Source organism: Neovison vison, chromosome 12, assembly GCF_020171115.1.
Source record: "Neovison vison isolate M4711 chromosome 12, ASM_NN_V1, whole genome shotgun sequence".
NCBI classification, from domain to species: Eukaryota; Metazoa; Chordata; class Mammalia; order Carnivora; family Mustelidae; genus Neogale; species Neogale vison.
In genome coordinates this window covers 10522176-10591330 of record NC_058102.1, presented here as the reverse complement: position 1 = coordinate 10591330, position 69155 = coordinate 10522176, and the positions used below count along the sequence as shown (strand labels likewise).

The 69155-nt window shown below is 55.7% G+C and overlaps 2 protein-coding genes across 8 annotated transcripts; both read right to left on the bottom strand.

The window, feature by feature from the left end:
- Window positions 1-23639: 23639 nt before the first annotated feature.
- MFNG (MFNG O-fucosylpeptide 3-beta-N-acetylglucosaminyltransferase) lies at window positions 23640-39200 on the bottom strand. 3 transcript variants are annotated; one of them, XM_044226982.1, is made up of 8 exons: window positions 38744-39200; window positions 33632-33680; window positions 33163-33265; window positions 32604-32757; window positions 29423-29508; window positions 27524-27689; window positions 25667-25752; window positions 23640-23863 (listed from the first exon to the last, which is right to left on the bottom strand). In XM_044226982.1, exons 1-8 carry the CDS (start codon window positions 38996-38998, stop codon window positions 23707-23709), a joined length of 1056 nt encoding a protein of 351 aa, XP_044082917.1. In that variant the 5' UTR covers window positions 38999-39200; the 3' UTR covers window positions 23640-23706. The 3 variants fall into 3 exon arrangements, 2 of the variants coding, with proteins under 2 accessions (XP_044082917.1, XP_044082918.1); XM_044226983.1 differs by having other exon boundaries at window positions 23779-24582; XR_006381280.1 differs by lacking the exons at window positions 23640-23863; window positions 25667-25752; window positions 27524-27689; ... (2 more) ...; window positions 33163-33265; window positions 38744-39200 and adding an exon at window positions 35006-37883 and having other exon boundaries at window positions 33651-33680.
- A 2790-nt stretch (window positions 39201-41990) lies between these two features.
- Window positions 41991-68142, bottom strand: CARD10 (caspase recruitment domain family member 10). 5 transcript variants are annotated; one of them, XM_044229365.1, is made up of 23 exons: window positions 68092-68142; window positions 67906-68008; window positions 67715-67819; window positions 66509-66760; window positions 65521-65658; window positions 63565-63890; window positions 59786-59983; window positions 58642-58797; window positions 57899-58024; window positions 56661-56852; window positions 55348-55482; window positions 54898-55013; window positions 53991-54019; window positions 53395-53518; window positions 47974-48133; window positions 47425-47536; window positions 46733-46976; window positions 46480-46549; window positions 45134-45236; window positions 43973-44131; window positions 43750-43865; window positions 43160-43275; window positions 41991-42993 (listed from the first exon to the last, which is right to left on the bottom strand). In XM_044229365.1, the coding sequence occupies exons 4-23, from the start codon at window positions 66741-66743 to the stop codon at window positions 42759-42761; spliced, it is 3090 nt and encodes a 1029-aa protein (XP_044085300.1). In that variant the 5' UTR covers window positions 66744-66760; window positions 67715-67819; window positions 67906-68008; window positions 68092-68142; the 3' UTR covers window positions 41991-42758. The 5 variants fall into 5 exon arrangements, with proteins under 5 accessions (XP_044085300.1, XP_044085299.1, XP_044085301.1 ...); XM_044229364.1 differs by having other exon boundaries at window positions 67906-68122; XM_044229366.1 differs by having other exon boundaries at window positions 67911-68122.
- Between the last annotated feature and the right edge of the window lie 1013 nt (window positions 68143-69155).

Sequence of the window (69155 nt, the reverse complement as noted above, 5' to 3'; positions counted from 1 at the left end):
CAGAAATAGAAATGTGGGGGCACCTGAGTGGCTCGGTCAGTGGAGTGTCCGACTCTTGATTTTGGTTCAGGTCATGATCTCAGGATCATGAGATCGAGCCCCATGTTGGGCTCTGTGACAGGCATGGAGGCTGCTTGAGATTCTCTCCCTCTGCCTCTGCGCCTCCCTATCCCTCCCCACTACTTCTCACATGTAACTCCCACACACCCTCTCTCTAAAATAAATAAATATACGTATATATTTATATGTATATATATTCCATATAGATATAGATATATGGAAATTTTGCGGAATACATAACTGCCCAGATAAAGACTACATTTCCCAGCTTACTATGCAGATGGGTGTGGCCATATGACTGGATTCTAGCCAGTGAAATGTGAACAGAGATGAGGTGTGCAATTTCCTATTCGAGCCCTCTAAAGCAAAAGTACATACCTCTCCTTTGTTTTTCTGCCCTTCCCACAGGCTGGACAGTGGCTGCAATGGCAGGAGCTGGAGCAGCCTTCTGAAACCAGACAGCGGAGCCAACTACAGATTGAGGAAGGCAGGTAATACAATGAAAAACTGCAACCAATCAGTACTGGTCACATCATGCCCAGACTGTCATATCTGAAAGATATAAACATCTATCTTATTTCAATCTCTGTTATTCAGGCTTTTTTTTTTTAATAACAGATCTATATTCTCAGGAATCCATCTTTATTTATTAAAACATCTGTGGTTGGATTTTTTCCAAACAACCACAACCTGATCTGTACATATATGAGGGAGACATCCTCCATGATGTTTCTGGTCCTGTCCATCCCTTAACATTGGTGCTGCAGAGGAGTCCTCCTCTGTCCTCCTCGTTCCTTGGTTAAGTTCATTATTTGTGAGCCACGACGTGGACTGGAAGGGGCATTGAGATGAGGACCGACTCTCCGTTGCCATGTAGGCTGCTAGGAAGGGCAGAGCTACGTGGATGGAGTCACTTGCTTGGGGATGCCAGTGCTCAGAGCTGATTCACAGTGAGCAGCTGGCAGGCAACAATGTGCTTCCAGATTTTCATTCAGTGCCGAGAGAAATTGAGAATATTACAAGTGCAATCAAGCCAAGGCCACTGAGTGGACGTTTTTTTAGCCAGCTGTCAAAAGAGATGGGCTGAACGAAAGTCTGTTTTTCCAACCTGAGCCACTCTCGCTATTGAATGAAGGTGTACAGCAAGTTGTTTGTTTTTTGCTTGTAATGAGGGTCAAGATTCACAGTCTTTCTCTGTGACCCAATAACACCAACGAAAACCATTCCTTTGATTCTAAGAAACATGACTTGTCTGTACAGTCAGCATCTAGAATAGAGCTCCATCAAATGTTCACATTTGATAAAAAGATACCAGGGTTTTTGCAAGACTGACTGTGGGGCAAATTTCTTGATTCCCCAACAGCCCAACTGTCCCAGCCCTTGACTATTCTTTCCACCGCTTGAGGGGAGAAATCGATGACACGGCAGCGAGCATATTAAAAGCCACATCCGAGAGCTGCTGCCGAACAAGAAGGAATGTCTTCCGGCGTGAAATGCAACCAAAGCGGGGTCTGGGCGGTTGGTTCTGACAGCATTCCAGCTCAGGAGAGTGCCGAGCGTGGCATCTTCCCTTCTGACAGCACCAGAAAGAGGCCTCTGTGCGAAATCGCTTCTTCATCAACTCGGGGGCTGTGTCCAATCCTCAAAGCCCAGGACCATCTCCCCACCATCAGGCACCTGTCCCTGTCCCCACCAACCTGTGGCTGAGCGATGGGTTGTCTGCTCCAGTGAAATCAAGAGAAGCAGATGCCTGGATGGGAGCCATGAGCTTCTGAACGAGCTAGCTTGTCATTGGGCCAGATGGGGAGGCCTGGCTCCTTCATCCACTTGGCAAGACATGATGGAGGACCTACTATGTGCCTGGGACACGAGGGTCTGGAAAATCAAAATAAAAAATAAAAAAGACAGGGGATTACATAGTGATCTCTTCCAGTGAAATGAAGGCAATTTTCAATTGTGGTAAAATATACATCATGAAATTTACCATTTTTTTAAATAGACTTTTTTTTAAAGATTTTATTTATTTATTTATTTGACAGGCAGAGATCACAAGGAGGCAGAGAGGCAGGCAGAGAGAGAGAGAGGGAAGCAGGCTCCCTGCTGAGCAGAGAGCCCAATGCCGGGCTCGATCCCAGGACCCTGAGATCATGAACTGAGCCAAAGGCAGAGGCTCAACCCACTGAGCCACCCAGGCGCCCCCCAAATTTACCATTTTTAAATGTACATTTCAGTGACATCAAACACATTCCCAGTTTTACGTGACTAGTGCCGCTGTCCATCTCGAGGATGTGCTGATCCTCCCTAGCGGATTCCCTGTGCCCATTTAACACCAACGCTCTGTCCCCAGCCCCCGGGTAACCGTCATTCCACTTTCTGTCTTTATGGATTTGACTCTCCCAGGGGCCTCACCCAAGTGGAATCCTCCAGAATGTGTCATTCGGTGTCTGGCTTCTCTCACTTGGCACGAGGCCTTCAAGATTCATCCATGTGGTAACACAGATCAGAACGTTATTCCTTTTTCTAAGGTTGAATAAGCTTCCGTGGTATGTGTTTGTTTTACACGTTTGGTATGTTTATGTCTGTTTTGTAATTGGCTTAGCCATTCATCATCTGAAGGACATTTGGGTTTCTTCCACCTTTTGGCTCTTGTGAATAATGCAGCCGTGAATTTCGGGGTGAGTTTGAGTCTCTGCTTTCGGGGTTCTTGCAAACTCCTTTGAGTTTATACCTGGGAGCAGACTTGCTGGCTCCCATAGTAATTCTATGTTTCCTTTTTTTTTTTTTTTTTTTAAGAGAGAGAGCTTATGAGCACAGGGGAGGGCAAAAGGAGAGGGAGAGAGAGGATCTTTTTTTTTTTTTTTAAGATTCGTTCATTCACTGTAGAGAGTGTGTGTGAGTAGCGAGGCGAGAAGAGGGAGAGAATCCTTGTGCAGACTCCCCACTGAGCACGGAGCCCCATGCGGGGCTTGATCTCACGACCTGTGAGATCCTGACCCGAGCCCAAACCCAGAGTTGGATGCTTCACCCACAGCACCATGCAGACACCCCTCGATATTTCTCTGGAGAAACCACCAAGCTGTTTTCCGAAGTGGCTGTACCACCCTACATTCTACCTTTAACTTTAAACATATTTTATTTAGATTTTTTTTAATTATCACAAATATTTTCTTAATTACCTAAGATTGGTGGTTCACCTGTGCCATGATGTAGCCCAAGGTGTCACGGCGGGGTGCAAGGCTGCTCTGTGCGTCTTCAGTTCCACGGTTCTGGATCAGGACACTGAGGTGCTGAGGTCCTGTCGTGCCCAGACTGACATGAGGCACTGTGGGGTACAGTCTGTGGGTGCACCTCCAGGCCACGGCGTTGGGTGTGGGGCCAGTCAGCTATGTCTTCCCCAAACTGTTTTGGAAGAAGGGCAGCTGGAGGGGAAGTGGCTGAGAGCTGGCTGAGGCCGGCACCATGTTCGAGAAGGGCTGAGAGAAGAGAAAATCATTCATTGCACAAACATCGTCTGAGCACCGGCCTCACTGGGAGCCGGCCTGTGCAGACGAGCAGACCCAGCCCTCCTGTCCAGAAAGCCCAGCGAGTCTCTGCTTCCACCAAGTCTAACAAGCTCACTGAAGGTCTCCCCAAAACACCCACTCCCACACAATAATAGCTGCTCATGAGGGGTTCACCATATGCTGGCCAACTACTAAGCCCATCACATGGATTAACACTTCATCCTTACAGCAAGCCCCATTTTGCAGGTGAGAAGATAACTATAGCTCAGAGAGGGTGAGTAGCTTCCCAAGATCACACAGCCTGGAGGGGGAGGTGTCCACGCAAGTCACCCCAAACTGCCTCTCTAAATGCGAGAGCCTTTTCTGAAGACACTGGAAGCAGCACCAGCCAGGGGGTTGACATCACACACTCTGCAGAATCGAGAATCTTCTGAAGCCCCTCTTAGAGGGGAGGCCTCCCCCAGGGACATCTCCCTGCCCCTCCCCCATGTGTCCCTGGGTCCTCCTTCCTTCTGCCCAGACCCCCCAGCACTCCCCACCCGCCCCTAGCCTTCAGCCCAAGACAAATAGCTCCTTCCTTCTGTAAAGCAGTGATGGACACATCCCACCCACCATGGCGGCCTCCACGGAAAGCCAGGCTCTCCCAAGAGCAGCCCCACCCCCTCGAGAGCAGGCAGGACTGCTGAGAGCAAACATTTTTCTCCTTTGTCACATAGAGTAATAGACTCTTGAAAAATCACATACTTGGAGGATCACAGCTGAATCTTATAATCTGAGACTCTCCATCAAAGAACCTTACAACCATGGGCTAATAGAATCTCGGAGCCAGTGACTCGAGAATCCCAGAACGCTACAGCCTCTCCATCCCAGAATGGGCAGGGGCTGATACCGAGTGGCCCGGCCGGTGGGCTGACCTGGGGCAGGCCGGGGCGGGGGAGTCAGGGAGACGAGGGAGCCTTGGGGTACAGAGGCAAGGGCGGGGACGGAGGACAGAGGCTCAGCCTGTTGTCATGCCAGAGGAAGGAGTTGGCGTGTGAGGCCTGGCTCTGTTGCTGATGGTTTTTAATTATGTAAATCAGCCCAGGGCCTGCGCCTGGCACAGGCTCGGCATCCATCAGCCGGCGGGGGAATTAATCAATAAATAACCAGCTGGATAGGGCCCGGGCATAAGCACCCAGCCACACCCCCTCCAGCACCCCAGAAGGGTCCTCCCCAGCTGGCAGGAGTAAAGGGATTACAAGGGCTTAGGCCATCAGTGTGGTTTCACACACACACACACACACGCGCGCCACGTGTGTCCCCACAGCTTTGGCCCCATCACGTAGACATACAGGGGTACACGCCTGCCCGCAGGGACCCTGGGCTGTGGCCACCCCTGTGTGCCAGACACACACTTCCACATGCAGAGCCCAGCGCACATCTGGGAGCAAGGCCATGGGAGGCCAGCCTCACGCTCGTCTCAGGTGGGACAGAGCTTGGCAGCTCCTGGCCATACCCCTTCACCGCCACGACTACCCCCTGCCAGCTGGCCTGGCTGGGCTGATGCCCTCATTTTGCATATGACAAAGCTGAGTCGCAGAGAAGGGACTTGTCCTGGATTCTATCTGGGGGTCCTTCTTCTTTCCCTGACTGCCCTTGCCCTCACCCAAAGGTTCGAAGGGGCTCTAGATCCAAAAAAACTGGGGCAGAAAATTCGAGTGGGGCGAGTGCTAGAGCCCCCCAAGCCGCCCCAAGGAATGCCACTCTCCCTGGGAGCAGGGGCCTTGGTGAGCTGGCCAAGGGCAGGGCAAGCCTGCCCCCCAGTAGGGCCAGGCTGGTGGGGAGGAGCCTTTCTGCTCCCCCAGGGAACAGCGACAGATTGCCCTCTCCCACCCAGCACGCTCACTCCAGCTCCCCAGCATGGTCCCCATGAATCTGCCTCCCCATCTGGGCCCTGGCTCTTCCTTGATCACTTTCCAACATCAGGGTCGGTATTTTTGACCATCCCTAGCACAGGAGGGGACTCATAGGAAGAATCATAAAATTAATGGACACGTTTCCTCTTCCCTCACCCCCTTCTCTGTGCCTCTGGCTTTCTGCTGGCCTCTACTTCTCTCTGGTTGGGATCACTAAATACTGAACAGAGAAATGACCCAGGACGTGAATGCGTTTCACCCAGCATGCCGTAGACCTCTGTCTCTGGGTCTGGCTGACAGTGTAACTGGGGTCAGCTCGAAACACCCGCTTCTCTCAACCTCAGCCCAGGGGTTTCCCAGCCACCACCTCCCCAGGAAGCAGGAAGAGGAAGTGGGAAGCAGTCCTGCGTGGTGTAAGCAGACGCAGCGGACCCTGCGGGGAGGTTAGGAAAGAACCTTGAGAACCAGGGGTCCCCAAGGCAGTCAGCCCTTTGGAGCGACCACTCCTTGGAGCAGCTGATGAAGACCGTGGACTTCGGTGAGGGCCCAGGGTGCACGGTGCTGGGAATTCAAAACCATATGAACAGTGGTCAGTAAGCTCAGCGCCTGGAGCCAGCCTCCCTAAGTCTAAATCCAGGCTCAGCCACTTAAGTAGCTGTGTGACCCTGGGCAAGTTGTTCCACCTCTCTGTGTCTCAGTTTCCTTTGGGGTAAGGTGGAGTGAGTAATAGTACCTCCATGACAGGCGAGTGGGTATATACTCTGTAGAAGAGTCACTGATGAACACAGTTAGATGCTCTAAAAATTAGCAATTGTTAAACCGTAATTAAATGTGCCCGTACACAGACCTTTGTGTGCATCAGAATGCCCAGGAGGGCTTTTAAAAATCCAGATTGCTGGGGGCGCCTGGGTGGCTCAGTGGGTTAAGCCGATGCCTTTGGCTCAGGTCATGATCCCAGGGTCCTGGGATCGAGTCCCGCATCGGGCTCTCTGCTGAGCAGAGAGCCTGCTTTCCTCTCTCTCTCTCTCTCTCTCTGCCTGCCTCTCTGCCTACTTTTGATCTCTCTCTGTCAAATAAATAAATAAAATCTTTAAAAAAAAAAATCCAGATTGCTGCCCCTCCTCCCCACTCCCCAGGGCTTCTTCCTCAGCAGGTGTGGGAGGGGCTTGATGTTTGTGTTTCTAACACATTACTATCCCATGCAGGTCCCACTGATCTGCAGGCCACCCTTTGTGAACCCACTAAAGCCCATGTTGGTGCTCACTATCCAGCTCAGCTCCCCAACCTGCTCTTCAACTTGAGAACTGAGACCCAGAGAGGTAAAGGTGGACCTGGCCAGACCTCCCCAGAGGAGGAGGAAGTGGAAGGTCCATCACTAGCACTCCACCTCCCCCCCAACACCTTCCCCACTGACTCCAGGAGCAGAGGCAGAATTTGCCTTCCCTGCCAGAGGTAATCTTTTAATCTCTTTGGTTTTAATCTTGCATGGCAGCATAAACCCAAATCCGCAAGGGGGGAAAGGAAGGGGTCAGGGATACAAATCTCTTGTCCTGGGGAGGCACACAAATCTCTTGTCCTGGGGAGGCAAGTAATCCAGGCTTTTAACCCTGCATTTTATCAAATTTTTCATCCCAGCTCAGCCTTCCTCACCCCCTACTCCTGAGAGGCACTTCTAGTAGAAGATGAGGCTGCAAAGAGAGCAAACAGATGGCGTGAGGCCAGGTGGAGTCATGTGTTAAAAATGACTCCACCTGGGAGGGCAAAGCTTTCTTAAATGGAACACAAAATAACATAAGAGGAAAATGGTACATTGTGCTTTGTTACAATTAACAGTTATAGTCATCAAAAGACACCATTAAGAGAAAGAAAAGCCAATTCACAAATGCAGAAAATATATTTCAATACATAAATCTGACAAAGGATTAGTATCCAACATATATAAAGAACTGCAAATAAATAAGAAAAAAACTCACTTTTTTTTTTTAAATAGGCAAAAGACACAAACTGGCATTTCATGAAAGACCATATGCAATAATCAATATGCACATGAAAAGACACTCAACATTATCAACCATCAGAGATGTGCAAATTAAAACCACGACAAGCTATCATTCACATCTGTAGGAATGGCTACAATTGAAAAGACTGAAAATATCAAATATAGGAAAGATACACAGCCAGTGAGAGTGGCCATGATTCAACTATTTGATAGTTTCTTACAAAGTTAAATATATATCTCTTCCCTGACCCAACCATTCCACAACTAGGTACTTGCCCCAGAGAAGTGAAAGCATATGTCTACACAAAGATGTGAACACAAAGGCTCACTGCACCTTTGTTCATTACAGCTCTAAACAGGAAACAACCCAGATGCCCGCCAACAGATAAATGAATAGGTGGGGGTCCTGGGTGGCTCAGTCAGTTAAGCGTCTGCCTTCCCAGGGATCTGGGATCAAGCCCCATATCAGGCTTCCTGCTCAGTGACAGTCTGCTTCTCTCTTTACCTCTCCTCCTGGCTTGTGTTCTGTCTCTCACTCATTCTCTCTCTCTCTCTAAAATAAATAAATAAAAATCTTTTTTTTTAAAAAATGAATAGACAAATGGTAGCATAACCCACAGTGGAATATTACTCAGCAATAAAAAAGAACCAGCTACAGATATACATGACCCAACCAGATGAATCTCACAAGCAGGCTAAGTCTGAGAAGCCAAAAGAAAAAGAATACATTGCATGACTGTTTACATGAAGGGTAAAAATGGGCAAAACTAATCTCTAGTGATAGAGGTCAAGATCGTGGTTGCCCTTTGGGAGAGGAAAGGTTAGTGACTAGGAAGGGACATAAGGAACCTTCTGGGGTGCTGGGAATATTTGACAAACAGGTAAAATTCATTGAACTGTACACTTAAAATCTACACTTTCTTTTCCTGTGTGTAAATTATACCTCATTTTTTTTAAAGTTAGAGTAAAAATGAAGTGAAAAGACACTACATATGCAACATATTTTCAGACCATCCCGTCTCCCCTTTGAGATTCAAAGAACGTGGGCCCCAGCCCAGCTCTGCCACAGTGTGACTTTGAGCCTATATTTTACCCGCTCTCAGCCTCAGTTTCCCTATCTGTAAAAAGGAAAGAATCTCTACCAGTCTGTGGGGAGAATCAGTGTGATAAGGAGGTGAAGATGCCTTGGGCAGTGAAACGTTCCCTTGGATTGTCACAACCCTTGAGACCCCCTCCCAGGGCCTGGCAGAATGAGGGGGTTGGGTGCATGAACTTGGTCACTGGACCTGGGCCCCCTGGGGCTGGGCCTACAGGAGTGTCAAGAGGTCTTCCTAGACACGCTACCATCTTCTGGCCACCCACATCCTCAAGACTCCAAGAGACCCCATTCTGCCCTCCGGAGGGACCACCCAGACCTCCAACCTAGTGCCAAACTCTATCACCACCGCCGTCATCACGGTTCCTTCCAGAACATACCTGCAAGACACAGAGCCCCCTACTTGGCAGCCTCCTCCTCTCTCCCCCCAACTCTGCCGTGGTTGTCACAGGACCCCTCCCCCAATGTTGGAACTACTCCAGGACACTAAGGGGAAGATAAAACCCCAAGCTAGCATACCCCTATGGGCCTGTGTGCTGGCACTCACCACTAGGGATCCTTCCCCTAACCCTCTCTAGCTGTTTGGTCTAAAACAGTCACAGCACCTGGAAAAAGCAACAGCCTTCGCTTTTAGGTGCATAGGATGCTACAGTACTCTGGGCCAGAGACTGCAGAGTACACTTATCATGTCCCATCTCCCATTTTCCTTGGTAACAAACTCATATGGCAATGTGCCCAGCTGAAAGATTCCATTTCCCAGCCTCCCTTGCAGCAAGGCGAGGCAAATGAGGGCAAGCATAAATTGTTAGGTTGGGACAGAGGGAAACATTCGGCTGGTCTATACCTACCACCCCAGAAAGTAGATGTGATGATGGAGATCCAGCAGCCACCTTGGAACATGAGGTGACTTTGAGGATGGAAGCCACATGCTAAAGTTGGTGGGACTAAGAAAAAGAAGGAGCCTGGGTCTCTGACCAAGCTGTTGAGCCCCCCATCAGCCCCGGACTCTCCTACCTCCTGACATCCTTTGTGTGAAAGAGAAATAAGCCTTAATCTGGTTCAAGCCACCATTACTTCTCGTCTCTGTTATCCACAATGGGAGACAATCTGACCTGATACATGAAAGCTTTGTGAGGTTGCAATTATTGTGAAACCCTCACCTCTTACACTCCCAGACACCCTACCTCCGTCTTGGGCAGCCATGATGCCCCAAAGACCAGTGTTCAAATCCCAGCTCCCAGACACTGTGGATCAGCCTTGGCCATGACCCGCAGCAGACCCCGCAGCATGGCATCCGGGGCGCTCCGAGCAGATCACCGCAGCTAGAGCTCTTCACACAAGGGCCACGGAGCCTGCAGGGCACCGATCTGGACAGCATGCCTGTTGTAGAGACAAAGGGGACCCCAGAATATTTACAAATTACAAAGAGCAAACAGCGGAACACTAGCCAGGTGGGGTAAAACTCTCCTCTGAGTTTCTCCTCCTCCGTCTTGGCCACATGAAATGGAAGAGTTGGCAAGAAGCTCCCTGGTGAAACTAAGGTTTGCGGTTCTCCTGCAAGGGGGGTACTTTTGGGGCACCTGGGGGACTCAGTCGGTTGGGTATCTGCCTTCCTCTTGGGTCATGATCCCGGGGTCCTGGGATCGAGCCCCGCAACAATCAGGCTCCCTGCTCAGTGAAGAGCTTGCTTCTCCCTCTCCCTCTACAGCTCCCCCTGCTTGTGCTCTCTCTCTCTCTCTCTCTGCCAAGTAAATAAATAAAGTCTTTTAAAAAAAAGAAGGGGCACAGTTCAGCCACGCTGTGACCACCCTCCACGAATGTCCTACAATGCATGACACAGCGGCTGGGGACACAGCAAAGGCACCAGACAGCCAGGGTTCAAATTCCTGCTCCACGCACTTGGCTCTCCCTGTGCCTTAGTTTCTTCATCTGAAAAATGGGCACCAGTAGATGAGGATTCCGGAGGCCTACCTGGGAAGGGCTTACAGGCTGCCTGGTACACACTAGGAGGGGCTGTTGACCGTCAGCCACGGCCCGTCATATTCACACTGAGAACTTTCTTTCTTTAGGTCTGTGTGTTGTAGGAAACTGAATTTACTCACCAGTTCTGGAACATTTCATCCCCTGACTTCACACTCACTGCTCTTATTAGAATTAACCCTCTGAAGAGCCTCCGGGCACAGGTGGTGCAGCTGGAAGCTTTTCCTCTTGCTTCGGTTTATGCAAGGGAGAATAAGTGTGATTACAGGTGACTCATTTGTCAAACACAAGGTCAGAAATCTCAATTTGTCCATGTCACCAAGGCAGCGCCAGGAAGTTCCCTACATCCCAAACTATCCCCCCCACCAACGCGGACTGAAATTCCACCATTAGAGCCGAGGCACCCCTAGGAAGAGAAGCAATTTAGGAGCCCAGCATCTTGGAGTAAATGCACGTATCCAGGTCAGCAACGGGGAGTGAATCTCACAAGGAAAGGGAGGGAAACGCCACGGGCAAATTTTTGGCTCTTCTCAGGGCAGTTGAGAAACCTGCAGCCACTAAGAGCTGTGAGCTCAGTCTCACCCACCTACACATACACACACACACACACACACACACACGCATGCACACGCACACACACACACACACAACACACCAATAATCGCTTTGCCCCGGCAGTTCGGCAGTCCGGCAGTCCTGGCTTAAGCGGCTATGTAGGCTAGCCCCACCCCCGCCTCCAGCTGCACCGGCCCCCTCGGTCCCAACTTTGGGTTCCCAGAGGCTCAGCCAGGAAACTCTTGAGGGCTGGAAGCGGAATTCAACAGAGCCAGCAGCCACCAGTGGTAACACTCCACCCCGCTCCCTCCCTCTCTCCCTCCCTCCTTCTCTCTCTCTCTCTCTCTCACACACACCCATACGCTCTCTCTCTCCTGCACAGACACACAATCAGAGACAACATACTACAGGGACACACACTGAACTGTCCTCCCAAAGGTATGACAAATCCGGAGAAGCCATACAGAAGCGTCCTGTCCAGGAGAAAGCGACAGCCCTGCGTTCGCTCACACCAGGTCCTTCCCCGCCATCGCGGTCTCTCTCTGCCCCCACCCTGAGCCCCCCATTCCTGCCCCAGCCAGGCATTCCGCCCAACCCCAGACACTCCACGAGAGTCCCCCACATCTTTTCCCCAGGAGCCAAGCCCTGTCGGGGTCCTCTTTCCCCCCACCCCCTTTTCCAGCACTCTGGGCACCCCAGGAAACTGCTCACCCTCCTGTACTTCCCCCATTAATGTCCCTCCTGGCCCTGGAATTATAAGAATACAGGAACAGGGACAGCATCCTCCACTGTCCCCCCTCACAACCCTGCACAACAGGGCCACGCATAAGCACATGGAGGTGCAGGGCCGCCTTCCCCTCCCCTTGCCCTGGGGCTCAGCCCTCATCTCCCCTCCTCGGGAGCCACTGGCGGCTCTTCTCATTTTCCTGCAAGTGCATGAAAACAGAGATTAGAGCAATTAGAGAAAAGTCCGCGGAGGGCAAGGCAGGAGCCACCACGGTTCCTAATTACCAGCTCCAGCAAGGCATGGTAAAGCACAGACACTCACACAGATGACAAATGTGCACAGATTCCACCGCAGGGAGGGGCACAGGGAGGGGGGAAGCCCAGTTCCGTTTGCACTTCTCCCGTTTTTGTTTCAATCTGCTCTCTGCTATTTGCCGCAGCTTTCTCATCCACGCACCCCAGAGAGGCAGCCGGCTCCCAAATGATTTCAGCCTCATTCTATGGAAGGGGAAACTGTGGCCCAGGAGACTGGGGAAGAACGGTTTCAGAAGGCCCAGTCCACAGGACCCATGTTCCTGGCTGAAGGTGGGGATCGGGGTGGCCCCCGTCCCAAGATGAGGTCCCCGTGCTGTTTTCTGCTCTTCTCTTCTCCCCGAAAATAATCAGCAAAGGGCTGATGTACACAGGCATGCTGTCCAGTGCTCGTGATGGGCTCCGATCTGCACAGGGGGTGGGGGGGTAACCTTCCCCTACAGCAAATGGCAGAATTATTTCACTGATGGCTGCTGTCCCCAGCTGGTCACGTTTTGCTGAGCCTGGTAGATATGCTGTGTATGGAGGAGTGGTTTTCTCAGAATCTGAGAGCCGGGGGTCCATTTTCACGCCCCTTCTCAGAGGAGGCTCTTCCCAAGGCAGGCCTGGTCCCCCACAGCAGCTCCCCAAGCATCCTAACCTTCCTGCCTGGCCCACCTTGCCCTGAGCCTGGGACCCGGGCAAGAGGCCAGCAGTGGTGCAGGAGTGCCCCCTGGTGGTGATAGAGTGCCCTGCCCACCGGGACTCCAACCAGTGGAGCAGCAGGCTAGACCCTCCACTCACTCCAGGGCTGCCTGCCAGGGCCAAGGGAAGAGTGGCTCCTGTGGAAGAAACGCAAAGCCCCGAGCCCTGAAGAAGCTGAGAATGATTTCGTTCCTGTTCCAGCATCAGGGAGTGCGGAGGCTCCTGGAGGGACACCAGGCATAGTCAAGCAAGAGGGCAGGGAGGGTGCCCAGTATTGTGCGGGGTCCCCTATGGGATGGATGAATGAAAGAATGAGAGAATGAATGAATGAATGAATGAATGAATGAATTCCTGACTTCCTAAAAGGCGGTGTGAATGTCACTAGAATACAAGAGGTACTTTTTAGAGACTAGTAACTTCTTTAAATAGGGTATACTTATTTTTTAAAGATTTGTTTATTTATTTATCTTAGAGAGAGAGTACGAGTGGGAGGGACAGAGGGAGGAGACAGAATTTCAAGCTGACTCTGCTCTGAGTGCAGCCAGACCCCAGACTTGATCTCATGACTCTGACATCATGACCTGAGCTGAAACCAGGAGTCAGACACTTAACTGATTGAGCCACCCAGGCGCCCCTGATATACTTATTTTTATGTGTGTTACTTAAAATATATCTGGCCCATCCACTTGATTCTACAAAGTGTCTTTTTAAAATAAATGTCTTGGGGTGCCTGGGTGGCACAGTGAGTTAAACATCCAATTCTTGGTTTGGCTCAGGTCGTGATCTCAGGATTGTGAGATCGAGACCCACACTGCACTCCACACTCTGCACGGAGCTACTTGGGATTCTCTCTCCCTTTCCTTCTGCTTCTCTGTCTGTTTCTTTCTCTCTCTAATAAATACATCTTTTTTTAAAATAAAATTTAAAAAAATAAAAATAAAAATAATTTTAAAAATAATAATAAAAAATAAATAAAATAAAATTTTTAAAAATTAAATAAGATAAATGTCTTTAAGTACAAAAGCGTCAATGCCAGGAAAAACACAGTGTAAATAACATGTTGGTCTCCTCAGGACCTAGCAAAAAAGGTGTGTGATAAATGCTGGTGTTACCAAAGGAATGAAGGAAGAGATGGTCAGGCGCCTGTGGCTTGGCTGTAGACGGCAGGAGGTCCCAAACATGGCTGTAGGTTGGAATCATCTGGAGAGCTTTAAAAAACATCTCCGGGCAGGTGTGTATCTCTGACTGTCAGGGGGGCTGGAGAAGAAGCCCCTGTGTCCTGGACATTCAATGTGGGCACCGAATGAGGAGCAGCCTGGCTTCCCCACCATTTGAGATCGTGAAACTGCCGTCATCGGAGGAAGCAAGCCGTGCTTGGTGCCCTGGGATCCATCCCCACGCTGGGTGAATGGCCGAAATGAATGAACTTGAAGATATTCAAGGAAAGAGAAGTGAGCTTATGTTTGCATAAACTACTTCAAAGTAGCACAGGGTATAAAGTTGACATGCATTTACTATGATCTTACCATCTTGGTTAAATATCTTCCATTTATCCGTCCTGCACATCATGTTTTACTTACCATATGTCTTCACTATCCATTAATACAAGTATTACAATAATTGCTGTTCAGGACATAGAGCATTTTCTGTCCTGAGTTTATTTACAAGTTGGTTCTTCATTTATTGGAATTATCTCCCCCTCGAAAAATTGTCCCTTATTGAAAACTATGCCTATTACTTATGAACATGTATTAACATAAAGTGGTTAATGTAGTCATAATCTATTTATCTGTTTTAATTGGATCCTGGTTTGCTCCTAGGAATTTTCACTTGCTTTCTTGAGTAGATGTTGAAGGAGCAAGTAGCTTGGTGCAGGCTTTGTAAAGAAGTGCTGTTTGCTTCTCTCTCTCTTTTTTTTAAGGGTTTATTTATTTATTTATCTGACAAATGGAGTCACAAGTAGGCAGAGAGGCGGGGCGAGGGGGGCAGGCTTCTTGCCAAGCAGAGAGCCCAATGAGGGGCTCGATCCCAGGACTCTGAGATCATGACCTGAGCCAAAGGCAGAGGCTTAACCCACTTAGCCACCCAGGTGCCCCTGCTGTTTGCTTCTAAATCTACATGTAGACTAGAAAGTGCAGGTTGAGTTAATAGCTGATGTGAGTTGTTATCTTGTTAGATACTATTAATAAGAGCAAAGAGCTTTCAGTTGTGAATTTTCATGGCTATACCTCTGAGAAAGAAGTGACAGAAATAAAATTCTGTATTATTTTCAAAGATAGGCATAGCATTGAGCTCTGAGTCTGATTTTTTATATCAGCTTAATGGTATTCAGATAACGGCTTTTTTTTTTAACTTTGAATGGATCTGTAAAACATAAAATGTGGATAGGTTTGTCATAGCACAGGGTCAAAAATTAGTCTTGTTGATGGCAAGTGATTTGATATTAATTCCATTTTATGAACAAATGCAATTAAGTTGCAAATCCCTTCACAGGGCACAGTGTTGGGCCAATGTTTTAATCGGTATTAGGAAATGTCAGATTAGCATCCCCAAGGAAGAAGAAATCTTTGGCACCGTGCCGAAAACATATGTGTTAGTTTTAAAGCTGTGCCTTGTTCTCCTACTCAGGCTATAGAGAATATAAATCATTACATTCTCTCTCAAGGGCAATTGGAGAGTATCCACCTAGATGATAAATGCAGCTTCTCTCTAATTCACCCGTCCTCCTGCTACGAAATGATCCTTCAAAACACTCAGCATGTGAACATAATAACATGTACAAGAAAATTCATTGTAGCGTTTCTTTGAAGAGCCCGTGACTAGGAACCATGTCAATGTCCATCAGTAGAGGACCCGTTTAATAAATTAAAGAAAAAAAAAACAGAGAGCTATTCTTTGAAACACTACATGGCTGTAAAAAAGAATGAGGGCCCATCAACCACAGAAAATAACCTGATTAAAAATGGGGCAAAGAACTTAAGAAGACATTTCTCCAAAGAGGAGGTACAAACGGCCAACAGGCGGGTGAGAAGCTGAGCAGCATCAGTAACCATTAGAGAAATGCAGATCAAAACCACAAGGAGCTACCACCTCACGCCCACTGGGAGGACTACTATTCTTTTAAAAGAAAGAAAGAAAAATAACAAGTGCGGGGAGGGTGTGGAGAAAATGAAACACTTGTGAACGGCTGGTGGGAATGTAAAGTGGTGCAGCTGCTGTGGGAACGGACGGCCGTGCCTCGGGAAGATTAAACATAGAATTACCATATGATCCAGCATTTCCACCCTCACTATATTCCCCCAAAGAACCGAAAGCAGGGATGAAAACAGATATTTGTACACCTGCTGTGTTCTCAGTGGCGTTATTCACAAAAGCCAAAAGACGGAAGCGACCTGCGTGTCGGTGGATGGATGAATGGATCAACAAAGTGACGTACGCAGAGGAAGAAATAGTCTGATGCTCTAAAAGGGAAGAGAGTTCTGATGCTCCCAGCAGCATGGAGGAAACTTGAGGGCATGATACTTAAACATTACAAGAAAGTTTTGCTGGGGCACCTGGGTGGCTCAGCAATTAGGCATCCGACTCTTGGTTCTGCTCAGGTCATGATCTCATCGATCGCGGGAAGCCCTGCATCAGGCTGCACCCTCCGCTGGGGAGTCTGCTCGAAGTTCTCTCCCTCTGCCCCTCCCCCCACCCCCGCTCGTGCTCTCTCTCCCTCTCTCTCAAATAAATAAATAAATAAATCTTTTTAAAAAGCTTTGGTAATGGCTGCCCAACATGGTGAATATGATTAATGTCACTAAGTTGTTCATTTAAAGTGGTTAATATGCCACCGTTTGTTATATATGATTTAACATGATTTTAAAAATTAATAACGTACTTTTTAAAGGGGGTATGGGCATTGCCTGGGTGGCTCAGTCGGTTAAGGATCTGACTTCAGCTCAGGTCATGATCTCAGGGTCCTGGGATTGAACCCCACACCAGGCTCCTTGCTCAGCCAGGTGCCTGCTTCTCCCCTGCCTGCTGGTCCCCCTGGTGATGCTTGCTCTCTGTCTCTCTCTCTCTCTCCCTCTCTCTCTCTCTGCATCAAAGAAATAAATGAAATCTTTTTTAAAAAAATAAATAAAAGGGGTATGGGGAGTCAAACTCTTCCTCTTTGATTAGGGGTCAGCCTTGGTTACTGGTTTCTGTTGAAGTGATGCTCATTCCCTCCTAGGCCAGGTCATAAGAGGCAATCCAGCTTCTACCTAATCCCCTAGGCTGGGGGTCCTGAGACAATATGTAAGAAGTCCAGCTACCCAGAAAAGTCAGGCCAGAGAGACCTCTTAGAGGTAGAGAACAATGTCAGCAATTTGAGACTTCCTCACCCAAGTTTCAGCCTCGTGAGAGAGCCTCCAGATGATCCAGACCCCAGCCCAGAGCTGCCCAGCTGATACCTGGTTGAGCACAAACATTCATGTCCCGTGAATCCTGCCCAAACTGCAGATTCATGAGCAAAATAAGTGGTGTTTTCAGCCACTAAGTTTTGGGGTAGCAGCTGTTATGCAGCAATGAGTAAATGGAACAGTAAACGTCTTACTTATGTATTCGAGTTGATTTTGATTTAATTCTAAAATAACCAGATACAAATAAAACAGATTCAGACTACATGAATCTCTTGCAAACCGACTGGTAAATTGGGTGTTTCCTCTCTCATGGTCTGTAGCCAGCCTCTGTAAAGTCATGAAAGGTGCAAAGATACTGTCACCTGAATACTGAATAAAGCTGGAGGGTCCGTGGCCTGGAGAGACATGGCTGGCGGGAACACACCCAGGTTAGGATCTTTACCCCAGAAGGCGAGGATATGGGAGGAACATAGCTTGAAGGGACAGGTTTCCAACCCAGCAAGCCAAATGAAAGACAAACCTAGCCAGCAGGTGCGTCAAATAAAATCCAGAAGGCAGGGTCATGGTATGAGCTGTATACATACCATGTAACATGGTGGAAGTTACATGTCCAAAGGAAGAGAATTTCAGACCCGGACCACTGAGAGGCTAAAGGTTTATTAGTTGAACTTAGAAGAAGTTAAAAGCAAAGGGATAATGTGTGACCCCAAAGACCATCCACCATTTCCTCCCTGTGTATGTCCATCATCACACCATCATGTTCTAGAACTCCTGCTTGTGTGTTTACCTGTTTATTGTACCTCGCTGTATTTGTCAGGATCCAGTAAGCATTGTCACAAGCATCCCAAACCCAGGAGCTCAACCCAACACAAGTTTGCTTCTGGTTCTTCTAACAATTCAGTACAGCCATTTGGTGGACAGACTTCCATGGGGAGATTCGGGGTCCTGGGTTTCTCCATCTCCGTGCTCTGCCCTCCTCTAACCCACAGTCCCTACCAGCCAGCCAGCAATGAGGACAGAGAGAGATCCCCTTGTGTGGGGATGGGGGGCGTATTTACAAGTAGAGCACAACCATCAGTCAGAATTCAGTCACATGGTTGCCCTCACTGTAACGGATGCTGAAAATGGAGTCCAGCCAAGGACCAGGAAGAAGAGAGGAAGTGCCACCTCTGCCCTACACCCCAATATAAGATCCTTGGGTGACAGCTCTCATCCACCTAGTTCATGGTATCTGGCATCATGCCTGGCATAAATTTGGAGACTATGAACAATGAGTGGCACTTGAGCTGTGTTGTGGGCACTGAGCTGGATGCCCTGTGCCCAAGTGCCCTGTAATGGGGGGGAGGCTGTCATCACTCCCATTTCTCAGATTAGGAAACTGAGGCTCTGGTTTCTGTGCAGCCTGCACAAGGCCATGCAGCTAGTCTGTGCCAGGATCAGATCTCAGCACCAGAAAGCTTCTGCTGCTAGTCATCTGTTCATTTCACTCTCCTGTCTGCCTCTCCCGTACACACATTTGCTGACTAGGGTCTGGTTATCTTCAAGGCTGCTCTCCTTTCTAACAATCAGTGAACCATGTCTGACAAGCTGTCGGTTCCTTGGGGCAGCGGCTATACCTTGCTCATTCCTATGTGCCCCTTGGCTACCAGCACAGGTCTTGAACACAGTAGGTGCTCAAACCATATTTGGGGGATTAATTTGTTCACACCGGCTCAGCCTCCATGCTCTGCTGCTTGCACAGTATGGGGGTCATTTACAACTTATAAAAGAAATGGAGGGAATATTTATTATATGGTCCCTCCCTGTGCAGTCAGAGCTGTCTCCCACAGCAGGGCTGGTGCCTGCCCTGAAACTCACTCTTGAAGCAAGGATGAGAGCTGGGTAGACAAGGGAGTCAGCACCACAGGTGTCACCTCTTCCACACCAGGCTTAGTCCAGGCTTAGATCACGATTAGACCTTCTGCACCAGGTTAGACACACACACACACACACACACACACACACACACACACGGAATGCCCTTCCCCAGCTAGTCCCAGGGAGAGTAGATGGAGGCGGCTGGGAGGGTTCTGTCCGTGGTGCTGAACTCACCTCAAGCCCGCTTCGTCCTCTAACCCAGCGGCAATTTATAGCCTCCTGGGGAACCAGGAAAACATACAGACTCCTTAGCCCTTTATTTGGAGGTTTGGATTCTGAGGATCTAAGATGGGGCTCTGGGATCCCTCCGTACCAGCCACCTGAGATTTTAATGCAACCACCTTGATATTGGCCTAAAATTGACTCATTCATCTAAATGGTCACTGGTCTTCGTGATGTGCCTACTCTGTGCCCAGTACTGAGAAGGGAAATGCATCTAGCAGAGCCTCTGCTCCGGGAGAAATTTGCAAAGTCATTCAGGAAGAAGTGTCAGAGTCAAGGAGGGAAAGAGGTCCCTCTGCTTTACGTGGACACCATGCTAGGCACAGACTTCACCTTTATCCTGCGAGATGAGATAAGTAGACAACAGAAAACAGTATTACCCATAACCATAACCAGCATTGGTCCCTTTCCTTAGGGTCCCCCTAGTCCTGTCTGCAAGGTAGTGCATGACACACGCTGCTCCTTCTGATGGCCTCACGACTCAAGACCCAGATCCATCAACACCCACATCAAATCTTCCTGCCCCTGCTGCCTTGTAGGCTCCCCAGATTGTAGTCCTTCCTCCTTTTGCACCATGGTCTTGTTTCATCATCATTACCAGATACTCCAGGTTTTTAATATGTCCCGACTGGGATTTGAGCTCCCTCTTCAGGCTAGGTCCTGCATCTGTGTAAGCAACCTCTCACACAGAGATGTCTCCCCACACTCCCCCACCTCCCCCCACCCAGAGAAGGTGAGCAGTAAATTCTTACTGGACAGATGACGGAGGGGGTGGTAAGTGGGTGGAGGAATGTGTCCAATGACTGTGCACAGGGAGAGTGCCCTGGGTTACAAAGCAGCAGGAACAAGTGCTCAGAACTAAAAGAATCAGGGTAGGCCTCAGGGAAGCCAGGCAATAGGCCAAATGTCATTCGGGCAGGGCCAGCTTCCGGTCAAGGTCTGCCTCTCCTTTCTCTGGCTGTTTGGGGGAGAACAGAAAATGGAACCAGACTGCGGTGTCTGATGAGAACAGATGTTATCTGGACCTGAATGTGGGACATGGAGGAGGGGGTAAGGGAGGGAGAAAGAGAAGGGGGAGGGCCAGAGCCAACAAATGGAATAGCCACAGACCCTCATTATTTTATTTTTTATTACGGAAATGTTCAAACACACCCTCAAAGTACAGAGAATGCATTATGAACCCCCATGTGTCCATCACCCAGCTTCCACAACCACCCGTATTTTGCTAGTCTTATTTCATTCCTCCCCTCAAGCTCCCTTTTAAAGAAAATTCCAGACATTATATCATTTCACCCATAAATATTTCAGAATATCTCTCTTTTATGTGAGAACATTTCTTATTAAAAAAAAGAACCTGGGGGTGCCTGGCTGATTGAGTCAGAAGAGTGTGCAATTCTTGATCTTGGGGTCATGAGTTCAAGCCCCACCTCGGGCATAGACACTACTTAAATAAATAAACTTTTAAAAAATCAAAGAGAATCTCAGTATCATTATCACACCTAGTAAAATTAATAATTTCTTTTTTTTTCAGATTTCATTTATTTATTTGAGAGACAGAGAGAGAGAACACAAGCAGGGCAGAGGGAGAGGAGGAAGCAGGCTCCCCACTGAGCAGGAAACCCAATTTGGGGCTTGATCCTGGTACCCTAATATCATGACCTGAGCTGAAGGCAGACTTGTAACCAACAGAGCCACCCAGGTACCCCCAAATTAACAATTTCTTAACACCATCTAATACAAAGTCCATGGTCAAATTTCCTCACTTTTCTCAAAAACACCTTTTCTCGCCCATTTACTCGAACCAGGGTCTAAACAAGGTCCATGGGCTGCATTCGGTTGTTCTGCCTTTCAAATCTCTTATAATCTCTAACGTGCCTTGTGTATGCCCTCTTATTTGCTAAAGAAACCATGTTCTTCATCCTATAGAGTGATCTCCCTGTTGACGTGGTGGGCTGAACCCTCATGGGGCCATTGAACATGTTTCACTATCTCCCCCCCGCCATTTCCTGAAACTGGTATTTAGATCCAGAAAGTTGGCCTGCATAGGGTCAATGACTCAGGCAAGTGGACTTCCTGGGCAGTGCTGTGTCCTTCCTACTGCATTCCATCAGGAGCACGGAAGGTCAGGTTTTCCCTTTTGGGGTGATACTAAACATGGTCGGGTTCCCCAAGCTGATCACCCATCTGGGGGAAACCAGCTGGACTTCCACCAGGGGAAACAAGGGGGCCAGTGTACCCGCGAGCAGTGAGCAAGGAGGTTGGCTGCGGAGACACAGGTGAGGCGGACTGTGGCCCAGCCCCAGATGGTAGAGGGGAGGGGATGGCCAGTCCAGCCCCCTGCCCGCCCCCCTTTTACCTCTGAAAGGGGCCAGGGAGCGGCTCTTTATTTGGCAGGTAATACCTATTCCAGGAGAACTCTGTAGAGCACCTCCAAGCCACACAGCACTCAACGTAGGAGTCACCGTGTCTCTTTCACTAGTGGGGCCAGTGAATAGTGACATAACCTGCCCAAGGGCATGGAGCCAGAGGTGGAGAGGAGAGCAGAACTCTCCTAACCCTTCAGAGTCAACCCAAGCTGAGGCCACAACTGCAGAACCAAGTTGCCTGAAGCCTTCATTCTCTTACCTCTAAGTCCTGTGACCTGGACCACGGCCTTCTCCCTCTCCGTGCCTCAGTCTCCTAATCTGTCGAATGGGAATAATATCTGCCCAAGGGGCACCTCAAGACCAATACAGCATGGTCCAACCTTGTCCCTCTCCCCCTCTGCCAGCCCTGCCTGTGGGGCCCACTTGGGTCACCTCAGTCCAGAGCGCAGGCAGCTTTATCCTCTCCCCTACAGACATGCAAAGGGTTAAATCCAGACACCCACCCACCCCCCTTCCTCCATCCCAATTCTGATCCTTGCTGACTCTGCTCCCCCTCCCTACCATAGCTATTCTGGGACAATGGAGGCAGCAGATGGCCCGAGTCCTGTTCCCTCCACCCGACCCCCAGGATCTGGGAACAACCCGCAAATCTGCTGCTGCTGTTTCTAAAAGCAGGCCGGCCGGCAGCCTTCCGCATACGGGGTGGAAAGGACAACAGCTGTGGAGCACACCCGTCCATCCCCCACCAGGGCTGCAGGGCCAGGGCTATCCCTACTCCATTCGTGTCCCCAAAACCCAGCCTTAGCTTAGCCCAGAAAGAAAGGAGGCTTTACAAGAGCCCAAGCAGTCCGACTCTGCACTTGACCTGCTGTGTGACCACAAGCACATGGCAGTCCCTCTCTGGGCCTCAAACTCCCCTTTGAAAACCAAGCCCAAGGCTCTGGTGCTCTGTGGTTCCAGTTGTCCCAGACAGAGTTACATGAAGGACAAGGTCCTCCAGGGGCTGGAGGGGGTCCACTCCAAGGAGCCCCCCGCCTTGGTTGCCTGGCTTAGAGCCCCACTATCCCTCAGGATCTCTCCTCTGTCCTCCCTCCTACCCCCAGCCCAGATCTCCATGGTGGCCCCAACATCCCATGCCACTGGGAAGGGCGCATGGGGAGAAGAGGTGTCCCATCCCTACGGCTCCCCAACTTCAGCAGTGGTATTCCTGAACGTCTGCCGTGACTGTTTACCTTCATTCAGTGGGTCGTTGCAACCTGTGACCCTACACACGCTTGGATCGATTCACCTCCTATCCCAGCTGTCAGACTGCCCCTTTCTCTGGCCCCAGAGACTCCCTCAGCTACGTGTCCACTCTGCCTCTCCCAGTTCTCTCGCTACCCCCAACCCAGGCCCCGGGGGCAGAGAAAAGGAGAAGTATCCCATAGCATACTAGCGCCGCATGGCGCACACCCAGTCACACACATCTACGCAGTACATACGTGTGTGTGATGTGGGCACCCACACATACATTCACCACATGTGTGTCCTTATGCACAGACCTGTGTGGAAAGGGGACACGCCACACCAAACAGCCACGCACGCCCTCACACACCCTGGCTCTCAGTGACTCAGCACACACTAGGAGCACTCACTGCTCACGGAAACCTTCCTTCTCCGTGCCAAGCCAGGCTGAGCCCTTCACGAACACTCTATCACTTCACCCAGCTGTCGACCCACAGAGAAGGGGTTCCTTCCCACCTCTATAAAATGGGCAAAGAACCCAGGGAGACAAAGTGGATGCTTCAAGGTCACATATACAACCAGGAAATGCAGAACAGGAACATCTAGCCCGGGATCCAGACCCATGCCACCACCACTGGGACAGGCTGACCTAAGAGCCCACCCCAGCCAGGAACACACTGGCCGCGCACGTAACAGAAGACCAGACCAAGAGAGGTTGAAACAAGTAAGGGTTTAATCTTCTTACAGAACCAGGTGCCAAAAGGGACAAGTGCACATGACGGTCAAGGTCTTTCTTTCACGGTAACAAGGCAACTGCCCCAGACCCAGACATCACACCCACGTTCACAGCATGAAGATGGGTACAGGGCCGCAAAATCTTCCCCAGGAGCCTCTCCATTGGCCTTGCTTATTTCACACTGACACGCTGAGCAAGGGAGGCTGGGAAAGTGAGCAAAAGGACCGTCACGATGGGCTGGGAACCATCACCATCTGCCATCTGGGTCTGAGCACGCTGATACCCCAAACGAAATGGGATCTGTTTGCCAGGGGTCGGAGCAAGGAGCTGGCCGCTGGTCAGCAATGACAGTCCCTGCCCCAGGCCCCAGGTTCTGTCCTTATTCCAGCTGGGCCCCCTCAGGGGTTGGAGATCCAGCCGAAGGAGCCCGGAATGGATGGCCCAGGGCTTGACCCCAGGGGAATGACAGAGACCAGAGCTGGGGGTGGAGGCCAGACCCCACCCCAGGGCCCATGTGATCCTCTGGAGGTTAGGAACCCTAAACCCCAACCCAGTTCAGGGGTTCTCTGTGCTTTTTCAGTTCAGCCACCCAAGGCCCATAGAAGCCCAGCCCCTGGGGCCTCTCAGGCCCTCCCCTGGTGCACCTGTTCCCTGGGCTGTCCAGCCCACCTCCCAGAGGCCGAGGACGCCACGCCTTCACTGCCAGCCAGCATCCAACACTGGGTTGACCCACCACTCAGAGACCCATCCAGGGACTCCCCCGCAAAAGGCGTTTGCCACAAGACCCCAGGGCTGCCTGGGGAGACCAAGGACAACCAGAAGCCTCAGCCCAAATTTTGCCCTGCTGTTCAGGGTTCATCTGGCCATCAGTTATGGGCACCAAGGAGTATCTGGATAGAGGAGACAATGGAGGGAACGGAACCTGTGGAGAGACCAGAAATGGACAAGACGGTCACCCCAACTTGCACGCTCACTCCATGGGCTCCTAGGGGAGCCCATGTCACAGAGATGATTTGGAACAAGATTTTTCCCCCTCGGCACCCTTACAATTTAGGGCTACATAAGTCTTCGTTGTGGGGTGCCCTGTGCCTTGTCGAATGTTTATAGCACCTAGGCCTCTTCCCATGAGAAGCCAGTAGAATCCTCCTGAGTCATCACAATAAAAAATGTCTCCAGACATTGCCAAATATCCCTGGGAGGGGGGAGGGGCTCATGGAAACCACCTGTTTAGAGAGACTCCAAAGGCCAGAGATGTCACGGTGAGACCCCAGCTGAGGCCAGACTATCCAGTCACATGTATCTGAGTCCCCAGTCAGCTCCAGCCCTACAAGGCAGGAACCTTTGGATTCTAGAATCTTCAGGCTCAGAGAGAATTTCACATCTGCTCTTAAACCTCCTGATAGTCTAGCTATAGCTGTGCCCTTCCACTGACGAGGAGCTCACCCCATGAGAAGGCGGTTCCTTTCATCTTAGAAATGTGAATTTTTTTTCCTATATTGAGCCAAGCTCTGTCTCTGTGTAATGTCTAACTTATTCAACACAGCCCTGGCCGCAGGGCCCCTTAAACAGTCATGAGCCCTCTGCCCTACCTACTGAAAGGGACCACTGAAGAGTATCAAAGAAACAGAGCCTACAAAAGCTCAAATAAAAATTTTCCCATCAGGGCCTGAAGTTCTTCCCTTAGAACATCTCCTTTGCTCAGGGAAGACACTTCAGTATTCCAGGAGCTCCTGAAGAATCCCAGAGGCCTGGGAGAGCCCTTCAGATCCACGACACCCAACCTCCTTGTGCTCCAAATGGGGAGACTGAGGCCCAGAGAGAGCAAAGTATTCACCCAAGGTCACACAGCAATTCTGGGGGAGAGCAGAGACTGAAATCCACTCCCTGCACTCCCAGCTCTGTGCTGTCAGCCTCCAAGGCCTTCCCTCCCTCCAGGTTCTCCTATGTTTGGACACCCGGACTCAGACCCCCAGCTCCGATCCTATAGTTTGAGCCCCTAGACTCACCTGGAAGGGTCCTCCTCCGGGGAAAAGGGGCCTTGTAGCTTAATGACATTGAGCTTCCCCTCAAAGACGCCATAGCTGAGGGTGACCTGGGCAGAGAAAATTCGAGAAGAAAATGAAGGTTGGTGGGGTGTCCCACAGAGAACACCACAAGGGGGCGGTATTGGGGCAGAAGCAGGGAAAGCCCATAAGGCACTCTGAGGGGCGCAGAGAGCCTGCCTCTGCCCCTAAAACCCCACCTGTAGCACTCACGGAGGAGCCCATCCCACTCCGCAGGAACTTCAAGCTTGTGGGGAACTATCCCTAAATTGCATCCCCAGCAGTGGCCCTACCTGAGAGGCTGGAAAAAATCCCTTGCCTACAGACTAGGAAACTGAGTCTCAAGAGGGGAAAGCACCCTTCCAGTAAATTCCATGCCTGGACAGCGGCTTCTTTAGCCTCACTGTGGGGCCTTGGCACTCCATCTCCACCCAGACCCTTGCGATACTCCACACGCAATGAGGACATGGGCTAATGCCCCTTGTCAAGAAGCAGTCAACCACAGTGGTTAAAGACTGTGGGCTTAGAGGCCACCCGGGCAGGGTTCAAATCCCCCTCTGCCTAATGCTAACTGTGCCATGGTTAGTTCTGCTCTCTGGGCCTCGGTTTGTCCACTTATAGAATGGGAATGTTAGAGCTCCCCTCACGCAAATGTTGGAAGGAAGCAGAGTTAAAGCAGATAAAGTCACGCACGGTGTCTGGCGTGGTGGGTATTCTGGAAATCCCTGCCATTAGGGTACCTGGTTTGGGCTGCCCAAAGTCAGTGCCCCTTTCCTGGCTTCAGCCCATCTGGTCTTACTGAGGCCAACACTACAGCCCAGGTCCAGGCCTGGTGAATCCACACTAACTCCTGGCTCTGGGAGGGCACGCGTCCTGTGACACAAGCCAGCCTTCCATGAGCATCAGCTCAGGCCATCCAGACCACTGAGCACCAGCCCTGGGATGTGGCGGAAAAAGGAGCACTCCTCCTCAGGGTGGGGTGGAAACCTAGAGCTGCCATCTTGCCCCCCAAGGAGTGAGCCTCCCTCAGGGTGAGCCCAATGTTAGGGAAGACAGGCCAGAGTGGGGCAGTCTGGGCGCGCAGACTCAGCCAGAACTAGCAAGCAGCCCCTGGCTTCCCAGGCTCATGAACTCTTATAGGTCCAACATATGGTCTGTGTTGCATTTGTGTCCCTCGCTACCAAAGGGTTCTGACTCACACTGTTGGGTGGAGGATCTCAGGGACCTTCCCAGCCAGGATCCCCTACAGGACTGGCCACCCATGAGGAGGATGGCCACAGGCACAAGGCAGAGCCAGCTGGAACTCTGTAGAGTCGTTGCTTGCCAGGTGGTGGAATGGGGTCCCCCTCCCCCAGCCAGACATTATGCCTGAGGTTTCCCACTAAGCACCTGCTCTCTCCCAGCAACATCTGGGTTAGAACAAAAGCAGGGGGGCAGCGGGCAGGTAAGCTCTGATGAAGGCGGGACAGCCAACAGGCAGAGTTGGAAAGGGCATGCCTGACCCCTTTGGAGGGATGCTGGGGGATGGAAGACTGAAGAAGGAACAGAGGGACAGGAGGGAGTGGCGAAGGCAGGGAAGGGGAGCAGTCTGAGCCTGAAGGTAAGCTTCACCTGGTCCGTGCAGGTCGTTGCAGCTGGCACTGGGGACCAGACCAAAGAATTTGAGCATCATAAGCACTAACTCTTGAGGGCTTGTGGTAGAGGGCTGAGTCACGTGGGTCCATCTGAGGGTCCTTTCTCACCTTGGGCTTCAGTTTCCCCCTCAGTAGGGAATACCCCCCTGACATGCATCCCTCCCCTACTGCCCCAAGGCCAGCTCACCTGCTCTGGGAGCTGGGCAGCCCCCAGCAGCTGGAGGGTCTCCAAGTGGGAGTGGAAGAGGGGGCTAGACTGCAGGCGGCCGCCTAGCTTGCACTCGACAATGTAGCCCACGGTGCAGTCGTCGGGCAACCGGATGAGGGCGGATGTTTCCATGAAGCGGGAGCCACTGAGAGAGAGAGCCGTGCAGTGGCGAGTGGCACAGAGCTCGCCCTGCCTCCCAGAAGGCCCTCCCTCCCAAGGACAGATGGGAAGAGCAGAGCTCCAGCTCCAGCATCTGCCTCCTGGGCACCGGGTGACACGAACCAGGGGACTCTCAGCTTCCTCTTCTGTTAAATGGGCGTGATAATGGCCCTGCCCTCACTGGGCTATTGTGAAGTTCAAGGGGAAGAATGGCAAGAAGAAGCCCTTTATAAATGTATCCCTTCCTCTCTTTACATTCATTCACTCATTCATTCATTGCTGAACTCCAGGAGCTACCCGTGTGCCAGGGACCATGCTGGGGCTGTAAATACAGAGATGACAGCGGCCCCCATTCTGAAGGGAGACAGAGGAACACATCATTTCAGGGCAGGACTGGCTCTGAAGTCAGAGGAAAGCATGAGGCTTGGGAGACACAGGGAGGGTAAGGTGGGCTTCCCAGAGGAGGCGGCACAATTTTCTTTTGCTTTTCATTTAATCATGACAATGGCAGGCTTTAAACGGAGTCTTACAGGATGCGCTGGAGTGAGCCAGATGTGGAGGAGGGAAGGGGCCGTGTCCCAGGGAAGGGCATCACCGGACTGCATACCCCATGAACACCCCTTGGGGCCAGGTTGGGCAGGCTGTCCTGCTGTATAGAATGCCTGACTGAGGGGCACAGGGCCAGCCTTCCCTTCTCATTCCAGGTTGTGCCCGAGGGCTGCACCTGTCCAAGGGGGGATACTTTTTCCAGTTCACAGAAATATACGATAAAGGTGGGTGGAAGCCCAGATGGGGGCACCAGGCCCAGGGAGGACCCCTGGTCATGTGTACACACCTGCTCGGGACATGCCCTAGTTAGCATTACAGCTCCCAACCGGGGCCCGAGTTCCCCCCCTGGAGGATCCCTCCCATCCAGGTTGGATGGAGCAGGCAGGCTTTGGAGTCAAACCCAGCAGCTGAGTGACCTCAGACCTGGGTGACCTTGGACCAATTACTTGCCCAACCTCTCACGACTCAGTCTCCTTAGCTGTGGAAACAAGACTGACAAGCAGTCAGTCTGGATGCCTTAGTGAAGTGCAGGCCTGGCTCAGAATGGGCCCCCAATATAAGGGAGTAACACAGATATTGTTGCTAAAATCAACAGCTAATAACAATAGTTGCTAATAACAACAGCCTGTCCAGGCAGACCTCAAGAGGCCAGGCCTTTACTACTTCCTCTCCAGAATATCAGTACCCTCATCCCATTTTAGGGGCTTTGGCCACCCCCAGGATCCCCTTCACTCGGGGGCCTCTAGGGCTATCCCAGTTCAAAGGTCACCTCTTCCAGGAAGCCTTCCTCCTGGCCCCAAGCAGAAGGCCCTACTTCTTCCTTCCTCTGAACACCTCTACACTTGGCCTTCACCTCCCCTGTGACATGGGGGACTGGGTGCCAGCCCAATTGTTCAGCCTCCCGCCAACCATTAGCTATCATATTATCAGGTCCATTTTACAGATGGGGGCACTGAGGCTCCCAGGGATTACACAACTTGCCTGTGTGTGGCAGAGTGCCCTGATGGCAGGATGGCAGGTGGCTTTCTCACCACTAACTGTGTAACTGTGACACAGCAGGAATGAGAGGCAGGTTTCTCCTGAGCTCTCTCTCAAGCCCTTCCTGCAGCAAAAGACCCCCTCATACACCAGCCCCTGCTCTCCACCACCCGCCTGTGGGGCTTTGCTTACCTGGCCCACGGGGCCATCTTCAAGGCCAGTTTGCGGTTGATGCAGAAGCCAGCACCCCCGGTGGCAAACCAGAACTGTACCAGCCTCTGGGGGGAGAGGTGGGGAGGGCCAAGGTGTAGGATGAGCCTGGGGGTGGGGGGGCCACGGCTGGGCCCCCCTCCACTGGCAACCAGCATGACTCAAAACCTTTTTATTTCACCTTTCCCTAAAGTCTTGCTACAGCTTGACATCATCATGCCCATTTTACAGGCAAGAATACCGAGGCCCAAAGTCACATGGCTAATTAAGAGTGATGGGGTCACCAATTAGTCGTAACCTATTTGTCCGCAGAGCACACCTTACCCCTTTCCCCAGAGGAATGCCCCCACCTCTCCCCAAGTGGTTCAGGAGGGGCCACCAAATACAGCACCTGCTTCCCTGGATCCCAGGAGGGGGGCAGGTGCCCCAGGAAGAGTAGATCACAAGGCCACACCCCCTGACCCAGCGATTGGTCCAGTGACGGGCACATGACTTAGACCAGCCAATCCAAGTTCTTCCCTGAGCTCCCTATACTAGCTGGGAGCAAGAGACGCTTTCTCAGCTTGGGAGCGGTACTCCTGAAATACCCCATACCAAGCCACCTGCACTGGCCTCATCACTTCCAGCTCCAGGGACTGAGAAAGCTTTTCTGCACAAGGAGAGAATGAAGCTTCCCACGGAGTAAAGAGAGAAGGATGGGCAGGCCTGTAAGGCCCCAAGGCTAGCAAACCCCTTGACATCTCAGTCTCAGAAACCCGTAACCTCCCTTGGGGTTTAAACTACTATCTGCCCCGCTTCTCTGGGAGGCCTCGTGAAGTCACAACTCAAGAATTTCTCGGGGCGCCTGGGTGGCTCAGTGGGTTAAGCCGCTGCCTTCGGCTCAGGTCATGATCTCAGGGTCCTGGGATCGAGTCCCGCATCGGGCTCTCTGCTCAGCAGGGAGCCTGCTTCTCCCTCTCTCTCTGCCTGCCTCTCTGCCTACTTGTGATCTCTCTCTGTCAAATAAATAAATAAAATCTTTAAAAAAAAAAAAAAAAGAATTTCTCTAAGGCTCTGGCAAACCCTGTTCCCTTTCAGCTGTCCTATCTCTTGACCAAACTCCCTATGGTTATCTTCTCCCAAGTACACGGTTGGTGCTTAACTGATGCACATTGCATGGGGTTGGGTTATCTCCTATGATGCAGCAATGAGAAGAACCCAGGGCAGGAAGCTGGAAAGCCTGATTCTGGGGCCTCAGCCTCCTCCACTGCCCAGCTGTGTAACCTAGAGAAAGCCACCACTCCTCTCTGGGCCTCAGATTTGTTACCTTTGAGCACCCCTGCTCCAGTTCAGCCATCCCTGTGTCCTCCTCCTAAAGACCTCTATGAGCTGCTTCTGGAAATGCCACCCTCTTAGACAGAGGTGTTCAGGCCTCTAAGCAGAATGAACAGGTTCTTAAGATCCTGACATACAGCTGGTGCCCAATGAATGCTTGTTTAATGACTTATGGGTCCAGGGCTTCTTCTCCCAGATAATTAAAGGAACAACAGCAGTAACAGTAGGCATGCCCAACCCTGAGCACTGATGTGCAGAGAAGGGAGGTCACCAGCCTGAGGTCCCAGAGCTGGGACTGAGCCTGAGCCGGAAATCTTGCCCCCTTTTGCTATCTCCCCCCAACACCACATAGCCTGGGGGGAACCCCAGAATCCAAACAGGCTAGGACACTTTGGGGCAGAGTCTAGGGATCCCGCCGGGGTGCAAGGGTATTAGTGCCCATTGAGGGGTTGGGGCCTGGGTGTCCCCAGCAGGTGCTGAACCTCCCCAGGAGGAAGGCGCCAAGATGAAGGCTGAGCTGGGTTGGGTACAGACTGCTGACACTCCGTGGTGTCATCACATGCCAGATCCCATTCCAAGCACTTGGGTACATGACCTCATTGAATTGTTCCCTTTTCTGCTCATAACCACCCTATTAGGTGGGGACGGTTATCACCCATTTTGCAGATAAGGAAACTAAGGCACAGAAGGGTGGGGTGACTTGAGCAAAAATCGGGAAGCCAGGAGGTGGCAGAGCTGGTGTGTGAAGCCAGGAAGCCAGGCTCCAGAACGGCGTTCTCAACCCCTACAGCCAAGCATGTGGTGGGGGGGAGGGCCTGGGGCACCCCTCGCTCACCTGGAGTCGACTTACACACACACCCCAGGACCCAAGAGGATTTAATTAGGGCTCAGAGGCCGATGAGCTGCTGATAATTAAGGTTGTGTGTTTCCTACTCTTGGTTTCCCTAACGAAGCAGATGGTAGAGAGCCCCACTGCGGGCCCAGCTCCTGCTCCACGTGCGGTCTCAAGGCAGGGGCACCGCCTGACTAGCTTTTTCCCTGGGGCCAAGGGAGCCCTCTAGGGGCCTGGGCCACACCAATGCCAGAAGCCTGGTGGGTCCTGGGGACCAGGAGAGAACCACGCTCCGTACTTACACTACAAAATTCTTCCCTGTTCAGCTGAAAGTCCAATTTAACTGTTACCCTGATTTTTGGCGTATTCGTTTCCTAAATCTCACAGCCCTCATTAGCGTCCATCTAGATCTGGAGCTGAAGCTGGTGCTGGGGATCCCATTGTGCCAGGTGTCACCTCTTTAGTTGCCAATCAGTGAAGTCCGGACAAAGGAGGGGTACAGAGGGGTGGGGAGAACTCAGGGGGTGGAGGGCAGTGCAATTTACCACAAGGCCCAACAGTATCCAGCGTCTGAACAGTCTGTACAACTGCCTGACAATACCAGGGGCTGGGAGCCCTGCCATGGAGTCGGAGCCTCAGCTCACCGCCCCCACCCCCCACCCCACCCCAACCCCACCCCCACATCCCTACCACTGCGTGACCAGAAGGAGCCACTGCTCCTCAGTGACTGAGGCCCTGCTGTATGCCAGAGTCTGCGCCTCACCTGCATCATCTCAGCCTCCCCATTTCACAGAGAAGACAGGATCGGTGGTGAAGTCAGCAACCCAAACACACAGTGAGGATCCCAAATGGGAAAGCCAGAAAACCCACCTGGCTCTGCCAGGGCCAGGGCCAGGGCCACGCCCCCACATGGCCACGCCCCATATGGCTCCGCCCTGGTGTCCCCGCCCCCATGTGGCTCCGCCCACGGTCAACGCAGGAAGGAGGAAGGAGGAAGGAAGGGACCAAGGGGCCCACCGTGCGGTTGTGGGGCCTGGGCTCAGAAGCGCGGATAGGCCGGTTCAGGCTGGGCCGGCCTACGTAGACGTCGCGAGTCTGTGGGAAGGCTTTCAGCAGCTTCAGCAGTGCCCTTGGGTTCACATAGTTGTCGTCATCCACGTGGCAGAACCACCTGTGGGGACAGAAAAGGGATGGGAAGCTTGGAGGAGGGTTCCCAAGGGCTGCCAGCTAGCCAGACTCCCCCTTCGCCCCCCCATAAGTCAGTCAGCAAAATTAGGCAGGGAGAGAGTAGCTAACACCGAGGGCCCATGCCCTGTGTGAGCTCCTGAGGAAAGCGTGCCCACTTAACAGGTGGGGACAGAGGCTCAGAAAGGTTAAGACACCTGCCCAAGGTCACACAGTCTGTAAATGGCAAGATTTGAACCCAGATCGTCTGCCCAGAGACAGACCTCAGGAGGCCCTTACATGCTTAAATTCACTGGACCCAGCTGACTTCACTTTTTTGTCACAACACCCTATTCAGGAACTAGACCGAGGCAAAGGTCACACTTGCCCTCAGAAACCCAGGTGCACCTACCACAGCCTGCTGGCCAAGAAGGTGTCAAACTCAGCAGCCATCTTGCAGGACAGGGCGGGGTGACTGTGCTCAGCAGAGCAGTTGGTGACCACGAGGTGGGACCCTGAAAAGTGGGGACAAGTCAGGGGACCCTGCCCAGGTCCTCCCTGCAGCCCTGCACACCGTGAGGATGCAGAGCAAGACCCCACCCATTCCCATTTTACACACGGGGAAACAGACGCCAGGGAGGACTGACCCTCCCAGGACCCCAGAGCTAATGAATGGGAGGCTGGGCTGGGACCCAGGGGTCCAGGGTACTGTCCAGGACAGCCGCTCCTCGTGTCACACCCACTTCCAGGAAAGAAGCCTGCTCCCCTCCCCTCATGGCCAAGGAGGGCAGCCCTGTTTCCTGGGGACCCGGGACCAGGGGACAGCCACACCAGCTTTCCCTGGAAACAACTGAGGAGTCTCCACCCCCATCTGGAGTTACCCAGTCTCTCCTGGAGGCCTTCATCTGGGCTGTCAGTGAAGACAAACGTCTAAGAAGGAGAAAGAGGGAGGAGTCAGGACCCAAGTCGGCCAAGGGCAGCCCGCAGCCACGCCCCTGCCAAAACACGGGTCCAGAGCAGTGCCCTCCATCAGCGACAGACACACCCCTACCAACATCATCACACACTCCTTTCAGACACCATGACTTTCTCAGCTACCCCCACAAGACACACAACACAGCCTCCCAGCATGCACCAGCCACTGTGTCACCTGCCCGAGCACCCTTATAGACCAGCGCCCATGGAGACCCTCCCCGAGTAACACCGTCTTCTATCCCACACACATACACACACTGCGGTCCCAACTGGCCCCTCCATCACCACACTTACACAACCCAAGACACTTTGTCAGGAGACAGACTCTACGTGGGAAGACCCACGCCCTGGGGCACCACACCAGCCTGGGGAGTTGGTCGTGTCTCTCCATAGTCGCACCGGCTGCCCCAGGGCAGGTGCGGGGTCCTTACACATCTCAGAAGTTTTACATCGTGATCCAACACCGGCTCTGATGACCTCCCTGAACCTCGAGCCAGGTGATCTGTTCCCCTCACAGAGGGCAAGGCTGCTCCCCTCACAAGATGGCTAAGGGACAGACTATGGTTGTACAGTTGGAAACTGCTGAGCTGGGATTCAGACCCACAGGTCTCAGAACCCCCCGAAACCCGGGCAGGGAGAGGCCGCTCAGGCCCTAGATAAATTGAGCACAAACTGAACGAGAGACAAATTAGAAGTCACTTGGGGCCAGACGGAACGCAGCTGGGGACCCGTCTAACCCCCATTCCACGCCCTGCCCAGTACATGTCCCTTTCCCTGCCTGAGCAGGTCCTCTCATCTGCCAAGCACAGCAAGAGCCTCCTCTGACCCACAGGGGACCCTGCCCAGACCTGGACAATTTTGAATTCTTTCCAAGGGAGGACCAAGGAAAAAGCCTCCCACCTGTTTAAAGGCCCTCAGCCACCCCGGGGCTGGCCCTGTCCTCCTTCCAGACTCAGGGCCTCCAACTGCATGCGCCTCCCTGCTCAGCCACAAACTTCTCCCTGGTTTCCAGGAACCAGCCCTTCAGATCAGGTCGACCCCTGCCTTGAGCCTCAGTTTACCTGGGTGGAAAATGGGGACTAGGGGTAGCTGTGATGGTGAAGTGAGATGATGTGAGAAAGGAGAAGAAAAAGGTGGCAGTGAAGCCAGCCTCCGCTTCCTATCTTGGGGGAAACTGAGGCATCGGCGGCCAGAAGCCAGGGTTGGGCACAGGAAGGGGCTCAAAGGAAGAAGTCCTTTCTCCCCAGGGCCCATAATCATGGGCCTTCTGAGCTACTTACTATCTTTCAATGGATTCGTGCAAGATCTTCAGATCTGTTCTCTTGTCGGCACCAGAACCAGATAATACCCATATTCACCACCCTGCCTAGCGCCTTCTGTGGCTCCCTACTGCCCTTGGGATAAAGGCCACCTCCTAAGTGTGGCCATGAGGGTCCACCCAGCCCCTGGGCCTGACGCAGCCTATCTCGCCACTTCCTGCCCCACCCCTATCTTAAACCCAAAGGTTTTTCAGTTCCCCAAATGTGCCACACACGTGCACGCTCCTCTGAGCCTTTGCGCATGCTGTGCCCATTTCTTGTCCCCTAAGTCCTAGTTCAGTCGCCGCTTCCTCCAGGAAGCCTTCCCTGACACCCCTCCCATGTGTCCCTCAGCCACCTGTTCCTCCTGATGGTAAGTAACAGCAGCCCCTCAGTTACAGAAATCTGTCCTTTGGACTCTCCCACCAGACGGTGACATCCTGAAGGGCACTGGCCTGGTCTGCTTTATCTCCCTGTCCCGGGACCCAGCTCACCTCCGAGAGGCCTGGGCAGCACCCACCTCCTCAGCAGCCCCTCCCTGGGATATGTCTCCCGCCTTCAGATTTAGGTAACACTGGAGGTCCCCGGATATCCCTGCAGAAAGTGCTGGTGGCCCGACACTGGCCCTCTCCTTTGCCCATCCACTGCCACAGCAACACTATCCTGCCTCTCGGCATTCAGCCCTATCAAGAAGACATCAAACCCCAAGGCAACCACAGTTTTTCCCTGGGTGCCTCAGATTCAGTGGCCCAGCTCCCCCCAGACCTGTGCCCCTCTGGGTGCTCCCCATCTTGCTGGGTCCCAGCACCTTGGGGTCACCACGCCTCCTCTCTTCCTCACCCAGGATGTCAGCTTTCCACAGCAGCCAGCATGGCCAGCGGTGGCCCAGCCCTTCCATGGTCCTCTCCTGCCAGCTTTGCTGCAGTCACCTTTGCCCTGGTCTCCCAACTCTGTCCTGCCCTCACCCCAAGTCTGTTTTCAACACAGCCTCCTGGAGAGCCAAGGAAAGAAATCAGGCCTTTCTTGCCCTGCTCCCTGGCACTTTTGCCACCAAACAGCCATCAGACGTTGGAACTGTCTGGAGTTTGGAGCATGGGCCAAATGGGCCAGGGCATATTTGCTGATGGATGAATGAGCCCGAATCAGTGGGGAAGTAGGGGGGTTCCTGCAGCAGGGCTGGGGGCTGGGCGGGGCGCGTGAGACTGGTGTTCCGGTCCCCAGGAACCCTGAGATTGGCACAGAGCAGTGGGCAGAGTTTCCTCTGAGCCAAGGGTTGCATTTAATTTGTTTGAGGAGACTCTGACAATGGTTAAAACCTCACAGGAAAACGAAAGGCCAGGCAGACCGCTGGGGTCAGGGGAGGGGGGCTGGGGGCCATCTGCTGGAAGATGTGAGGCAGGCACTGTGGCCCCACCCCCAACCCACTGCACTCGAGGGGCCTGCGGGGAAGGGAAAGTTCTCCCCACTGATCACAAAACAGGCCTCCCCCAGCCCGCCCCCTCTGCCTGGGACAAAGGCCACACGAGCCCCAGCCTGCCGCAACAAAGGCCCACCTGCCACCCGGCTGCCCTTAACCAGCTGGGGTGGGCGCCCAGCCCTGGAGTTAACCAGCTCAGGCCCGCTCCTGATGGCAGAGCTAAGAGAGGCTCCGAGACCCTCCTGTCCTATGCAGATGGGGAAACTGAGGGCTGAAAAGGGGAGGGCCTCGGCCAAGGTCGCAGAGAGAGATGAGCCAAAGGATAGAGACAAAGGGGCCCCAGATGAGGTGCCGTGCGGTAAGAATGTGTCTCCCTGTCTCCCTTCCTCTTCCTCAATGCGAGCATCCTTCCTGTTCTCAACTCTGCATAAAGGACAAGTTTTCTCGACTCTGCCCCTTTGTGCTGAGGTGGGGGTTGCGCAACTAAGTGAATTCATCTCCCACCTCAATCCCTCCCACTCGTGGCTGTCGTGGGGGTGAAAGGGAGCGAGGCATCTGATGGGCAGCCCCTGGGGTACTGAGCCGCTGACAGCTCCTCCCGCTGCCCGCCTAGCTGGCATGTGGGATTGAGCTCTAGACACAGAGTGGGTGGCTGCTTCCTCTCCTTTGCTGACCTGGTCCTGCCAGGCCCACCCAGGCTGGGGGCCCAAGGACCCTCTCCTGTAAGCCGAGTGATGAGGCAGCTCTGGGATCCTGGGTCTTAGCAAAGAAAAAAGGGTCCCAGCCGGGAGGAGGGGGCTGGGTTCCCCTGGGCTCTGCGCCCCTAGGCCTTTGGGGTGACACCGACAAGCACTTCCCCTCTCTGGCCTCAGTTTCCTCATCCGGGGCAAGGGCACCACCATGGTGATCAAGACAAGGCAGGAAGGGGCCTCAGATCACGTGAGGCAGGCTCCCGGGTACACAGACCCAGCACCATAAACAGGAAGGTCTGCGGGGAGGGCCAGACTCGGCGGCTTCCGCAGGAGGAACCGGAATCTCCCCCAAGATGAGAAGCAGCGCGGGGGCCCCAGGGAAGAACTTGGGTGGTGGTGTCCCACTGGAGGAAGGGTTAGATAGGGTGCTAGAACATCATGGTCAGGAAATCGGGGGTGGGGTGCCCTCATCCCAGAAGGCCCTGGGCTCCTATAGACATCACCTTCCCTACTCCTTGGTCTCCCAGGAGCCTCCAGTCCCCCCCAAAGGCCCAGTCACTTCCTCCCGCTGAGCCAGTCACCGTAGTAGTGTGTGTGTAAAGCTGTGTGTGTGTGTGTGTGTGTGTGTGTGTGTGTAAAGCCTTCACCTTCCCCAGAGATGGTTCCCTAAATCACTGACTTGGCTTGGGGAGGGCACTGGGTCTGGGGAGGGCAAGAGCCAGAGGGACTCAGCTTGTCCCCAGAAAGACACAAGTGACACACCCCTGTCATCCATCCACACACGTCTTGTCATGGCCTAAGGCAGATACCAGGCTCCATGCAGAGTCACACACACACACACACACACGCATGCACACACACACACATACTCACATGCTGGGCACACCTCTAACCTCTCCCCGGCATCACTCCCTCGCTTGGCCACCCCCTCACAGCGGACCTCCCCACTCCGTCCCAAACTGCCCCACAGGAAAGCAGCAGAGGAGATGAGACTCAGCTGCGCTGGGCACGCCCTGGGCAGCCGCCGCACAGGGCCCAGGGCTGTCAGGAATTCTGAAAGGATGCCCCCCACCCCGCCCTGCCCGTCTCCGCCCAAAAGGCGACCCCCAGACCTTCCCCTCCTCAGCGGCTCAGCGCCTGTTCCCCCCACCCCAGCACAGCCAGAGCAATGGGACAGCCACCGGGGCCTGGACTGCGGGGGCACACATCAGAGTCAGGACGTCACAGAGGTCTCTACCCCAGCCGCCCGGCACCTCCCGCTGGCCCCATCGCCAGGCTGGGCCAAGGTGGGCAGGAGCAAACTAATGCTAGAACAGCCAGGGACAAGAGGGACCCCCAGGAGTCCGGGGCAGGGCCCGGGCTGGCCCCTGAAAGACAGGGAGCAGGGGGCCTGAGGAGAACCTGGCTCCAGGGCCAGAGAGGGGCACAGGCAGGACGGCAGGAGCCCCTGATCCCAGGAGGAGGGAGAAATGGGAAGACAAGCCCAGATAGGGCAGGTGGGCAGGTGGCTTCTCCCTGGAGGCCACCAGGGACCCCAGCCCAAAAGAAAGGCCTCCGGGCATCCCTCAGGCCAGGGCCCACTCCTGGGGCCCAGAGTTGCCCACTTGTCACCTGTTCCCTGGTCCTGGAGACCCACGTGTCGAGCAGCAGCTCCAGGCGGGAGCGGTGGAAGGCTCGGGTCGTCTTGACTGCAATGAAGACATCCTGCAGCCGCAGCTCACAGGACAGAGGGCTTGGCGGGCTCAGCCTGGGGGTCTCCTGCACGCCCTGTGGGGACAGGCTCGAGTGGTACCGTAGGGAGAGGAGCCCCATGCACAGAAGGGTGAAGAGGGCTCCCGCCAGGCCCCGGAGGAGGCGGCACTGCATTGGCCCTGGGACCCCAGACAGCTCAGCCCCCGAATCCCCGCCGGACAGGGAGGCGAGGCTGGTTGGTCGGGGGCCCCAGCCAAGGCAAAAGTCTGGTAGGCATGAGGGGCAGGCGAGGAGGGGAGAGGTGGGGACTAGTGCTCTGGCCCCAGAGGCCAAGCCAGGGCAGCGCCGCCACCGCCGCCGGCCCTCCCCACCTGCTCCGGACGAGCTCCCGCCCGGCTCTGGGACGCCTGGCCCCGCCCCTGCCTCCCGCGCAGCCCGAGGGGCGGGGCTGGCCCCGGGGAGCCCCAGAGGTGGCCAGAGAAGGCTCCGCTGAAGGGCCAGCCCCAGCCCCGGCCGGCGGCCAGCTGCTGCAATGGGGGTGGGGACAACAACAAACCCTCCGTGCCCCATGGAAGGGAGGGGCCTTCCAGCCTCCCCACTCCCCAGAGGCTGTCGCTTAGCTCATTCAACACGCATTGTTTTTTGGTGTCCTGCTCTCCAGCCTCTCAGCTTTTGCTCACACTGTACCTCCTCCTGGATGCCCTCCCCCATCCTCCCCATTGTCACCCCTGTTCCTTTCACCCAGCTTCATACTTTTCGGAAGTTAAGGCTCAGCTCAAGGGTTCCCGCCTCTAGAAAGCCTTGCCTGATGCCCCCCTCCCAACCTCCGGGGTGCCCACAGTAGTTGGCTCCGCTCCTTGGCTCTTGACAACAGCTCAAGCATTGCTAGTCCCAATTGAGAGCTGAGCATATAAGGCACGGAACGATCAAAGACGACCCAGCAGCTCAGCCCCAGAGCCAGTGGAACCCAGGTCTCTGGGCCTCCCCTGGCCCACAGGAAACCCCAAGGAGTGCCTGTTCTGCTGTGGCTCACCGCCCACCCACCCCCCATCTCACTCAGCAGTCTTTATTGCTGCCTCTCTCCCAACCAGGTGGGGACGGAGGGCATTCTCCAGCCAGCGCCTCCATCTGGTTGGACACAAGGCCACTCGCATCTCATCCTTCCTCTGTTAGAACCCTGCATCTCTCATCTCCCTCAGAACAAAAGCCCAAGATCATACAGCAGCCAACAGGTCCTGTGTGAACTGGCTCCCCCTTCCCTCCAACCCCTCCTCCTCCTACTCTTCCCTTGCTTCCTCCACTCCAGACCCACTGAACTTCTGGCTAGTCCAGGCACATACCCACCTCAGGACCTTTGCACATGCTGTTCCTGCCTGGGCCTTCCCTAGAAGTTTGCACATCTCACTCCCTCACTCCTTCAGATCTACACAAATATGTTCTCCATAAGGACTTCCCAGGCCACTTTTTAAAAATTGCAGTATCTTCTCCCCACTCCTCCCTAGCACCGCCCCCCCGCCACCCCCAGGCCTGCCCCTTTTTCTGCTATGTTCTCTCCACAGCACTTTTTATCTTCCAATACACTGTATATTTCACTTGTCTATTGTCTGTCTTTCTCGTGTGTATATCAGGCAGGAAGGGTCTTTTTTATTCACTGAATCCCCACTGCCTAAGCACATAATAGGAGCTCAAGAAATATTCATTAAACGCAAGAAAGTACCAGAAAAACACAAGAAGATACCAGATGGCTGGTGGACTGCATTGGGCTTTCCATGGTCCAAGCCTGCACTAGGTCTGTGGAGGGAGAGGAAAGTAGAACCAACCCTTTTGAATCACCTTCCTGTGGGCCAACCCCGTGCCAAGCCCACTCATGGCCCATCCCCTCAGAATGGCATATCCGAGAGCTGATCCTAGGATTCATGCCACATGGACCAGGGTTCAAATACTGACTGAGCTACTTACTAGCTGTGTGGCTTTGGGCAAGTTACTTTATCTTTCTGAATTTTAATTTCACCATTTGACAGATAGAGACAAACTTAAGATGTGGTGAGGATTAAGGGGTTGAGGGCCTCCCAATAAAAGCATACCTACCATGGGACCAGACAAAGGCAGCTGCCTCACTGATGTCCCACAATGTCACCCAGACTCATATTCCATTGACCAAGCACTGGTCCATGCACACAGCGAAAAGTGGGGAGGTTCATTTACCCAAATGGGCATTACCCGGTCTCCACACCCAGGAGGGGAGAGGTGGGGACTAGTGCTCTGGCCCCGGAGGCCAAACCCGGCAGCCCCGCCGCCGCTGCCGCCGCCGCCACCGCCCCTCCCCACCTGCTCCCGGGGCACGGGCCCACAGCCACCTTCAGAGATCCACTATCCTGCCACATGGCAGCCCATGGCATGGCTAAGAAGTCCCAAGGTCTGGCAGAATCAAGCAGGCTTCATGGAGATGGTATCTGAGCCAGACCTCAAAAGACACTGAGATATAGGCAGCCCCAAACCCTGAACCCCAAACCCGCTCCCCAGGGGGCCAAATTCAACCCATTTTCTGTCTCTGCGGCTTCACTCTGGGGATTCCCTCCACCTAGTAACCCACTCTCCCAAAACCTGCACAGGCTAAGCCAAGTTCATCACTGTGACTGAGGGCAGCAGAGGATGACCGAGGACAGCACTTAGGCACATCGGCCCGATTAATACTTCTTGAAGGAATCCCAGACCCTGAGCTGAAGCAGCACCCCCGCAGTGATCCTGTCTGCACTGTCCTCTCGCTGGCAGAACAGTCTTAGGACCTGACTGTGCACAGACGGTTTACTCTGGGTCCCCTGGACTTGGTAACTGGACGCTTTAAGCCAAGACCATACCCTGCTAGCCTCAGTGTCCCCTCTCCAGGGGATGCTCTTTTGATGATCAGACACAGGCTGAGCTGAGCGTGGAGGTGGCCCATCTGTGGGGCCCTTTTTCGGTCATTCGGGGGCAGGTAAGGTGATGCCAGCAGATGGCGTGCGGCTCTGGGATGAGCCAGGAAGGAAATCTGACCCTTCCCATGGGTAATCAGGGGGATGGGGGAGCCTGAGAGGTCGTTATCAGCCTGATCTGGGGGTGGGGACAAGTCAGGGGAGTGGAGAGGGGGCCCTGCAGCAGGGAGGCAGGCAAGCAAAAAGCCACCAGCTTCTATAACAAACTGTTTAATGTTCCATAATGTGCAGATTCTGAGTGAAAAGGGCCCATTAAAAATCAACAGGCCATACATTCTGGTGACAGAGCAGCCACCTTCTCCCTGCTGTCCCTGCAGAGAGATGGCGCTGTGAGAACATGGTCCTCGGCGTGCTCCCGGGAACACACGACTGTTAGTGCCCAAGGTCACGGGCCGGGGTCTGACATTTACACAGGAGAGAACCACAGATACACAGGAGACGAGAAGACGCGAGGGGCACTGTGGGCCAGGGAGGCCACGGTGCCCATGTATGGAGGTATACATAAGGAGTGTGAGTGGGGTCGAGGGGGCAGGGGCTCGTGGGACGGGCTTGGGGTTCCTCAGACAGAAGGGAACAAGAACCCAGATGACCTCAGGTGCCTGCCGTGAGAACCTGGGTTTGTAAACCAGTGCACAGGAGTGAGAGCTCAGATGCTTCTGGGGAGCAAGAAGGACAAGGACACAGACGCGCGCGTGAGATCCGCGAATGGCATCACAGAGACACGGGGGGGCGCACAGAAGGCCCAGAGCAGCAAGTACAGGGGTGGTGGGAGCTCTACCCCAAAGGCTCCCGGAAATTGGCTCCGGATGGGGGAGAGCCCAGAGCCGGGGGCCCCACGTCTGCGAGTCCAAGGGTCTAGTTAGGCTCAGGATGGGGAGAACCCAGCTCCACTGCAGACTCCCGGGGCCCCGTCGGGGGCTTCGCAGGCGTGTGAGGAAGCCACAGGCATTGGAAGGGGCCCCTCAGGCCTCGCTGCTGCCGCCCCCGCCGCCGCCGCTGCCGCGCTCCACCCACACGAGCCGGGCCTGCTCCTGCAGGATGCGGCCGCGCACCACCTTGGCCAGCTCCTCGGAGCGTCCCCACGCGTGCGCCGGCACCTGCACCCAGGAGCAGGGCAGCCCCCACAGCACCTGCTCCGAGCGATGGCACTGCCGCAGCAGCTCCGAGTCCCGGCAGCCAGGCCGGCCCAGCAGACCCCTGCCGAGAGAGCGGGTGGGCCGTGGTCAGAGCCGGGGACAACGCAGAGACACAGCAGGGTGTGGAGAGCCGGAGAGAACACGGACAGAGGCAGGGAGACACAGAGAGACACAGACATCCAAAGAGAAGGAAAAGGCTGGTCCTACCCACCCCCAGCCTTCCTTACCTGACTTCCCGGACATTCTTCTCTGTCACCTCCACGTGGATGACAATGGGGTAGATCTCGTTCTGGACCAGCTCCCGCACGCCCCGTGCGCCCAGCTCCAGCAGGCAGTGCTTCTTCTCCGGAGACCAAGGCTATATTTTACTCCAGCCCAGAGACTCGAACCTCCCTGCCTCCACTGGGCCCCTGGGGCACAGCCCCCCATGGGGGCCCCTGTCCCCCTCCAGAAGGCCCCCTCTTATGGCCTTGGCAATAAGGAAAGACCCGCAAGGGAAGGCGAGAGGCCTGGAGAAGTCAGTCTCACCCCTGCTCCGGACCTCACCCTTGCCATCAGTGGGATGGAGTGAACCCCACCACCACCCCCGTGCCTGGCAGTCCCTGGCCAGCCCCCCAAGTAGCGGTGAATCTGAGACAGGACAGACAGGGGAGATGGACCAGCCAAACACGTCAAGGCTGACCCACATGTGACCAGCCCAGCCATCCTGTTCGCAGGTGAGACAACAGGCCCGTGGAAGGGCAGGGAGCAGCACAGGCCTGTGCTCAGACTCTAGCCCCCCCAGCCCAGAGAGGTAGCCCCCCACCCCAGCACCTACCTTCCCGACAGACTCCTGGATGGCACGGAGCCTGCTGCCCAGCCCGGGGGTGGCAGGCTGGGCCTTGGGGGCTCCAGGCGCTGCGGATGAGCACTGTTCCTCCCCAGAGAGGCTTTCTGCAGAGCAGCAAGAGGCAGGGAGGAGGGGCCAGTGGGCCGGGCTGCCCTGAAGTGCCGCCCAGCCCTGCTCTGCCCTCCCCACCCCTGCCCGGGCACAGGCTCACCTGCCGGGCACACTTGGAAGTCCAGCCGGGAGTTGGGCAGGTCAAGCAGGTCCCGGATGAGCCGGGACGCCAGGCACTCGGGCAGCAGCACCACGGGCCGCAGGGCAGATACCAGCAGCGGCCGCACCAGGCTGTAGGGTCTGAGGCTTCGCTCAGGCTCTGCAGTGGGGTGGGGGACAGAAGAGACGAGGCTGCCCACAGGGTCCTCCTTCTCAGGGTGGCCAGCCGCCCCCATACCCAAAACCCCATCACCTCTTCTTTCCCTTCCTGAGCCCTGTTGCTGCTCCTCATACGTGTGTGCACACACACACACACACACACATACACACACACACACACACTTCAATGGGCCAGTGACTTCCCATGACCCTCAGGAAGAAGGCCACATCCTCCACCGGGTGACCCAGCCCTGCCAGCGCCCAGACAGGGGGTGACAACACCTGGTCAGCTGCCTCCAATCACAGGGCCTCCGCATGACTTTGCAGCTGCCCCCCCCGCCCCCACGAGGCAGTATGCCCCCAGGGGAGGTGCCACGGTGTCCCCTGGTCCAAGCACAATTCGCAACAGAGCTGCCGTTTGGTATACGCTTGCTGTACTCAATGGCCTGCACACACACCACACACAGCCATACCTCAGTGCCTTTGCATGGCTGTGCCTTGTGCCTGGAACAAACTCCTCTTCATCTCTGAAAATCCCACCTCAGACCATCTCCCTTCCAGAGAGTCTCCCCCAAACACCATCCTCTTGCCCATTTGGGGTCCCCCAAGCCCTTCTCCCTGATCTGACCCGAGGCCTCCCCTACTGCCTCCAGAAACCCACTCTGGGGTCTTGGTGGCGCCCGCCAACACACACCCATGAGAGGCGCAGTTCCGCCCGCTTCGCCTGACAAGAACGGTGCCGTGCTCACGTGTGCCCCAAAGTCGCACAGACCCACAATCCCACGTGCACACAGATGCCCCCTTCAACCAGTTCCCTCCACCCTGGTGGCCCACCTCCCCCCTACCCCCCCACCGGAAGCCTCTCAGGCCCCTGGACACCCTGCTCCCCACGGGAAGCTCCACAGCAGGCTCTCTCAGGCCAAAAGGACCACGGGGGACCCAAGCCCCCCAGAGAGACACTCTTACAAGCCGCACGGGGTGCGCCGCGGCCAGGCGTGCTCACCTGAGCAGGGCTCCGGCAGAAGCGGCTCTGGAGAATCCCCTGACGAGCTTCCCCCGTGTTTGGGCTTCACCAGCCGGAGCTGGTCCAGGGCTCGCTTCTTCAGCTGGGGAGGGGGCAGAGGAAGAGGAGCCCCTGAGAGCCAGCTCTGTCCCACCCTCAGGGAGGAGAGGAGGGACGGGACCCCGGGGGCCGGGCTTCCCCTGCTGTCCACGCTCTGCAGAAGCGCTTGGGTCAGCAGGAGAGCCCCCTCCCCACCAGGCCGTCTCCCCGCCCAGTGCAGAGTGCCCCACCACCACCCCAGCAGGTGAGGGCCACCATCCCTGTGGGCTCAGGGAAGCAAGATTGTCAGAGGCGCCTGAGGTCCACCCCCCACTTTACAGATGGGGAAACCAAGGCCCAGCGACCCAAGGAAACTAATGTCACATAAGAGACAAACTTTGGGACTCTTTCAATGGATGAGCAATGTGATCTCGTGTAAGGAGAAAAAGAACGTCAATAATGACAGCACCAGGGGCGCCTGGGTGGATCAGTGGGTTAAAGCCTCTGCCTTTGGCTCAGGTCATGATCCCCGGGTCCTGGGATCGAGCCCCACAACAGGCTCCCTACTCAGTGGAAAGCCTGCTTCCCCCCTCCCCCGCCTATTTGTGATCTCTCTCTCTGTCAAATAAATAAATAAAATCTTAAAAAGTACTAATAATAACGATGACAGCACCAATCACACCAACAGCCACCAGGGGTCTGGTGACTACCATGTGACAAACACTGAGGCCCAGATGTCAAGAGCTCACTGAAGCCCACGAGGCAGGCAACATACCCCCCACTTCGCAGATGAGGAAACAGAGCCTCAAGGGTGGGTCAAGTGCTGGTCCAAGGCGGTGCGGCTGGCAAGTGGCAGAGCTGGGACTCGAGCCCGGGCAGCCTGGCTCCAGAGCCCAAGTTCTCATCCCTGCGAGCCCCACAGCCTCGAGTTATTTTTACTTCTCTGAGCCTCACTTTGCCCCTACGGATGCCAGGAGGCTCACCCAGCCTGGCCCTTATCCAGGGACCAGGGAAAGGGGTGTGACTGCTGCTCTGTCAAGTGCTCCCAGTGGCCAGGCCGGCCCCTGAGCACGGGGCACCCACCACCTCCCTTCATCCCCCCAGCGCCCCTGGTCAGTGAGCCATTTCTCCATTTGCCCGGAACCCAGCAGACCCCAGCCACATCCAGGGGGAGGAGAGAGGTGGGGGCCTCCCTCTCCTCCTCCCCACAGGGCTGCCAGAGAACGGAGCCCAGCCTCACCCTTTGGGACCCCATCCCTGGCAGCCCCTCACCCCAGGCCCTTGCCAGGCCACCCAGCACCACTTACGTTACTTCGGGACCCTCGGTGGCGGCTGGAGAACAGGCCCTTCTCCTGAACTTCTAGGAGCTGCTGGGCTCTATGGGGGAAAATAGGGGGCACGTGTAATGCATTTGTAGGGAGAAAGGGAGCCCCTCCCCTCCAGCCCCCTCATCCTGTCCCAGAGGAATGCCAGGGGTTTGCAGGGAGAGGGGAAAAAAGTCTCCCAGCCAGCTCCTGGCTCCCTGCGGGACCTGTCCCCAGACTCTTAGTTCCGTGTCACCTCTGGTAATTGGGCACAGTGCCCCGGTCGAGGTCCCGCAGCGTCAGGGGGTCAACCCGAGTGCAGAACCACTCTGGCCGCCGCTTGTACGCTGGGTCCACCAGACGCAGGATCTCCTGGGCTTTCACACATAGGGCATGAGGGTCCGCTCGCTCAGGCAGGGAGAGGTTGGCTCGAATATAGAAGGGCTCGGTGCTCAGCCCCTTTGTCCAGGCATCCAGGGCCTCATGGAAGGACTGACAGGCTGAACGTGGGCAGCAAGGAGGGCAACAGAAGGATAAAGTCAGAGAGCAGCCTCGGGTCACAGACGCACCCCTTCCAAGGCCTGAGCTTCCAAAACCCTACTCTTCCTCTTTCTAGAGTCAGAGTCTGAGGCCAGAGAGGGCAGGGGCCTGCCCAAGGCCACCAAGCCCACTAGGAACAGAGCCAGGACTTGAACCCAGGTCTATGGACTCCTGTCGGGTGCTCCTTTCACGGTAAGCTCCTTACTGAGGATGAGATGGACAACCAGCAAGTGGGACAGCAGTTCGGAGGGAAAAGCACTGCCAAGAGTCAAGCAGCAAAGTCTTTCTCTCTCTCTCTCTCGTGCCTTGGCTGTCCCACCTACACAATGGGCTGGACAAGCCCTCCCTTGGACTCCCTCCTTCTAGGACCCGGAGTCCCCAGTTTCTCCCTGCCAGGGCCAGACTTACCCTTGAAGTCCATCAGGAAGGGGAGCGTGGACACCTGGTTCCAGGGCAAGGTTCTCTGCAGGACCTCACCTTCCAGGCTTGTGCCCTCTAGGCCAGCAGCCTCGGCCCTTGTCTGAGAGAAAACCCAGGCAGGGAAGGAAGTGAGCTTCCCAGGGCAACACAGCTCTGGGGCTGGAGGAAGACTGGGCTGGGGATGACATGTCCCATAATTCTGAGGCCCCCATCTGTCAGGATGCCTATCCAATCAGATCCGTCTCCCATCAACGGGACTTCCCACCCAGGCTGGCACATCCCGTCTCTCCCGTATTCAAGGGTGGACATCCATCCAGGTGTTGTCAGTCTGCCCCACCTCCCAGCCCCTGCCTGATCAGATTTAATTTTCTGCTGGTTGAGGTAAGACAACCCGCAGTGCCATCTCTGAGCCTCCCACTGCTTTGGTCAACACCCCACCCAAAAACTCCGCCCAGTGACCCACATTCACCAATCAGAGAGCTCCAGACCCAGCTAATGTGTTGGCTCCACCCCCAACTCAGAGGGGCGGGATCTCACCTCTCTGGACTCCACCCTGGCGGACCCTGGTCCAGAGAGCACCCTCCGCACGACCGCCCCAGACCAGCTGTCCCCAAGGAACGACAGGCCATCTGGGCCCTTGTCATGGGACTCAGGCCCCCCCGGGGGGCTCCGGCAAGACACCCGGATGGCCAGAGACCTGGGAAGAGAAAAAGGAGAGGGGAATTCGAGTTCAGTCAGTATTTACGCTCAGTTCAACGTTCTTGGGAGAACCATCACTGCTATCCCCAAAATGTGACATGACTCCCCCCCCGGGGGCCGCTGCAACTGCCGTGTGGCTGGAACGCCCTTCCCCCTCTTCTCTGCCTCTGCTCTGCCTGCAAAAGCTCAGCTCCGAAGCGACCTCTCTCCCAGACCCCTGCACATGGTGAGGCAGAGCTCTTCCTGAAGGACCGAACCGCGAGCTCGGCACCTGTCGGGGAAAATCCCCTCGGAACCAGCCTGCTAGCTGGCTCGGCTCCAGCTCCCTAACACCAAACCCAGTGTCTGGCACATGGCAGACGACAAAAGTTTGTTACGCCCACAGTTGAGGGAGGAAGGTCACCGTGAGAACACAACACAGACCAAAGATGGCTACAGCCGGCTGTGGGAGCACAGAGGAGAACTTCCCGGAGGAAGAGGCCTCAGGGCTACACGGTGGTGGAGAAGAGAGGCGCTTCAGGAATAGACAGAGAGGAGGTGGTGTTCCAGGCCGAAGGGCTGGCAGGGGCAGAGGTGTAGAGGACAGAATACAGAATGTGGGGAAGGATTCAGTAACAACAGTAACGATAGCGGCACCGAACGCTTACTGAGTTCTCCCCGTGTGCCAGACGCCACGCTAAGCTCCTTGTCCTAATTAACTAATTTGACATCATGGGAAACAGCTCCCAGAAAAGGCTGCTGGAGCCGGCCTGCGGAGGCACAGAATGAAGGCGTCTGGCCTTCCCCTTGTGGGCAGTGGAAACCGCTGACAGTTAAGACAAAGATTCACCCAGATTCCCATCCTAGCGGCGCTCTTCCTGTCCCCGGATAGAACTGGTTGGGCCCAGTGGCCAGCTCAGAGACAACTGCCTGGAATTCCCTTCTGTGAGCTGCACACCCCCACCCCACTCCAGGCCAGAGCAGCAGGGAAGAGGAGAGGCCAGAATGTGCCCGGCCTCCCCACCCGCCCCTGCAACAGCCGTGCACGGAGCCACACTGCCCCCTGCTGCCAGCATGCGGTGAGCAAGGATGCGAAGACTTGAACCCCATCAGCACCTACGAAGAGTGAACTCTGATGAGTGAGGAACTTTGACGTTCAGAGTCTTTCTCAGCTTCCACCCCCTCAAGTCAAAACAAAGAGCCAAGCCCGAGGGGCTACGGCTGGACATGGGGGCCAGAGGCATCCACGCTGCCTTCACGGGCCCCTCAGCCCCAGGACTGTCCCGGCTGCTGTCAGTGTGGCCCAGCCAGATGGGAGGTCCAGGCTGGGCCTGGCTAGGCTGCCCCACAGCTGGAGACCCACGGTCCCGCTGACGCCCAGCATTCACTAGGCCCCAGATTTGGACGAGTGAGCTGGCTGCTTCATTCTGTCACCACAGCCCCAGACCGGAGACAGTGCTGGCACCGCCTCCCACCACAGGGGTGGCAGTCAAACTAATATAGAGATGCAGGGAGAGTGTAAACCAGAGGGCTCCAGGGAACACCCAGCTGCAGGCCCAGCCCCCCTGAGGGTTGTGAAACTCACAAGGTCATGGCCAGGGCCATTTCTGATTGGAGTGGCACAGAAAACGTGTGTGGAGTAAATCCAACCATTGTTTGGGAATGTGTCCTGGGTGGGTGTCTGTCGCTGTGGAATCAGGGGAGTCTGAGGGAAGGGGCAGCAGCAGGGATTCTGGGGCCAGGCGGCCTGGGCGCTTAGCCTCTGGTCCTCAGCAGCCCCAGCGGCATCCACCCACCTCACGGTGGGATTCGGTGACTCAAACTCGGAGCACTCAGAATGTAGCCAGGTAACACTGAGAGCCCAGGAAGACTTGGACACCTACTATCCTCAGGTGTGGCCCCCACTTTCCCCACCTGTTCCAGACCCACAGACAACCAAGCATCACGGCTTCCCCAGTGGAGAGCCCACCCAGCAGCCTGCACTCAGCCCTTCTCGTCACACCTGCTTGCCCCACCCCCACCCTGGCACCCCACCCCACCCCCACCCCCACAATCCCTCCCGGAAACCCCAGGTTTTCAGGCTCTTCCCACCGGCTCTGGCACCACCTCCTTCAGAACACCCTTGCCCAAATCCCTGAGGGACTAAGTGACTTCACTGGGGAAAAGGGGAGAATCCACCGGGGAGGTCCCTGCGGCCAGGTCCAAACTGGGTCCCTCTTGGCACCAGGCCTCAGCAGACAAATGCATGGGGACGGGGGATGGGGCTGCCTCCTCCAGCCTCTGGATTCCTGGGTCTCTAGCAACACAATCGGACTGACCCCAACCCTGCCTGTGAGTGGTAGGAAGGATGGGGGTCCCCATATCCCAGCCCCTTTCCCCAGTGTCTGGTCAGGAGTCGGGTCATAGAGGGAAACCGGGCCAGTGCTTCACTCTGCCCACTCTGAGCAGTGATGGGCGGAGCAGCTTGGAAGAGTGCTCCCCTGCCCCATGCACGGTGGGAAGTCCTCCAGGCAGTGCACATGACTGCTCTGCTCCAGGCCAGGGACCTATGACCCTCAGACTCAAGCCTGTCACATAAATGACCTCATTTAATCCTCCCGATAAGGGTGCCTGGGTGGCTCAGTGGGTTAAAGCCTCTGCCTTCGGCTCAGGTCATGATCCCAGTGTCCTGGGATGGAGCCTTGAATCGGGCTCTCTGCTCAGCGGGGAGCCTGCCTCTCTTCTCTCTCTCTCTCTCTCTCTCTGTGCCTGCCTCTCTATCTACTTGTGATCTTTGTCTATCAAAAAAGTAAATAAAATCTTTTTTAAAAAAGTCCTCACGATAGCTCCATGGGAACCGTCTGTGAGCCCTCATGTAAAGAAGAGGGAAACTGAGGCACGGGGCAATTATAACTTGACAAGGGTGGCCCGGCCTGCGGGTGGTGGACTAGACCAATAACATCTCTGGGCAGGGGCAGGCAGTGCCAGAGCTTCGGGGTCCACGTGAGCAGTGGGCCTGCCAGCGAGCCCTACCCTGACACCCAGCAACCCTCGCCCAGTGCTTGCCCCACTCAGCGCCCCACTTACACTCTCTGGCTCTTTCTTGCTATCTCCCTGCCTGCCCAGGTGTCCACCCAGCCTTCACGCTGCACCAGCTGCCCTGGCCTGAGGCCCTAGGAGCCCAGAAGGGGTCTCCTCCTAGGAGACCTGGAGGTTGCAGAGGCCCAGCACACAGTGAACACGGAACACAACCACGAGCTGAAAGCAGCTTAGCCAGAAGCGAGGTATGACGGAATCCCCAATTCCACCACCTAGTGGCCTTGGGACAAATTCCGGACTCTCCCTGGGCCTCAGTGTTCTCATCTGTATAATGGGACTAAATGTCCCGGCCCTGCAGGGTTCCTACAGGGACCGAGCAGCACTGTTCCAAACACTCTCATGGGGACCCTGGGGCCCTATGACAACCCCACTTTACAGAGCCGGAAACTGAAGCCGTGGGAAATTTAGAGACTTGCCCAATATCCCTCTGCAGCTGGCTACAGAACCTCAGTGTCTGTTCTTCCCACCATGCTCTGCGCGGTACCACCAGCCCGGGACGCACACACACGTGGGCAGCACCCCGCCCACCGGTCTGGGCTCCCCCCTCCCTCCCCACCCATCTATCCACATGCTTCTCTCTCAGTCCCCCACCCCAGCCTCACTCTGGGATCTGTGCTCTGGTCCCCCACCAGAACCGCAGAGGTGGCCCCTGGGATCCCGGGCCCCTGGCAGGGGCTGGGCCAGAACCTCCTGCCCCCGGTGCCCCCTGGACAGCAGCCAGGACTCCTGCTGCAGCCCGAGCTGCAGGAAGGGAGGCAGGCAGGAAGGGAGGCACCTCCGCCCCTTCCCCCAGAAGCATGTCCTGCGAAGGGAGAAACAATGTAGTACTGGGCCTGCTGCCGGAGGACCAGAGTGGGGGCGGGGGCCTGGACGAGGGCCTGGCCCAGCTGCTTCAGGCTCCTGATCCTGCTCTGGCCCGATTTCTTGCGCAGCCAGCATTCCCACAGTCCAGCTCTGACGTTCCGTGCTGCCCCAGACCCAAATCTGGTCAGGTCACTGTGGACCTTGGCCCCGGCACTTCCCAGCTATAGGACCTCAGGCAAGCGCCTTAACCTCTCTGAGTCTCAGTTTGCTCTTTTCTATAAAACAGGGATAATCATAACAACACCCACCTCCCTGAACGGAGAGGATGCTGCAGGCAGCCGGCAGTAACAGCCGAACCTTCGCCACGGTTTCCCGGAGCGTGCAGGCCGAAGTCCACACTTTCCCGCCTGACTCACACCACCAGCCTGACTCACCAAGCCTGTCCCTGACCCTCCCCCTCGGGCTCCCATCACAGCCAAGTGCAGGGCCCTCCCTCCCTGGACAGCCTCTGGCCTCTGTTCTTCCCCAGCCGCCCTCCCTACCTGAGTTTGAAGGCCACGCTCTCAGCACGGCCTCCTCTATCACTCACCCTCCTGAGACCCACCAGCGAGCCTGACTCAGGAGGTCACCCTTCACCCGACACTGACAAAGCAATTGGCCCGCCATGCATGCTGAACCCATCTGTTTTGTGACTCCCGCCGCGAGTTGCAGCCAGCCCAGTGGCAGGGCTCCCAGGGTGGCCCACCCACAGCGCGACACTCTGCTGGGAGCTCAGAACCAGGGGGATAAGTAACAGTTAACCATTTTCTGAGCACCTGGCAAAGCAGGGTGCTCTCCCGACACGGGTCCTAGACCCCCAAACACCCACATGCAGAAGAGATCACTGACCACCTCCAGCAGAGGCAACGGAAGCCCCAAGATAGAAGTGACCAGTCCAGGTCACGCAAAGGATGAGAGGCAGGGACAAGATGTGCATCCCAGGTCTCTGAAAAGCCTGAATATTCTTTTTTTTTTTTTTTAAGATTTTTTTTTTTAATTTATTTGACAGAGAGAGAGATCACAAGTAGGCAGAGAGGCAGGCAGAGAGAGAGGGGGAAGCAGGCTCCCTGCTGAGCAGAGAGCCTGATTCGGGGCTCGATCCCAGGACCCTGGGATCATGACCTGAGCCGAAAACAGAGGCCTTAACCCACTGAGCCACCCAGGCACCTAAGCCTGAATATTCTACAGCTACGGGAGACTGAGGCTTAGCTGCTGCTCCCTCCCACCCCCCACTGCCGCCCTGCTGCAGGAGCCTGACCCTCCTCCCACCACCCCACCCCACACTGAACCCCTACCACCCCATCCATACCCCCACACCCCACCCCTAGCCCAGCTCCACCACCCAGGCAGCCACAATACCTGTTGATGAGATCAAAGCCACAGCCTCTGGCGAGGGGGCCGTCTGGCTTCCCCAAAGGCCATACGCTGTCGGAGGACGAGGACGAGGAGAGGCCAGGAGACCAGGGTTTAAGCGTCACACTCCCTGGTTGGTGGGGGGAGGAGTGAGGTTCTGGGGTGCCAAGCCAAGAAACAAGGGCAAGCCAGGGATCATGAGAAGAGGGTGAGCCCCTTGAGCTCGGGGACTGCCCAGGACCTTGGCAGGTTTGAGGCCCAAGAAGCACACTGGACCCGTGGGGCTCAGGGCTGCGCCCAGGCTGGCCAGGGTGACCCTTCCATTCCCTGGGAGAGGACAGATGGCGGGCTGGAACCAAGGAACCCACGTACAGCACAGTCAGGCGTGGGAGAGAGGAGCAGGCCCGGGCTCTGGGGGAGCAGCGCGTGGCCCGACTCCCCAGGGTCCTCCCAAGTACAGCCTCCCTGCCTGGCCTGGGCACAGTGGGACCTTGGGAAGGGGGGCCAAGGGCAGAGCTGGCAGTGCAGGCCTCAGGTGGGCTGGAAAGCCACCGCCTTCCCCCAAGATGAGTCCTCCCCACGGAGTCCCCGAGGGTCATCACCTGTGATGTCCGACATGCTGCTGAAGGACCTGGTTGTGGGGGAGAGGAGGGAGCTGAGGCACGGGGGCACTCTGCCCCATGCCCTCCTCCATGCGCCCTGGCCCCGGAGGGTCCTGCACCCCCTGCAGCTACAGCCGAGGCAGGGGTCCCAAGCACAGGGCAGTTGTGCCAACCAGCCCCCTTAAACTCACAGGGCAAGCAGCTAACGTCATGACCTCCGCCTGCCCCACGTCCTTCCCCTAGAATGCCCCCTGGCCTGGCCTGGAATGCCACCCCCTTCTGGAAGTCTCCCCTGACCTCTCACCCCCTCACCTCACCCCTACTCTCTGCCTTTGTCATTCCTGTCGTGTGCCTCATCACACACCCTATCAGTCACGTCCATGTCAATCACAGCCCCTCATGCCCAGCATCCATGAGGGAACAAATCAAGGGCAACTTACCCGGAAAAAGCTGTGACCGGGGACATATACCATCCCCTGCCCTTGGTCTTGCCACCAGCAGATACAGCCTGACTTTTCTGGACCCCGTTTGCGTTCACATCTGAACGTGGGGCTTGGTTCTCCTGCCTGAGGCTCCTGGCACCTTGGAACATTCTCCTCGTCCCCTAGTCCTGAGCCACCTAGGCTTCCCCCAGGGTTTAGGATCATTGAGGCTTGCCCTCCAGTGGCTTTCTTGCCACAGTGCTCAGGAGGGGCCTTTTGGCCTCGTCTTAGCCCCGGGCCTGGGTCACAGCTGTGACCCCTGAGACCTAAGTCCCCAGCACCCCGGCTGTTGAAGAGCAGTCAGGGGAGGCTCGGGCCCAGCCCTGACACTGGCGCTGGCGCTAGGGATTCTGGGAGACGGCTGTTCTGAGAAAAAGCAGCAGCACCTCCCTGAGCCTCGACTGATTTCTCCCCATCCTGTTTACCTCTTTGGGGGTGCAGGGTCCTCCTCACGCTGCCGGCGGAGGATGGAGCCAGCGCTCGGGGGGAAGGGCAGGATGGAGAGCCGGTTGATCTCCTTCTCGCTGTCGGTGGCCTCCTCCTGCCAAGGGCCACAACAGGGTCTAGGTCACCTCCACGACGCCTCCCACGCCTCCACGCGCCTACTTTGTGTCCATTCCATAGGTGACAAGTGGGGCCCAGGGGGGTGGTGTGGGCTCTGCCAGAGTATGTCGGGGGTCCCAAGTCTCCCAGCACCCGGATCCAGCACCGAGCTAGCTCTGGACAAGCTTGAATAAGACCCTTGGCCTTCAGGGGCCTCCACGTCCACACATGTGAAACAGGACTGCTGGCAAACTGGACAGCGCTCCCCGTGTTAGTAATTACATGACGTGAACACTCTTAGCGTCCACGCGCAGGGAGGGCAGTTGTCTTACCGAGGTGTGGGGCTCGGATCCCCCCATGACAGCCACCTCCCCGGCTGCTTCCGGGCCTCCCAGCAGCGGGGGGAGATCGCTGAGGCTCCAGGTGCTGCTGAGGTTGGAGCACAGGGAATGGGAGGAGGCACAAGCCTGAGAGAGGAAGCGGGGAGAGGAGGTGAGCAGGGCGGGGCAAGGGCCAGCCAGTCATTTACTGAATGCCGGGAACAGGGACACAGCAGAGAATGAGACAGCTGGATCCCTGCCCTCGCGGGGAGCTCACAGACAGACTGTAAACAAGCAGGCTGATTAAGGAAATAACCCCAAACTGCCAAGAGAGCAGGGAAAGAAGGTGCCCAGGGTGAGGAAGGCATTCCAAGGGCCCAAAGGGCCCACCCTACCTGGGGGTAATGAAATGCCTCCGGAGAAAGTGTGGTTTGAACTGAGGACTCTAGGGTAAGTAGATGTTAAGCTAATAAAGTTGAGGAGGATTGTCTAGGCAGAGGGAATGGTATGCACAAAGGCCCTGGGGCAGGACTGTGACACTGTCCAGGAATGAAGCGATGTGACCCAGAGAACAAGGGTAGAGGAGGAAGGGGCCCACGTTTCAGGTCTCTAGGGTCTGATAAGGGGCTCTGTTTTTCCCAAAGCAAAAAAGCCACTGAGAATTTTAAGTGAGAAGGGACAGATTTATGCTTCCTTTGTTCTATTCCTCCAGGCTCCATGCATTAAACACAAGGCCAAGGGAACATCTTTAAGCAAACCCAAGACAGGAAATGGCAGAGCTTCCAACAAAGGTCCGAGGACTAGTATTTGGCTGAAAGGGTACTGGCTGGCTGTGTGACCTTGGGCAAGCCCTCACACCCTCTGGGCCCCATACAATGAGGGACTTGGCCTAGGGCTTTCAGGGCCTCATGAAGCTGTACTTCTCCAAGTATACACAAAAACAAACTCCACTATTCCTAGTGCCCTAGGAACAACCCCAGAGACTTGGAGACACACATGCCCCCTTCCCACTCCCTGATGTACCAACCCACACCCACACCCGCAGAAAGTTCCACCAGACCTGCATATTCTCTGTCCTGCCCAAGAGCTCCCTCCCAGACCAGCAAGTTCTTGACCCAGCCGGCTAGGGCCCCAGGCAGAGGGCCCCAGCCAGGAACTCACATATTTCCTCCTGAGCTCAGCCAAGGGTTCCCACTGGGTCCTATGGAGGCCCACCCCCAGGGCTGAGGTCTCCCATCAGGTCCCGCATGTTCCCAACCCGGCCAAGAGCTCCGGCCAGGACCCCAGCTTTCCCACCAGCACCCCCGTAGCCTGACCCTGCTCACCTTGAGGCAGGGGCCGCCCTGGACCCGCTGCAGTTGTGCCTCCAGCAGGGCCTTGGCACCCTCCAGGCTGGTGAGTGAGGTCAGCAGCTCATCCCGCTCAGCCTCCAGGCCCCGCACCTGCTTGCGGTACTGGTCCTTCTCGATGAGGCTCTGGGAGTACTGCAGCTGGATCCGGTCACGGCTCTGGATGGCCTAGGGAGAGCGGGCAGGGAGAGTGAAGGGGCCACACTCACCCAAGGGGAGGGTGGCGGGGGATGGGGGTCAAGACTAGCAGCGAACATATAGTAAGACCGGGGCTAAAGATCAGCTTGCTTAACCTTCACACGAACTTTCCAAGGTGGACGTTGTCTTTATTCTCATTTTCCAGACCAGCCCACCCAGAAGGGACAGAACTGGGGTTCAAACTAGGCGGTGGAGGGGCCGAGTCTGGGCTCTTACTGTCTCCCAAGGGCAACTTCAGAGTCTTCAAGGAAACCCACCACGTGCCCCGGGCTTTACTCACAGCATCTGGGCTAGTGGATGAGCTGGGATTCAAACCCAGCACCCCACACCCAAAGCACTTGTCCCCACCGTGAAGACCGGGATCCCTGGGAGCTGGACCATGGGCGTATCCTGCCCCCCAATGCCTCAGAGGGAGTGGGGGCACCAGAGGGGTGCAAGGTCCTGGGCCGGCTCCAGACCACAGGGTGGGGCAGGGGGCACCTGCACTTTCACCACGCCCACCAGGGGGCCCCAGGCTCCTTCTAATGCAGACTTCAACTCCTCTAGTGGGATTCAAACTTGGGGCAAGGACAAAACCTGCCCTGCGCCCTGCCCTAAGTGGGGAGCCCTCCACAAGGAAGGAGGGGGGCCAGGAGGAGAGAGCTCGCCCTGTGGCCTCAGGAGATGAAGGCCATGGGATCCAGGGCCCAGGATTTTCTAGGGAATTTCTTCCCTGGCAAATATTTCCAACGCCTCCCCATGTGGGCCTCGTCTTTGACACAAACGGAATAAGGGGTCGAAAAGGACGAGTGCAGGACCCGCTCTCCTGAACAGGGAGCTCTGGTGAGGCAGGTGTGTTCAGGGGGCAGGGCTGATGGCTCTTGAGGGCTTATGGGCCAGAGTCTGTGCTTCTGCGGGCCTCCTTGCCCCGCCCCCCAGACCAGTCGGAGCACCGGGAAAGTCTCCAGCTTCAACCCCAGCCCCACTTCTCTGCATTCCCCCCTCCTCCCCCCACGAGAACCAGCGGCCGGCCCCACCTGGTCCCGCTCCTTCTCGAGCTCCTCCAGCTGGGCCAGGACCGTGGCCATGCGGTGCTTGTACAGGTCGCAGTCCTTCTGCAGCGTGCGGTGCTTCAGCCGCAGGTCCTCCATCTCCTGCAGGTACTGCCGGGTGGCGTGGGGCGGGGTGGGGCGGGCCGGGTCAGACCGCAGGGCGGAGACCAGCCCAAACTCACCGGCACGTGCCCAGCGGGTCCAGGGAGAGAGATCAGAGCCTCAAGCACAAGGGCCCACCTCCCCCGCTGGGTGGCCTGGCCCGCAGACTGATTTCCCCTCCCTGGGCCCCAGTGGCCTACCCTGTCAAACGGGGAGAATCCCAACAACGAAGTCTCCCCCCGCAACCCTGGCCGCATCCCATCTAAACAGGGATCTGCCCTGCCACTCGGCTTCTTGCCCGGCACTGACCCTCTGCCGCGTGCAGTAACAGACTCGGGATTATGCACACAGAGGACTGTGGGTCTCCCCTGCTGGAATTTGCCCTCTACAGGGCCAGAAACCTTTGTTTTGTTGGTGGCTGTTCTCAACATTCAAGAACAAACGAATGCACGTTTCTTAGCCCAGGTGCCCGGCACACAGCGGACACTCAGAGAAGGTGGGCTGCAGCCCAGCGCTGAGACCCAGCCCCCTCCCCTCCCCGGGAGCCAGGCTGTGAGCAAGGAGGACCGAGGGGACAAGGCCGAGACCAGGCAGGGTGGTGGGGGAGGGCACGAGGGCAACACTACCTTGTCCCGCAGCTCCTCGGCCCACTGCAGCTCCCCCTGGACAGCATCCAGCTTCTGGCACAGCTCCTGCCTGCTGTCCTGAGCCTCCCGCCAGTCATGCTCCAGGATGTCCAGGAGGATACGCTCTGAGCCCGGGGCCCCCAGCCTGCTCGCTTCCTGAGGGTCACAGTTCAGAGGCCGCCTCAGCCTCTCACGCAGGGCCCACCATGACTGGGGCAGGAGAGAGGGGGACACACAGCCCTCCGCCCTCAGCCCCGCCCCACTCGCTCTGCTGCCTTGGCCAAGGGCCTTGACCTCTCTGGACCTCCACTTCCCCCATCTGCAGAATGGGTGCGGCCCAAAGCCCTGCACACCCTCCAGGGAACATCAGGGATGGAAATGAAGTAAGTATATGAGGGCGTGCTTACACAAGTTGGCCCGGATTTTATTCCTGAACAAGAACCAGGCCCGTTCGCTCTTGCTCCAGCCCCCACCCACGGCCCAAGGCAGCAGATGGGCCCTATTTTCAAAGTCTGTCCCCAGCCCACTGACAAGGGGTCTTCACAGGGGCTGAGCCTGGCCCAGGCAGGTAGACATGGGCCCGAGATACAGCCCCCAGATCCACACCCCAACCGGGCACCCCAACCTTTTTTTTTTTTTAAACATTGTATTTATTTATTTGACAAAGAAAGATCATAAGTAGGCAGAGAGGCAGGCAGAGAGAGAGTAGCAAGCAGGCTCTCCACGGAGCAGAGAGCCCAATGCGGGGCTCGATCCCAGGACCCTGGGATCATGACCCGAGCCAAAGGCAGAGGCTTTAACCCACTGAGCCACCCAGGCGCCCCCGGGCACCCCAACCTTGAAAGGCAAGAGAGGCCCGGCTCCCAAGCAAGTCCAAGAGTCACCCAGACCTCTGGAGTCTGAACCTTTCCAGGATCACAGACTCTACCAATCTGAGGAAAGCTGCAGGCCAATTCCCAGAAAAATGCTCACACACGTAATCAGGTGCACTGTTTTGGGATGTTTGGACACTTCCCGGGGCCACCCCCAGGCCCCAGAGCAAACACCCAGGGAGAGCCGAGCGCTAAGGACCCTCCACTCAGGGCCCCTGCTCTGGAATCCTCACCCTCCGGGCCCCGTGGTCTGACCCTCCCGCCCCTCGCACCTGCTGCAGGCCTTCCTGAAGCTCCCGCAGGGACGCGGCCAGCCGCTGGTTCTCGGCACGCAGCTCGGACACCAGGTCCACGCCGTCCGGCTCCTTGTCCTTCTCCTTGTCCTCAGCCCCGGGGGGCAACCCCCTGGCCCTCCGCAGCAGGGCGCACTCCTCCTCCAGCCGGCTCACCTGGAGCTTCAGCTGATCTACCTGCGGCCCAACACTCCGATCAGCCCCAGGAGGGACACGGCCCAGGGAAGGGCCACCAGCAAGGCCACAGGGAGAGAGAGCGCCTTCTCAGCTCCCACTGCCATCCGGGTTCCCTGAGCAGGAGGAGCCCTCCCTGGACTGGTCTATGGAGAAGGGACAGGCTGGGCAATGATCACGCTTCAAGGACTCAGGGGCAGGTATAGCAACCCCCCCCCCAAACAGGCTCTCCTGTCCCACAGCTCCAACACGAACACAGGTAATCCAGTCCCAGGGCCCCATGCGACAGAGGAGCCAGGCTACACTCGGCACAGGGAGAGCCAGGGTCTGGGCCTAGCTCTGCCTCTACTTCAGCATGACCTTGGGCAAGTCATAGCCCCCTCTGTGCCTCAGTCTCCTCACCCATTAGATGGGCCCCCCCTTCCATGACCCTGCTCCACATCCTAGCTCCTGAAGTCACTGCAAAAATGCGACAACACTGTCGACAGGTAGAGGCCTTTGAACGGTCACAGGCCGGCTTTTGGACTGCCAGGGAAGGGACAGTGGCTATCTTCACAGTCTCTGCTAAAACCCCAGAACCCCAACCTATCACCAGCTGAGTGTGCACAGCCAGAAGCCGGCCCAAGAGGATGGGTGGGCAGCCGCATGGTGGCCTGGCCGATGGCGACACGCAGGCCTGGCCTGCTTGCTGGGTGAGGAGAGCGCTCGGCCAGAGCTACTTCCCATGTGGGATCTGAGGTGGCTGGGCAGTGACAAGGGCAGCAGTAGGTGGCAGGCCACAAAATGAAGTCACTGTTGGGATAAGGATGCAATGACCTCCGGCACTGGGCACAGGCGCGCCAACGTCTGGTGTCCTAGGAAGGCCCTGCGCTCTCCAGGAAATGGCGGGTAGCCCCGCACCCCTCAGAGCCAGGCATGGCCGCATACACGCACACACACGCACACACACGCACGCGCGCACACACACACACGTGGGTCTGGATGCTGGGTCAGGCAGCTCCACTCCTCCTCCACAAAGGACTCAGAAAGAAATTCATGACTCTCACATTCCTTTCCCCTCACAAAACATGCTTTGTGAACTGCCAGAGAAAGACAGCGGCTAGTTACAAGGGCAAGTGTAGTCACACCCTCTCCAGCGAATCACAACCACACACCACGGCCCCGGGCCTGCCCCGCGGCCAGCAGGCGCCCCCGATGAGCTCAGAGGACAGGCCACTTGGGAGTCTCCCCCCGCCCCCGCCCAAACACCAGGAAACGTGGACGCGTTTAATCCTGGCGTACACACTCACTGAGCACAAAATTACAGCGTTTGCGCCTGGAGTTTATGTTGCTCAGAAATAAGAGCTCATTAAATTTGCACCTTATAAAACACGGTATTAAATCACAGCCACCACACACCTGCCCGTGGGGGGAGGGGACCCAAGCGGCCAAGACAGGCGCTGTTGGCTGTTCTGTTCATTTCCACCTGCGACCCCTCTCTCAACTTCGCGGCAGGAAAGCTCCAGAAAGTTAAGGCAAATTGACGCAGGCTACCTTCAAAGAAAATCCTATCTATTGACCGAAGTTCATTCCTTGCCCTCTAGCCGCTAAAGGAGAGGAAAGCAGTCACTAACCGCCCAGGGGCAGATGACCCCGCCCAAGGGGGGGGACCTACAAACGAACCCGCTGCTAATCCAGAGACACACAGAGGCACCCCCAACACCTCTTCTTCATCCCCTTACCCCACCCCTAGAGACCCCAGATAGCTGTAAACACACACACACACACTCACACATCTGCCACTTCCAAGGCCCCAACTCACAACTACACCCAAGCCAAAGACAAAATAAGCCATGTCCCTCCTGACACCCCGGGGCCGGTGGCCGCCCCCCGATCCGCTCTGAGTAGCAGACCCCTTTCTTCCAGGAAATCCTCACAGCAAACCCCCGCACCCATTCCAGGAAAAGCAGACACGGTGAAGAATGGGGGACCCTCCGCCACCCCCAGTGGCAGCTGACAGCAAAGTCAGAAATCCTTCACTCTTAGAACCCAGGGAAAGTGCTCCAACCAATCTCTCTGGGCCTGTTTCCTCAACCAGAATCAGGGGCGCTCCCAGGTGCCCCCCGGCCCCAGCCTGGCCCGGTGGAGCTGCTGCAGAAGTCCGGGAGAGCTGGTGTTGGGCAGACACGGAGGACCGTGCGTGAGACGGGAGGCATGGCACCGCGGGTCTAGCAGCCTCTTCCGTAACCTCCCGCAAGGACGAGACGGCAACTGAGGCACAGGGAGGGAAGCCTTGCCGGGGCCACCCTTGGCTCAATCTGCCGCCAGTCTGCAGGCCTCAGGCAGCCCCATCGCAGGCCAAACACTGAGCAGATGCTCAGAGGACAGCCTCACGGTCCCCTCACACCCTCGCATCGACCACCTACACGCCCGGCAACTCTTTAACGAGTGGCCTCAATGCCCCGATCAGGATTCACTCCTCCCCAAACATCAACCCACCAGCACACGTGGCCACAGGCTCTGGCACTTACAGCATCACGCATGCCACCCATCGTCCTGGGGAACCCGCCACACCCGCAGCACCCCAGCGACAGGGGGCTTCAAATCACACCATCAGCATCCCCCTATGCCCCCGCTGGTAGACCCCGTACCGTATCGCTGGAGAGAGCCACTGGCACTACTCAATCCTGGACTAGCATTTGCTTACTACACCCTTGGGACAGGTCTCCGCGGCGGTAACACACCAGCTTTAGCCCCGTGCTAAGTCCCAGTAAAAGCGCCACAGAGGCAAGGCTCGGCTTCTCAGCCTAGACAAGGCACAGGTGCATTTGCCGCCAGGAGGGAGCAGGTGAGGCGGCCCCTGGATGGCAGCAGGCAGAAGAGCGTCACCGGGCAGAGGCCAGCACGGGTGCCAAGCCAGGCTGTGTCACTTCCCAGCTCTGGGACCTCGATCCAGCGCTCCCCGCAATCCCAGCCCTGGTGCCTATGTTTCAGAATGAAATCTGGTGCTTGGTGCCTCAGCAGGACGGCACGACACGGCGTGATAACCTGGGGGGGTGGCACACAGCACACTGAGCCACAGCGGTCGACAACACTGGTCTGAGCTTAGCCAATGGCACCAGGCCCTTGTGTGTCTCAAACTCTGGGTCTTAACTTCCTGGAATCCGCACTAACCAAGGCTGCTGCTTCCCCTCGGCGCTTAGCGACATCTTGAGCTAGGTAATGTGTGGCTGTGGGGGTTGTCCCATCCACTACATGCTGCTCGGCAGCACCCCGGAGCTCCACCCACAAGAGGCCAAGAGCACGCTCTCGCTGTGATGACCGAACACGTCTCCAGACGCTGCCAAATGTTTCCGGGGGTGAGCAAAGTCACCCTCCACTGAGAACCACCATCATAACTCAATAAAATCAGTGCTACCAACATTCCCATGTTACAGATGAGGAAACGGAGGCACGGGACGCAGAAGGGACCTGTGCCATGGTCTGAGAGCTGGCAGATGGTGGCTCTGGGACACAGGCCGGCTACCACAGGACTGGTCAGTTTTTGCAAAGGTGGTCTTTTCCCAGCTTCCCCACTCTACCCCACTCCCCTCCCCGGGGCCTACCGCCAGTTGCAAGTCCCGGCTGCGCAGCACAGCGGAGTTCTTCTCCTCGCTGAGCTGGGCCAGGCGCATGGCAATCATGTAGTTCTCGTCCTTGAGCCGCAGCAGCTCCAGGCTGCCTGCCTCCCAGTCCTCCCGCAGCCTCTGGCAGCGCTCCTGCGTCTGCTGCTGCTCCCGCAGCCGCTGCTCCAGTCCTGCCCGTTCCTCCTCCAGCACCCGGCCCCGAGCCTGCAATTGCTGCTCCCGCTGCAGCTGGCTCTTACGAGCCTCCCGCAGCCGGCGCACCTCTGTCATCAGGAACTGGGTCAGGCCTTCCGGCCCCTCCTCATCTGCCAGGGACAGGGGAGAGAAACATCAAGTCAAGCAGGTAAAATCCAGGGGGACAGGAGCCCACACAGAAAAACCCAGACCATAAAAACACTAGGTGGAAATTTTGGAATGCAGTTTTATCATTCTGGAGTGGAGAAGGCCTTCCTAATCAAAGTACAAAATCTAGAACCTATAAGAAAAAAGATGAACAAACCCATATAAAAAAAATTTTTAACTTCTGAACCATGTAAGAAAAGATGTAACAAAAAGTTAAAAGATAAGCAGCAGAACAGGAGAAAGTGTAACAAACATAACAAATGACTCAGAGCCACAATATGTAAACAGCTCCTACAAATCAATAAGAGCTATAAGAGGAATAAAAAACAGACAAATCCATATAAAAATTTTGTAAACTTCTAAACAATGAAAGTTCTAACAAAAAAAGTTCAAATGTAAAAAGCAGAGCAGGAGAAAATATAACAAATATAACAAAGGATTTGGAACCACATATACAAAGAGCTCCTACAAATCAAAAAGAAAAGAAACCAACTAAACATATGGACAAAAACTAATGAGCAAGTTTCAAAACAAAGTTGGTTAATAAACAAAGAAAAGGACACTACAACTCACCAACAATAATAATGATAATTATAATTATAGTAACAGTAGCTATGAACATTTGGCTTCCTTCTTTGTGCTAAGTAAATATAATAATTTACTTAACCTCATGACAAGAGCATAGGGTACTGTTATTACAACCACTTGAAAGACAAAAAAACTGAAGCCCAGGAAGGTCAAGTCATTTGCCCAAGGTTTACTCACTCCTAAGCCGTAAACTACATCTCTCAATAAGAAAACAAATTTAAAATAAGGTATTTTTGACATAGGAAACTATAAAAAACATTTTTAAATGATCCCCAGGATTCACGAGGGTACAGCAAAATGGGCATTCATACCCTGTTGATGGGATGAACGCTGATTTAACACTTCAAATACGTATAGTCTTTGAGAAATCTTACTTCCCAGAACCTCTCCTCCCAAGACACCCATTTGCACAAACATACACATACAAAGATGTTCCCAGCATCACCAGTAAATGTTACAAAATGAGAAACAATCTGGATTTCCATGAACAGAGGGTCCATTGAATGACTTACGGCCCTTCACTAAGGAACATCTCCAGTCATTTCAAATAAATGCACCAGATGTGCTAGAATTACTAAAATCAGTTTTCAGGAAAAGTGGAAAACGGAGCAACTCAAGTAGTTACACCTGTGAGTATACGTGTATGTCTGTGTGTGTGCAAATGCAAAGAAAAAAGAGACTCACCCAACTGTCACCAGCAGAACAGAGCTGAAGGAAGAAGTAAAGATCTTTTAAAGTCACCCGGAGTGTCTGAATTACTTACACAGGAAACTGTAAACCCTTGTAGGCCTGACACACACGCATCCGAAAACAATTTTAGGGGGAAAGGGCCATGTTAAGTGCACAGGCTCTGAACTCAGACTAAATTGGGCAAACTGCCTTCGGTCTCTCCATGCCTCTGTTTCCCCATCTGTTCAACAGGGATCATGGAAGCGCCTCCACGACAGGGCTGGGGTAAGGAACCTCTGCATGGTTGCCTGAGGCCAGCACCTACTGGGGACTCACCAAGGATCATGGAGCAGCGCTGGGCAGGTTCCTGGCCTGTGAGCAGCGTGAAGTGTTCGGGGTAGTAGAACTCCAGTGATTCCAAGAAGGCCTCATAACCCCTCTTGCCACGGCAGCGCAAGATGTCCATCAGGCGCCCTGGGGAGGGGCAGGGGGGATGCCCCAGGGTCAAGTTCAGGGCTTCCCCCAGGACCTAGCTACTTCCCCCACCTTTCCCACCCCATACTCCAGAGCCCACATTCCCCAGACTTTTTATTTGCCCAGATTTTTGAGCCAGTGACACACACTGGGGCTTGTCTCAACACATCAGTGGGCAGCGCCTATCTGCCACAGCCAGGAAAGCCAGGACCCTACTGCTAGGGCACTTGCCCTAGGAGCCCTAGGGCTCCCCAACCTCCAGCCTGCCCCCCCACCCAGACACACACACAGATCTGGGGCCAGCAAATACTCCCTGCCTTTTCAGAGGCACACATTGAGCCCCCTCTACCCCAAACACAAAGAAAAATACCATTACTTCTCCCAGCAGTCAATGCCTGAAATCCTACCATTAGACCCTCATCCCTCTGCCAGCTCGCTCTAGTTCAAAGACACACCCTGTGGGAGAGGGCACCCTCACCAAGTCTGATGGCTCTGAGCACTTAAGGAAAAGCGGCTCTCCAAGGAAATGTGTGCCACACAGAGGGAGAGGGCACAGAGGACCCAGGAGATCAGAGGGCTCAGGAAAGATGGCAGGAGGTCCCAGATCTAGCCGGCCCCGGCAACCGCATCCACCTCCCGGCTCTAAAGTGGGCCCAGGAAGTGGGAGGAAAGTCCAAGAGAGATAAACCCCAGATGTCCGAGGGGGCACCACACACCCGCTGGATCACAACGGTGGTTCAGCGGGAGGCGGGTGGGTGGGCACCAGAACCCCGGGCCTCGAGTTCCAAGGCTCCGTGCGCGGCGCTCGGCCCCCGGGAAGGCCCGACCCCGCGCGCCCCCAGAAGCTCACCGGTGCGGTTGACACGGCACGGGAAACGGTAGGTGCTCAGCACCTCCTCCTCGTCCTGCTCGTCGATGACCCGGCACTGGCGCAGATAGGGCGTCAGCTTGGCCGGGTTCAGGGCGCGAGTCAGCCGATGCCGCACGCCCTCGATCCGCTCCCACAGAGCGTCCTCCTCCGCCTCGGACCCGGAGCCGGCCCCAGCCTCCTCCTCGGCTTCCCCAGCCTCGGCCCCGCCTGGCATGGCCGCGTCCTCGGGCTCTGCGGGCCAGAGGCGCGCGCGGGGTCAGGCGGGTCGCCCAGGGGCGGGGTGGGCCGGCCGATCCCCTCCTCCGGACGGCGCCCGCGGGACCCGCCGCCTGTCGTCGCCGGAGCCCCCGCCCCGCGCCTCACCCTCCTCGCCGGGCCCTCGCGCCCCGCGCCCCCGGGACTCACCCCGCACGCCGCAGCCGCCGCGGGCTCCCGGGTCCGCGCTCGGGCGGCGGCTCCGCCGGCGCAGGGGGGCGGTGTCCGCGGCGCCCCGGGCTCCGCCTCCGTCCCCGCGGCCGCGGGGGCTGCCCGGGCCCCCCCACATCGCCGCCCCGGCCCGGGCCAAGCGTCCGGCCCCGCCAGCCACCCGCACGTCCGCCCGCACGCCCTGCCTCTCGGCCCTCCGGCCGCGCGCCTCCCCCCGCTTCCTGTTTCCCGCCGGCGCTCCCGGCCCCGGCCCCCGCGGGGTCCAGGCGGCCCGCCCACACCTGCGCGGCCTGCGCGCGGGGCGGGGGCGGGCCACTCACGCTCTCCCCGGCCAGCGCCGGGACTCACCTCCCCCCTGCCAACCCCGCCGCCACTCGGCACCCGGCGTCGGCTGCCCCCAGCGCCGCAGTCTGCACCGCGGCCGCACGGCCCGCGTCCCGCCCGCACGCAGCGCACCCGGCACGCGCGTCCCGCCGGCACTCGGCGTCCTCACACGGAGCTCCCACGGCACCGGGGTCCCGCTCGACGACGCACACAGCGCAGCGGCTCTGTGCAGAGCCCCACACCCAGTTTCGGTCCTATCTGCTCCGTGATCTGACCGGGAAACGTGGGGCGAGGGCTCCCGTGCTTACAGAACACCAGAGGCCGCCCACGTCTAAAGCACGTCCATGGCCCAGCTGGGTTGTGGGGCCACTGGCGCCCTCGGTGTGGGAGCACCGCCCGAGAACACTCGATCCTGATCCCAGTCACGCCTCTGACCTGCTCCTGATCTGGGCGACTGGGCAAGTGCTTGTCCTCTTGGACCTCGGTGTTCCCAAATAGACTTCCAACTCTGTCAACTTCCCTCAAGTTTCAGGGCAGCCTCTGGATGGGCAACAAAGGACAGAGGTCACGGCCACCACCTCAGAGATTGGAGTCTGAACTGTAAGGCCACCACTACTATCTCCCACCTTACATAAATTCTCATTGAAGAACATAGGGCCAGGGGCCCCATGCTTCGCAAAGGGGTTCCTCCAGAGGAGCAGCTGAATCCAGAAATGCTTGGGAGTAGTTCTGTGGTCAAAGCCAAGTAAGTTTGAGAAACGCTGCGTCCATACTCTCCCCTCTTCCCCCTTGGGAAACTCATGGTCACTTACCATGATAAAGTCTATACCCATATCTACTGGCACAGGCGATACTTATCTCTCTGCGCATTAGAAATTGCTGATGGTGTCTGCTGGGAGGGGGGGATCAGGCGGGGCCAAATCCTAGCCCTGCCCCTCCAGTGAGGTCATCAGGCTGGGCGGGCTTGAGAGTGGAGACAATAAACCCGTTAAATGACTTCACAAAAAGTGCTTGGCACTGAGTTGGCCTCAATGACAACAATAGCAAACGGTTTTGAGCGCTTATTATGTATGTGACATATTATGTTCAATCGTTTTCCAGAATAGATAGCTCCTTAAATCAACAAACCCATTTGTTAGGTTTCGTGGGGCTTCTCCTATTAGCCCCATTTTCCAGATGAGAAAATAGCTAAAACACGCGGAGCCACATGGGTGATATTGTTGGTGCCCTGCTAAGCCTGGAGGGCTGGGGGTCTGCCCTGCCCTATATGAGCCCCCTGCCACCTGCCAGCGCGGTTGCCTTCCCATTCTCTTGGAGCAGCACTGTTCCGTGCCCAGGACCAGCCACCTTAGAGCAAATTGCTTGCGGCCCTAAGAGTAGGGAATCCTCAACTCTGCCCAGGGACATTAAAAACTAAAACTCGGGAAGAAGCAAGACAGCAAAGGGCGGTCCTGAAGAAGGAACAGACAGTGCAAAGGCCCCGGGGTAGGAAATCTCACTTTACATTCCCAAAGTGTCCTTCATTCCTCTCACTTGCTCAAACTCGCAACATTCTAAGCCATCGGTCCCACTCACCAAGTCTCCATGACTCAGAACCCCCCAGGGGTAGAGATGAGGTGAGTGGGCGGTCCTGCCCAGAAGGATGGTGACTAATCACCCCACTGGCTTTGCAGAGGGAGTTCTGACCCTGTGCTGGATTCTGGACTCATTACCTCTCACGCAAGCCCAGAGGGGACGCCAGCCACTCTTCAAGGACAAGTGAGAAAGCCGAAGCTCCGGTGAGGCCACGGGCTGACCGCCCACCCCTAACCAGGAAACTGTTGACTTCAACCACCCTCTTGTGAGAATGAGCAGTCTCGGTGTGGACAAGGAAAAC

What these genes read in the sequence shown, in the direction of transcription:
- CARD10 (XM_044229365.1), bottom strand. Translation starts at nt 66,743, where the DNA reads ATGCCAGGCGGGGCCGAGGCTGGGGAAGCCGAGGAGGAGGCTGGGGCC. An exon ending in GCGCTGCTCCATGATCCTTG is followed by an intron (nt 63,891 to 65,520) that starts GTGAGTCCCCAG and finishes TGTCCCTGGCAG; the next exon opens with ATGAGGAGGGGCCGGAAGGC. An exon ending in TTCAGGAAGGCCTGCAGCAG is followed by an intron (nt 58,798 to 59,785) that starts GTGCGAGGGGCG and finishes TGTGACCCTCAG; the next exon opens with GAAGCGAGCAGGCTGGGGGC.
- MFNG (XM_044226982.1), bottom strand. Translation starts at nt 38,998, where the DNA reads ATGCAGTGCCGCCTCCTCCGGGGCCTGGCGGGAGCCCTCTTCACCCTT. An exon ending in CCAGGCCCCACAACCGCACG is followed by an intron (nt 29,509 to 32,603) that starts GTGGGCCCCTTG and finishes CTCTCCCCCCAG; the next exon opens with AGGCTGGTACAGTTCTGGTT. An exon ending in CCGGAGGAGGACCCTTCCAG is followed by an intron (nt 23,864 to 25,666) that starts GTGAGTCTAGGG and finishes TCACTTTCCCAG; the next exon opens with CCTCCCTTGCTCAGCGTGTC.